The following is a 71,183-nucleotide window of genomic DNA, read 5'->3' as shown; positions in this document are numbered from 1 at the left end:
CCCCACCTCCCCTGCACTATCTAACTAACTATCTACCTACCGCAGGGAAGACACCTGACTCTGCATGTGTGTGTACGAGTGTATACGTATATATATATACGCATCCCTTGAGGGTTTGTGGCAGGCGCTGCAATTTGCAGAGTCTCAACGTTGGCACACAGCTGATAAAGACATGCAGTGTGTTCTGTTTGTCTATTTGTCTTCTCATTTCTGGGTCGGGTGCATTTAAGTTGCATCTCGCAGGCAATCTTCCTCCCCCGTTATTTCAGCTCAGCCTCTGTCTTTTCCCGTCACTTTGATTTTCGCAGCACAAGTCTGGAAAGACGTCGTCACTGTCAGCGCTGATGTAATGGACGTACAGTACATCTTGTGTCCCATCAGCCTCACAGCAGCCCTTCATCACACCCTCCGCCCCTCCACCGGGTCCCATGTTCCCGACATGGGAGTCATTTGTCTTCTCTGTGTCCGCTGCGATGATGTGGGATAACGTCGGGGGCCAGTGGAGCAGACAGGGGAGTATTGGAATATCGATCCTCCTCCGCTCTCCCTGTCCTCCTGCTGGAGTTTTTTTCCCCGCTGCCTGTGTGATAAAGCGACTGGTGCTGATGGGGTTTGGCTCCATACATTGTTTCTTATACCTTTTGTGCGTGTTTGTGTGTGAGAGAGTGAGAGAGCAATTTATTTGTAGCAGGTAGCTGTTTGTTGCCGTATGGGAGTGTTCATGTTGGAGTTAACTCTGCTCCCTCGCCATTCATATCGGTTCATTCCCTGCAGTGTCTGTTTACACTGAACACTAATGACTGTGCACGTCAGTCAGACGCATGAATAAAAAAAATCTGCAGATGCGGCACAGTCATAGTCGGACTTATTCCTGGAGATAATGAAGGCGAAAACAGGACTGAAGAAACAAACAAGTAAAAAAATGGAGAGAATGCAACTTACTTTAACTGAAAGGAGGTTTACTTTTTATTGAGAGCCTCCATTTCTACCATAATAATAACAACTTAAAGGGGATTTTTCAACCTGGGCCCTATATTCACATATTTTGCTGTGTAAATGATTCATACTTACCTCAGCTGCAATGGCTGCAGGTAATCCTTTGGGGCAACTGCTCACGTCAAAGTTACGTCCATAAAAGGGGCTTGTTTTTGCAGCTGACTGAGGTGCACATGTGGAGTTATTGGGAAAATGTTTTTCTGACTGCGAAAATTCATATGAATGCCGTTCCGAGTCGGACCAACAACTATTGAAGTCTGAGAACATTTTGGCCCTCGAGTTACTGAGTTGACGTCATATGCCGCTGAAACACGGCGGACGAAAGTAAACATCCGGTTGATGGTAAGAAACTATTACCAAAGGCATGTATTGTATCGTCATTGTATCGTTTCCTTTGCTCTTCCCGTTCACTGAAATATTGGAAACAGCTGTCAACAACTTGCTCCTGAAGTTGGGAGAACGACTTTCCAACTCGGGAAATGGGACCATCCGAGGAGCACGTCACTGCGGCGTGTCTCTTTAATAAAGCAAAGGTCGCAAACTCACCTCAGCTGAAAAGCTATGATCTAACTTTTGTACAAACCAGTGCAAGAATTTGATGCCTGGATACCTTCTTGAATCAGCTGGAGCTCAAATATACAGACTGCATTCAAAGCACAGACTCCTCTGAACCTGTGGGTAATACCACGTAAATATTGCAGCCAAACCTACACTGAGAGCAGCTTACCCTCTGTTGTCTGGCCTGGTATGGTGCACTGTCTGTATCCAACTCGCAGTTTTTTCACAGAACAGTGCCAAACAGATAATACATGAAGTGTCCTGCCCATTGAACAACTGGTATGAACTGTTACCCTGTGGTTAAAGGTTTAAACTGCCCTCTGTGCAGATTTCATCCTATCTCGTAACAGAGACATAAAATCAACATTTTAACCGACTTGACAGGTGGGTACATGTGTTGATGTTTTCTACACTGCCTGTACTATTGCAGGAGAAAATGTTCCTCTGGTATAATCACACAGAATTATTCTCCTTTTCCTGGTGGATTTAATGGTGGAATATTTGCTCAATGGAAAATTTCTCATCTAACTCCCATTACAACAAAAGCATGACTGACTGAGTGATAAAAGCCAATTGTTGTGTGTCATCAGAGAGCCCCTATTATCCTTTTGGCCCGGCCTCTGCTGTGATGTTCCGATCTGGTCAGCACTGCTTACTTTGGCACTGGAGGGAGTCTGTTTCTGCTAAGTGACTCGTGGTTGTTATGGAGCTCAGCACACCGGCATGGAAAGAGACGTCTGCAAAACAAAAACAAGCCGGGGAAAGATCAACACGTGATAGGTGAGAAGAGGTGATAAAACATCTGCGTGAAAACCAAAACAAACAGGCGCAGCAGTGCATACGTAAGCACATGAATAATGAATAAAGACGGCTGTACCCACGTTCATTGGATCTTTGTTGTCCCCGAACCATGTACAAAATGTAAACTCTGTATGCGTTAAGGAAAAAAGTCTTGTTCTGAGCTTTGTGACACTACATTTTTCAGATATTTCAGCTTTTTAAATGTTAATTTAGGATAAAGGAGAACTGTATATGTGGGAAAAAAGCTGTATGGAGCAGCGTCAGTTTAAACTGAAGACTACAAATTCAGTGTGTTTGGAAGTAAAAAAAAAATGAGCTTACCAGACCTCCTCAGCCGGCTCCTCATCTCGGCTCGAGGGCAGCAGCTCAAGGCTACAGTGCATTAGTCGCTTCTAACATAACACACCTGAAGTCATGTTGCATTGTAATGTAGGAACCTCATTTATCTACCTAAATCCTGTCCTACGAATAACATCTAGAATGTATTTAAGTACAAAATATATATATACGCTGGTCATGCCCACACTGGTATGATGAATCTCACATGTTTTAAACCACCATGCTTGTGCACGTTCAGCGTCATTTGCATTTAGAAACGTCCCCAATTAACCAGACAAACACATTACATTCCCTTTCCGATCTGTCTCCAACCTCATGCTGGAACGTGCTGGTGGCCAAAAACCACAGTGAAGTAGAGACTTGGATGAGCACAGGAATGGCTCTGGTGCGTTTAGTTTCTCGTGCCAACCGAAGTCCCAAAACATAAATCTAGAAATACCCATTTTGGGAAGCGGTACCTACTCAGAAGCCACTCTGTGCTCTCAACCAAACAGGTCAGCGTGCTCTCTGATGAAGCTCAGTGTTCAATCAGGAAGACGATCCCGATGTTCATTCTTTCACAGTTCTCTCTGTCTTACTCCTTCTCCGCCAACTTGTTAATCAGCTGACTGTGGGCGTTCGCTCTTTCAGTTAAACCAACTTTTTTCCTTGATTTAATCAACCAACCAATCATGTCGTCACCGTCAAACTTTAAATCCTTAAGGCTCTCTGCTGCTGTCAGCTGTCGTCTTGGAGCAAAATTGTCGCGGATCTCCTCCTCATCATCCCGGTCTTCATCCCATCACCACCAGGCTCCATTGTAGGGGTTTCCTATACTAGTCATCATCCCTATTAAAATACAATGGAGTATATTGACTATAATAGATGAGGTCAAATTACCAAAGGCTCTTATTTCTCATCTGATGTGCACATTGCAAGACATTTTCATTCATTCAAAAATGCGAGAGAGGCGAGATGAGCCGTGTTACATTTTCTAGTACCTGTCACAGATGTCTTTTGACACTAATTAGGCTTCATGTCTTTTTCTAACTAGACTAAAGTATTGAGCAATTATTGATCAAAGAAAATACAGAACATATGTTGAGTTGTATGCATGCTGTTTCCCTAATCTACCACTGGATTCTGTGCGTAAGATTGATCAGAGCTGTGCCTATTATATATTTACACACATTCCTTAGTACAAGTACCCTTTGCTCAGGTATGTAGGTTCGCTCCCTAGGCACACATCTGTGCATACACACTATTGATAAAGGAAGGCCCAGCTTTAGACAAGAAAGACAACAAAAAGACGATACTGGAACTGGAAAAACACAAGCACACTGGATTTAGCTCATTGCTTTCTGGGGTTCATAGAGAGCAGCAGGCATTACATATTTTTGTAGGCTATCATGGAGGTTTGCATTGCCCTGGTTCCCTCGACAAAAAGCCTATGGGATATTTGGGATATTGCTGCCCCTGTACACAATAATGCAAATACAGTGCATTACGCTGTACACACAGCACAGCAAACACACGTACAAGATGCAAATCACACAAATGCATCGACGCCACACTGAGACACATAAATGGACAAACATATTTGCACGCACACACTCTTACACATGTTTGTACAGTATAGGGCCTGATCGTGATCTGTGACCGAACGTGGTCAACACACCAGCACATCAAGAGCACAGCAGTAATTCAAATCTGTTCCACCTTCCACCTGGAGATGCTGCATATCATTTTATAGCCTCTGTGCACACACACACACACAGCCACACACACACACATGCATACCCGGCCCACCAATCCACTCCTCAACACCACCTAAAGTAATTTGTCATGTTCATGATAAATTATAGCCTCTCCAGTTCATAGCCTACAGAGGCTGGGGAGAGAGCGAGAGTAGGTGGAGAGAGAGGGGGAGCCAGTTATTTACAGCTGTCATTCGTATTTGCTGCTAAAAGCAAACAAATGAAACATGACAAAATACGGTTGGATGAGGAGGTGTTTGTGCGTCGTGTGGTGACTTGTGCGTGGTATTTGAAGCTGTGGGTGGTAAACCGCGGGTCACTTACACGATCGGCAGACTTGACAATCAAATTTGTCCTTTTCAAGCAAATCAGAACCTGGAATAAAAAATGCCAACAATCACAGTCCAGTTAAAAGGTCAGCTCACCCAAACACACCTCGAGTGGTGTCTGGATCGTGTTTACTTTCTCAGGCTTGGAGATGTCTGTCTCCATCCTAACAGTATTTAATGTTGTGCTTACAGTATTGATTAATTACATTCAAAACCACAACAGTAAAGTCTTGGCCTGGTTCCTGACCTCTATATTAACGCCAAAGTCTCTCATTGACAACTCAATACAGCTGCCCGACTGTACACGTAATGGAGAGCAAAATCCCAAAAGCATGACTCAGAGGCAGACAGGTTAAGATACAAGTTCATGTTTACTAGAGCTGAAAAACAGGCAAGGTCAAAAGGTAGAAAGCACGTTGGCAGGCAAAGTTATCCTAGAGGGGGTGAGGCAGAGAATCACTCATTCGATGGTCTGGGAAGGCTGAAAACTGGCTGCAAACTGGGCAATCTGGCAGGGAGTGAGTGGAGATGAGCTGGTTTTTACAGGGCAGGACTAACGAGGGAAATGGGAAATGGGTTAGCAGGTGGTGGGAATTGTGAGGAAAGGAAAGTTACTGCAGGGGAGGATTGAGTGGCTGGATCTGAGGGGATAAAGGTTAGGAACTGACCATCAGAACCATTGAGAACTGCATAATTTTATGCATCTGAGCTTATCACTTTCTATTATCAAAGCTGGCATGTTTTTCTGCATTGCAAAAACATCAAATTCGTGCATCTGTGCTGCTGGGAACTTGCAACAACAAGGAGTCATGGCAGAGAAGAAGAAATGGTCCAAAGCTTGGCTTCATTTCATGTAGAAAGAAGACCACACTGCTTGATGTTATGTCTGTGAATTCGAATTTCAAGTAAGATTGGAAACATCAGCAATATGCTGAAACATCTGACTATCGAACATGGGCTGAAAGCACCAAAATGTAACTATCTTTCTCTCATTTCATCCATTTCAGACAATTTCAGACAGACATTTGCTGCAGCTAGCTCAGAGAGCAGCATGGAGGCCGATGAATGTAATGGTGGTCATCTTTTACTGTTACTGCAGTCTCACATTGAACTTAACACCGACTGAACGACGTTTAAACGGCGCTTGGACGGAGTAGGATGGAAAACTATGTACACACCAACAAAGGCAACTTCAACGTGCATCAAAGCGTCGCGCTGTAAATAATGTTGTTTGGAGCCGATAAATAAATATATTAATGGATGAATAAATAAACAAACAAACAAACAGTAAATTCATAAATAAATACATCTCGCTCTCATTTGACATGGAAATGAATACTGTTTGTACCATTGTGGTTGTACACTTTTAGCTAAAAGCTAACTCTATGTGTTAGCCTGTAATGATATAGAGACTATGCAGTCAGAATGTTAAAATTACAGCAACATAAATGCAGATTGTTTGAACCACAAACCATGGATTCAGAAGTTATTGTCAGGATTTGTTTTGTTTCAGTTCTCTTGGCCACATGGTATAGATACAAACTATCTGCATGGCGAGGTATATAAGCTACACAGTATATTACAGTAGGTATATGAAATGTTTTCTTTGTATTTCATCAACATTTCCGGCTGTGTGGAACTATTGAAATTCTGACAGTGAGCCCACGAGACGATCAATATAGCTGGAAAAACGGAAAAAACACTCACATGGCCGTTCTCTAGTTAAAAAAACCCCACACATGTACTACAGAGCCAAGCGAATGTAATAAACTGCATTAGTCTTGGAGGTGCAGGGTGGAAGAACAGGGCAAATCTTAGAATAGCCTAACACAATATGTGTGTTTATGGAGGCTGGATGCCCACAGGAGCAGCGTGAGGCATGGATGGAGACACAGCCAGGGGAGAACTCATCTGTTCCTTGGCTCTTAGCTGTTCCAACACTCATAATGCCTCCGTCCCCTGGGTGGTATTGCTTCTATAATAGCCTGCAACTATGCAGCACTGAAAAACAACCTTGCTAATTCTCACACACACCGCGAGGAAGCGACCCATGGAGGCAAATGGGGGGGAGAGAGTGAGAGCGAGAGCGAGGGAGGGCGGGAGAAATCCTGTGCTTGTATTCCCAAGTCCGACGGACCTCTTTTGTATTCAGGTAAGTTGGCTTTACCGGGGAAAATGCTGATAACTCCTTGACACAAGGTCACACATTATATGCCATTAAAAAGCAAATACAGGTGTGTGTATACCACGCACAGACACGCGCAATCACGCACACACGAGTTGACGGGTCAACAGAATTTATGTAAACCACTTCGTTTCATCTTCATAATCGCCTGAGGGCTTTCAGCAGTCAGGGTCACTGACACGATTATCCTATTATATTAGATAAAATAAAGGAGATGGAGGGCGAGAGGCGGTGAGAGAGAGGGGAGAGACGGGCAGGAAGGAGAAAGAGAATATTAAAAAGGCTCAGGCATGCGGGAGCGTCTCCAGGTACAGTAAAGAGGGATGTGCAGGAAATACAATGGATTCCTCTGTGGCTGCTCAGAAAGTCTACCCCAGGAACAGGTGTGTGTGCATGTGTGTGCGCACGTTTTGTGTGTGAAGGTGTGTCTGAGAATAAAGGCAGAAAGAGAGAGATGGGATGAGTCATGGGGAGTGACAGTGAGAGAGAGGGATTTTTAGAGTGAACTTTGAGTGTACATCTCATATATTTTCATCTGGCCTCAGGGAGAGCAGAGTCTGGCTTCACTGTCAGCCATGACAGACTCCACTGATTGGCTTTATTCACCGCGCCGTGTCTGTGCGTGCGTGTTCGTGTGCGCTTGCATGCACAGGTGCGCTCATGTTTGCAGGTGCTGCATGTGTTGATGTGTGTAGATCTGGCACTGACGTGTGGTGCCGTCATCTGTTTCTCTTGTTTGCAGGGCAGCAGCGAGCCAATATCCTAAGAATGATTTTTATATATACAACTAATTTGCATGAACAAATATAATTCATACTGGTGGCAAGCCTGCCCAGATTATGTTTAAAGGATAAGTTCACCCAAAAATGGAAATTTAGTCATTATCTCCTCAACCCGATGCTGATCAAAAGTCTGGTGAAGTTTTTTTTAGTAGTCCACAAAAAAGTTTTTGGAGATTCACAGCAAAACAGAGTTGCAGCTTTTCCTGAAACAACTGAAGTAGCAGGGGACTTGGTGTAAAAGTGTAAAAAGAACAACTGAAAAAGATATCAAAAAAAATTCTCCACAGAGCTCATCCAGTGTAATCCATGTCTCGGGAAGCCCTGAGATCACAAATCGATTTCAAAAGACATTATTTACATCCTCGACGCAGAGCTCGTACACCAACTTTAGACAAGGTGCACGCTAACACTTCTAGCTTAGCAGCCACAGAGATGATTTTGGCTTAAAAGAGTGTAAATAACATCTTATCAAATCAATTTGGGATCTTGGGGTTTCTGGAGACTAGTAGTACACCGGACAAGTTGTATGGAGCCATGTGATGTATTTTTCAATTGTGTTTTTTAAGCGTTAAACCAGGAAGAAAACAGACAAACTGAGGGAAAATCACTTAAATACACGTGGACTAATGGACAAATTAAACAGAGACAAGGTTGGGAATGTGGAAAGTCACAACAAAACACATAAGGATGAATTCTACAAAATAAAACAGGAAACATCTAAACTGAAAACCAGATATGACAGTTTAAAAACAAGTCCCCATCTACTTGACGCTCCAGAGGTGTTTTTGTGGACTACGAAACTTCACCTGACACGCACAATTTCCATTTTTGGATGAACTCATTCTTTAATGTCAACACAGGAAAACCTTTATATTGAACGAATCTAAAAAACATCTCACTGACAGTGCAAAGTGTTCATACTTGACTGTCTGTACACTACGGGAATAAAAGGTCAGTGTCAAGATCTCTAGAAGTGGCGAGTCAAAGGTAAGTGGGCTCGAGATTCTTGAAAATATTTCACCTCTTCAGCTCTGACCTCTTCAGACTGGATGAATCAGAACCTTCACAGACATTGTCACTGTTAATGCTTTTCTTGTGTTTGTCCAACGACATCCACACACGATGACTTCTTTATAAGGGAGCGATAGCTGTCTTTGACTCGATATTGATGATATGAATGTTGTATCAAGCTTTCAACAACACTTCCAGTAAAGGGGAACTTTTCACTGTAAAAGCAGAGGATGTATTTTCTGACACTTGAAGTCTCGATCAAAAAACAAAAGAGGTAGTTCGACGATGTGGTGAAGTAGCAAGGGATTATGGGGGTTCTTGTCAACAACCTCCGCTACCGCTGAAAGCTGTCAGGTTCACAGCAGAGTAACGTATTAAAGTTTTATGTTACGTTTAGACACGTTCGTCAACTTACTTCCTCCCTCTAATGATGATTCGTCCCAGTCTGACGATTACCTGGAAGTTACAGTGACAGGCAACCAGATGAATACACCATGACGTTGAATAAAATCCCTGATATGTCTGGCTTTGAACATTTTTGGTACACAGCTCGAAATAAAACAAGTACAGTAACTCAACAAAATACAAAGGTGTGGTCGTTTTTAGACATTTTATTGTGGAAATGTTCCATGTTATATCTTTAAAGTCTGTGAGTACTACTAGTGAAATTGCATTGTGGGTAATGCAAGCACAAGGTTTTGATAAGAATTGGAGGAATACAAAAAGACAATATTAGGTTGTGCTGCGACAATTTTAATGTTCAACAACAACACTACGACTGGAGTGCAATGCAAAATTAATGGAGTACTCGTGCAGGTACGTCGATGACTCCCTACTGTGCCAGCGTAGTTACCTTAATGACTAAAGTACTGTTTACATGCGGTGCTGCCTGGATGTGATTTCTCTCTCTGTCTGTCTGCATATTTTTTGAGACAGAAAAGGTAGTGTTATCAATCTTCTTATCGAATTCTTGGCTAAAAAAAACTAATAAGCACATTTCCCAAAATGCTGAACTATTCCTTTAATATAGACGGTGATTAGTGCAGCTCAGTATTTAACCTAAAGATGATCTTTCAGTGTTTTGTTGGGTCACAAGATGCAAATCTCCATCCTCTGACTGTGCTGTGAAAAAGAGTGCGTCTCGCTAACTGGACGGATAAAAATGTTGCTGGAATCATAATCCATAAAGCACTTTAATTTTCTCCCACATGTATTTGGAGAAGCAAATTATTAGTACATGAATGCATTTGTAGTCAAGCGAGTTGCTCTACAGAGTGTAAATTCCGGCAGTAATGTGTAAGAAGTGTCTAACAGTTGTGCACCGTCTATGAAATGAGTCAAATCTCCGCGGAAGCAATCAGAGGCGAATAAAACCAACAAAAGAAGATGAGAAGAGGTGAGGAGGCGGTCTGATGGAGGTCTAGATTACTAGGATTTTAAGTTTGAGCAATAAATTGGATTTATGGAGGGAGGATTGTTCCAGGCTTTTACTGTTGACCTTAAAACATTTCGTGCCGCCCCTCTGCTCCTGCTCAATGAACTGTTTTTTTTAAGTGCTTGTGCATTTCTAATGAAAAAAGTACAGGCGATGAGAGCCAGGTGTCAGGGATAATATCTCCCCAACTGTGATGAACTTTCAGCTGTTAGGAGAAAAATGCATTTAACTTTGAGTGACAGTGAAGATTAAAGCTTCCGCTCATAAAAGACAAGAAATCTGCAGACATTTTCTCGCTTTTTTAACGGTGGGTGTTTCGCTGACGGAAAACGGAAAAACACTCGAATAAATCAGCACTTATATGATTCATTGCATTTGATGGCGGCTCTGTAAGAATAAATTCGTCGGCGACGTGGAGGAGAAAAAAGGAGCTCACATTGGAAAGTTAACGTGACAGCGGCACATTTATTTTGGAAACCTCCTGAGCTAAATGAAAAAAAACAACACACTGGAGCCTCCTAATGCAGCCAAAACACATTTTGGAGTCATAATGCTCAGGCACAGAAAATGAGAAACAACAAAAGAGGCAAACCTGGTTTATCACCTGCCTTGCTGTGCTCTGTAATGGAATGCTATTCAAATCCCCAGCTCCCCTGAATACTCTGCTGCATGGCCGCGATCCAAAACAAAAACCTCCTTCACTGTACCCTTGACGCCACAACCCTAATGGTCCTTTTTGATGACGAGGCGAGGAACAGAAAACACCTCGACAGTCAATTCTCCTGGCTGGCTCTCTTCATGATGAGTTCTGACGTGTGTGTTTGCTCAAGGGCAGCAGGTAAGGTAAGGAGGGGGGTGGGGGGGTGGCGTACAGTATCCGCGGTCTTGGAATTCAGCCCACGGTGTCGCTGCCATGTTTGACACATGCTGCAGCGCATTATAATCAGCACGGCCGTCACTCAGCTGGGCCCTGCGCTTTGAGCCCAAAGCATCAATTCAATCAAATGAGCTTTTTTTCTGATCGCCATGCCTCTGGAGGAAAAGCCCTGAGCATAGGAAACATGTCAGCCTAATGTCTGATACACACTATCTGACTGATCAAACAGCCACAGAGATAACAACTGAGCATGGCGGCCTGCGTCGGCACGTGAGCGGATCAGCAGTGCAGAATACTCGACTGGAGCCAAGAGTTGCTGCGTAAGAACCGCAGCCATTGATTGATGATAATGAGTCCCGCTTAAGAGCACATGATGGGGAGGAGAGAGGAAGTGAAAGAGAGCTGAAAAATGGGGACCGAAGAAGAACGGCGCAGGGGAATGAAAAGCGAGAGGTGAAGCCGCAGATGTAATATACGAGGAAAATCAAGGCGGAGGGCGAAAAAGGGGGAAGAAAAGGTGATGTGAAGGATGAGAACAAGAGGTGCAGGAGGAGACGGGGGAAGAGTAAAAAAAAGAAGTTTTTTTTGCAGAAAAACCCAGGCCATCTGGTGAGATGGAATTACATTAGCGATGCACATACAGCCCTCATGCTCCTGTCTCATCAACACATAGCACAGGCTGAGATGGTTTATGTGCATGTGCGCGTGTGAATGTGTGAGATCACTGCGAGCACTCAAAGTGAGGTTTTGACCTTGACATTTTTACCCAAAATCCAAAACCCCTTATCCGTATTGAGCGTTTATTCGCACCGAAAACTCTTCATCTGGTCAAGCACTCGCGGCACAGTGGAGCAACGCGAGGTATCCGTGCCCGTAAAAACGCCTGTTCAAGCTGCCCAAAGAGACATTAAGAGGACCGGGGGTGGCTAATGTTCGCAACTATTACCTCACATAAGAGCTCTCCCACATTCCCATTTACTCAATATTTCATGCATGAATAATCCAATACAAGCAAAAGTGCAATATTTCCACCAGGGCCCCGGCTAGATTAGCAGAGGGGGTTTGGCACTGTCCCCCTGAGGACTCTCGGGCTTCTCCCAGGAACACGGAGCAAAAGTAATCAGACACAAGACACATCTTTCTTATCTCCGGCTCGCTCCTAACAAGCACATAATTGCTAATATCTTTGCTGAGCTGGAGAACGAATACCCCGGAGACTGGCTATGTATATACACCCTGATAGAGAGATGAGGATGGGTTGCTATAGGAACAAGGAAGCCTTAATGCGGTAACGCAGGGGGCAGGAGGGGAGGAGAGGGAGAGGGAGCAGCAAGGTTGAGAGGCTGGATGACTGTAAACTACAGTACTTGTTTGTGTCCCCCCTGAACTTTCTTTTCATGCTTTATGGCTCTACAACAGTGAATCACACTGCAAGTAATTAGGCCTCTTTGAAACTGATCAACAGGGAAGACTATTTAGTGTCAAAGTGAAAACAAATCTCCGCAATTTACACTAAATTAAGTACAATTATGGAACAGGAAATAACAGCGTGAATAGGTTTTCACTGCCTTTTCTGTGACAAACTTTAATTGGCGCTGACACAGCAGCCACTTGCTTTTTTAAAGAGGGTTTATAATAAGAAAAAAAGAAAATCAACCGTGTGAAAAAGGCTCACAGTCGAGGTGCAGCTAAGAACTGTGTGCCAAAAAGTGGCTCAAAAGGACAGAGGAACGTCCCCAAAAGATCGTAGTACATGGAAAACAACCCAGTCACCACGGTATGATGTTAGCAGTTAACGTTTCTGCAAACCAAAGATATGCCCAAGGTTGACATTTGTACCAGACGTGGTCTATCACGTTCACGTCATACCTATCAGCGGACTACATCAGGAGGTGGCGTTATTACAAGCAACAGGGCTGTCAAACTGGTAATTTGAGTGGGGGCATTTCAGACCATCTCCAGCTGTTTGATTGGTGACCAAAAACCGGCCGTTTTTCACCGGAGGTCGACCACCTCCAGCTGTCTGTGCGCCAAAAACTGGACCAAAAGGACAAAGGAACATCCCAGAACGATCCAGTACAAGGAGAAAACACCGGTTTGGGGAAGAATACAAGAAAAATAAGGGTACAGAAATAAAACCGATAGTAGACATTTTGGCTGGCGTGGTGCTGGGAAGCAACCCAGAGACTCAAAGACTAATGAAAACACTCACAGAGACCAAAATTGAGCTTCCTGGCCATCACACTTAATGCTTCTCCAGTCAGAGACACTTATGTCAAGAAACTGACCATTTACAGCAAATGGTTCATGGTTTGGCTCTTTGAGGGAGCTCTCAGGAAAAAATCTGAGCAGCAACAAGTACTCTGCAGAGATAACTGCCCCCCTCCGTCAATAAACACATGTATGAACACTACACTGTGCTGAGTGTTTCGGCAGAGGTGATTGTGAAAAGTGTGAAAAGGGTTACGATGCCCACGCCGTTGGACCTGCATGAATTTTAAATGTATTCAAGCATTTACATATAGTTTATGATTTGGTTCAGGTTTCAGAGTTCCTCCCACTCCAGCTTCTCCAACTCACACTGATAAGCAGGAAAAACTTCTACTATCGTGTAAATGTGTAGTGGTCTTTACGTTCCAGTATTCGTACTGGTTTGGTTTGGTTTTTAACCCATGTCTCCTGCCCTCGCTCATACAGTGAGAGAGGAAAGATATTTTTTTGGTACCCCTGCACACTTTATCCCCTATAGTAGATAAAACGTGATAAAGTGGGTGCCCTTCCAGTTGAGAAAACGTGGTGACGTGCCCTTTAATGTACCAGTTCACTATAAATTATCACGACCTTCTGTGCGCTGGTGCTCCACCACATACAGCTGGTGCCCTACTTTTTATTTTTTTGCCCTCACCCTGCGAACATCCTGAGTCCGCTGCTGAACTGTATGATTACAGGTGTACTGCTCAGTACCCTAGAGAGCATTTTGTGGGTTTTTTTGTGAACATGGGGGTACCACTATGTCTAGCTTTTATCTCTTATAGCTTGTTTTCTTTGCTTTATTTTTCATTTGATTATGTAAAGCACTTTGTAACTATGTTTTGAGAGGTGCTATATAAATAGTTTCTTCTTCTTCTTATCAGTAACACATCAAAACAAGAATGTCAAGTCCAGGCCTCGATCTGGTTCTGAATTTGCTGTAAAGAGGTGGAAGAACTGTAACATCCACGCCACTAATTATTCTCTGTTGTCTGTATGTGCTCAATTTTAAATCAAAGAGTAGAAATAAATGTCACCTTAAGTGTCACATGAAAGCTTAATTACACATACCGCGATTCTGTGTCGTAAAATACGACAACAAGAAAAAAAGTCCACGGGGAGTGCGAGTCGCAAGTTCAACAACAGATGTTTGCCAGGAGAGCGACAGACAGTCGGTAATTAGGGGGCAGAAATAGAAACAAGGTGAGTGGGAGAAGAGCAGCGAGAAGGTGTGACAAAGAGAGACACCTTGTCGAAAAGAGGAACTCTGGAAATACATATTTTTTATTGGTATTAAACTCACCTCAACAGGCGGTGCCACACACGCACGAGCTCCCGTCTTGTAAAACTCATTTGTCAAGTTATCAGAATACATCAGTGAGGCCTTTATTGAATTGAGAAACTGTATCGTTCGTAACACTGCATTACTGGATTACCAGCCAGCTATCTGTAATGTCAGCTTTTGTACTGCGACATGAGAAAAACGGAGGCCATAACTTATGTGTGTCACATTATGTTGGCCGAGCTCTAATCATTCTTTGATGCCAGAGGCGCTTCAGTCAGCCTCCCCCTCTGTGTCTTTATCTGTCTCTCCCTCTCTCTCCGTCTCTCTCTCCCTTTGCCTCTGCGTGTTTGTCTCTATCTTCTGCCCTTTATCTCTCGTTTTCCTCCTCTCTCCGTCCCTCTGTAATGGTATTTCAATAGGACAGATAGCCACAGGAATCCAATACGCAGACCGTTTAATTGAGTCTTTAATAGGTTGTCTGATGTCTGCTTGCTGCTAGTTCATACTGAGAGAGACACAGAGACCGAGTCGCACTTCAAACAACATGCCACCGCCAGCTGGACCCGTTTTTTGGTCTTGAAAGGTCACTTTACATGTCTGGATCCACAGCGTTTACATGTTTTGCTTCTTTAATCATCAGGAGAAAATGATCTTTCTGCTTTGCTGACATAGACCGGCAGTCCTTTTTTTTCACGGATATGCAGAGATATCAGAGAACCTGCTCATTAGAGCCGGTTCATCCCTCAAGTTTTGGTGTATTGATCTAGATTTTACTCCCACGTGATAGTCTCGACAAACACAAAGTCAGAAAAATAAGTTATAAATAATGTGCTTTCATTTTGCCACAGTTTAAAAGTTTAAAGTTAACTTTAGACTCGACCTGAGCTCCAGCAAAGTGAGCTACGTGTCGGTGTAGCCCTCAACTGATTTACTACCCTACTCTACTTTATAATAGACCATATTGCACACAAAGATGTTCCTGGTATTGTGAGCAGAAGTTGTGCAGATACCATTGACAGTATTTTTTCCACTCTATTGTAAGAGTGCATACATTTTACACTCACTGTCCAGACACTTCGGGAGTCGGGGGCAGAGCCAGAACTTCTGGAGGAATAAACACCTGATGCCACATCGGACTCCGCTCTGATCCGGAGCTGTTTACTGACAGGAGGAGAGCTCAGCATTTGCACCTATAATTTGCTATATTTCCTATGTTTATACTCTGCTAAAACACAGAAGCGTAATATTATCCCAGCATTCGGTCTTTAGCGCTGCAAGAGGTCGACTGTTTCTTCCTGTCATCCATGACAGTATAGGTTTGAAAGTTAGTACTGAATCCAGTTTTAATTTATTTATACTTTATGTTATCTCATCTGCATTGACTTTGATTCACTAATGCAGTACATTCGGTAAAGAGTTCAAGGACTCCTGTCTTCAACCTTATTGGGAGTTTGTTTAGCTGTCTGTAAAGCTGTGCATCTACACAGAGTAAGGCCAGAAGAAACAGATTAAAGAAGTCTTTATGATAGTTGTGTGTAGTTATGATGCAGCGCCGTAAAATGTCGTAAAATGCTGTTACAATTAAGAATCAAAGTTCATTCTCGACCTTGGAAACAGTAGTTTGATTACACAATGCCAACTCAAGGTCCGTCGCTCGTGGCCGGCTTCTTCCGGAGCTTTATCACAGCAGCGGGTGGAGTTTGCTCAGTTGTTAGTTTGGTCTGTAAATACATCATGGAGCTGCTGATAACATCGCAGATAGAAGTTGAGCAGCTAAACAAATACAAGCAGAAATAAAGGACGTTAATGACACGCAAAAGTAAAGAACAGAATTGTTTCTCTTTTTCCAAGAAAGAATCACCAGCACGAATATTTTCCTGTTTTCTATAGAGTCCAGACAGATATATCTTACGGTTGTTATATAATGAGGACGGCTGCGAGTGGATGATTCAGGTTTCCAGTCTGTTATGAAAGAATGCTTGTACGGTATGCTTGTTTGTTTCTTTGGCTCAGAGATTACGCTCTCATGTGTGTGTTTGGATCGTTATTGATACTTTTTAAGTCAGAGCAGGGTTGTTTCTCTCGCCTAATGATATAAGAATGCTGGTGGTGAGTGTAAAGGTGAATCCAGACAGCTGTAATACGGAGGTGTCGGAAAAGGATTTTTCTCCTTTGTTTGGCTCACGCTCTCTTTCGTATGTAGATTTGTTTACGAGTGTTCATGTGCGAGTGGATTTATGTCAACCTTTGTGCATGTGCACGGGTACGTACGTGCTAACCAGCGCTGCAGGGCCGTGACTATATTCTATCTGAATAACGGAGGGATAATTAACATCTTCACCTGGCTGCTGGTTTGTTCGTTTAAAAAGCCTAATTAATCACAGGGACAACGTTGGGACTGGAGTCTGAGCCACCAAGCGTGAAATTACCTTTCTCAGAGACTGGGCTCAAACGTCCATAAACAGTGATCCTGCCAGCCTACCCTCTGTACCCAACTCTTTATCTCACACCGTGCACGGCCTTGGAGGGAGGGAGCGGGGAGAGCAGGAGCAGGAAAAGGCCAGCAGAGGTGGGAGACGGTGTAGAAAAACGAAGCAGGAGATGGTTTTCTTTGTGATGTCGCTCCGCGCGGGCACAGCGATGGTCCCGCTTTGCTGCGTAAAAATAAAGTTATCTGGTGGGCCAGGTATCTGGAACACCTACTCCGAGTGAGCTCTCTGGCCAAATCAATAACTTTGAACTCTCCAACATGGGAGCACCGAGAAAACTCTTTACATCAATAGACGCGCGCTATCATATCCCGCCGCTGGTGTTGAGTACAGTTCTGGGAGTAGCTTGTATGAATCACTCCGGACACCCACTCTCCTAACCTCTCCCTCTCTACCTACCTACCTGCCTGGCCCGGCAACCCCCCCTCCCTGCCTCCACCCACCCACCATGAGCCGCCATCAGCACCAACCGTCTTTGTACTTAACCTCAAACATCACAGCTAACTCGTATATCGATGCTGCGTTGAGACAGTGGAGAAGGGATACGAGCCTATTTCTGGCTCAGTAGGAGTGGATGATGGCTGATATTTAGTGTGTGTGTGTGTGTGAGGTGCTGTTGAACTTGATGGAGGTGTATGTCTCATGGACACTGTGGAAATGCTGTCTGACTACTCAGATCTCTGACATCGAGTCACATGGCAGCACGTGTCTGGAAACAGACACAATTGTTTCTGTTTAACAATGGCATTAATCTCCTGCCTGAGTTAGTATTATATATGTATATTTACATTATTTGGTTTGTGTTACGACCTTTGCTTAATGTCTATATGCAACACAGGGAGTAATATGAGTATGACTAATATAAGTACCAAAAACACTTGCTGCTGCAACAGTTTAAGCGTAACAGAAGTACGGAAAATGGAAGCAAATAAGGTGTCAGGGTTTCCAAGGCCAAATTAACAAACGAGACGCCGCACTAACTAGAAAATAAACTCAACCGGTCTACAGAAAACAAACAGTGGGATAATTCTTAGCTGCCTGACTAACAACAAGTCAGGAGAAAAAGAGAAAAAATAAATTGTGGAGAACCCTCACAAGGCTTTCTCAAAGTGGTCCGACTCAAAGCATGCAGGCTGTTGGTATAAGACATTCCCTTTCACTATCCGCGCTACTGTTTTCCTTGGAGCTATAGTCGTTTTAATGTCAGGGCTTGCCTCGCAAAAAACAACGTGCAAAACAAGTTCCCTTTGACGCTGTTTTATACTGGGACCTAAGTTACTACCTCTGCAAGAAGAAGATGAATATCAAGAGAGGAGACGAATATGATACTTCTAACAAGTAGTCAGTGAAGAGTAACAGGTAACAGGTAATAACAGTAGCACCAATTTTGAGGCCACATGTCAGGGAACGCTAATTCAGCTCCACTGACGACTGAATGAAGCTCAGGTGTGGGCGGTCGTGGCCCTCAGGTGCTGATGATCCGAGCACTCTGAGAGGCGAGCGGCAGACCTGAAACAGTGAGAGACGGCTCACATCTGAAACAGTTTAGTGCTCATTCTGGGTTAATGAATGTTGATTTATTAGACATCGAGCGATTAACTGAGTCACATCGAACCTTCTGTTCATACCTCTGGCACGGTGTCTCGGGTCTTGCGAGAACACACCTTTTGTTGCCAGGAGAGGCGAGACTTTGCTCACGCACACATTCACAGCTGCTTTTAGAGTTTGGAACGCAACAGCGAGAGGAGTGAGAAGACGCATGAAGCGACGCTGCGGAGCGAGGGTGTTTCAGGGTTTATGCTCTTGTCTGAGCTCGCCTTTTAAAAGGTTTCAGTATGCGCTTGTCAGAGCATCAAACAGCCTCTGACTCGCCCTTCCTCCACACCTTTCCGATATGTGTCGGATGATTTCTCCACAAGCAAAAATATGTAAAAACGTCACAAATACTTCAAAGATTGCCCAGTTGTATGGAAGCTGTTATTTTTATTCTTTACATGACTACTTCGGCACTTCTCGTGAGCACAATGAGTCAGTGCAACAGCATGAATATATCTGAAGTAGACTGTGTGAGAGAAAGTGTGCGCCATCATCCCCATTCATGAAATTTCACTGTGTTTCTCCCCTCTCTGTGACCGCAGGCTTTTTTCAACAACACCTTCAAGAAATGTCCTTTTCGGCGCGGTTTTGCCTTTAGGCATGTTTGAGAAGAACTTTATATGAACTTGTTTGTTTGAAGCATTCGGTACCAGTCTTATAAAAAAGAGGTACAAAGGAGGATTGTCATCTGGCTGTTTCAGAAATCACTTCACCTCCTAAATGGAAGCTGGAGCCAAATGCATTGATTGAGCGTAATAAGACGAGCTGGAGGTGGTTGTATAATGCTTCTTTGCTGAGCATCTTTTTAAAATATATTTCATTTGGCATTTTGCGAGCCAACAGTAGAGAGATGACAGGACATGAGAGGAGAGAGCATCCAGGATGTCATACATTTACTCAGGCACTGGACTCAAGACGGCTTCCTGCCTTTACTACTTCAAAAACTCCACCACCGTCTCCTCCACCTCCCGATTGTCATAAACATGTAATGTGAACGTGATTTTGTAGAGATGTCAATGTGGTATGTAGCATATGACACGCACAAATGTGAATATATCAGTGGTTTGCCAAAATGATAACTGCTTTTATCCTGGAGCCTGGGCTGGCAATTTTGTACTTTTTACTCCACTTCATTTATCTGACAGCTTTAGATTTTGACATAAAAACATACGAAGAGCTGACAAAATATACCATTTTTTATACGAATTAAACTACCCAACAGTATAACAGTACAGCTGAAATGATGAGTTGATAAATCAATATTTTGCTTCATGGTTCAAGCACTTCAAATGTGATGATTTGCTGCCTTTCCTTTTAATTATTTAAATAATTAAAATAATTATACCAGCCAGCCAACACATGGTCTGTTCTCACTCCATTCCCTCAGGAAAAATTGCTTACAGAGCATCAGAGATCGGACCAGACAGTTTTCACCCCCAGGCGGTCCTAATAATGAACAGTGTGCAGTTTACATGACTCATGGAGGACAATTACTCATATTTTGTGGGTCATTTATTTCTTTATTCGTATATAACTTATGCAGTTCATTCCGTTTGAATGTACACTTGAACCTTAAGCCTTTGAATGAATTCATGAAACCATGAATCCATAATGAAAATGAGCTTTAATTACAGTCCTACAACAGATAAAATGAGCTCCATCTCAACAACAGTAATATCCTGCTTTTACATTAATGCATGAGTAGTTATATCCTAATGATTTATTAGAATAATATAACAGTCACAGGGAACATTCATCTGCATTTAACACTTTTAATGCTTTCTAATTATAATGACTTACTTTAGCTCAAGTAACATTTTCAGTGCGGGACTTTTCCTTGTTCCTTGTCGATGGAAAGTCAGGGGAAGTTTTGTAGTCCACAAAACATTTCTTCTAAACAACTGAAGTAGATGGGGACTTGTTTTAAAGCATAGAAAAACACATGAAAAAAAACATAAAATGGCTCCATACAGCTTTTCAGATGTAATCCAAGAAGCCCAGAGTCCCTGAATTTGATTTAAAATATCTTATTCACGTCACCCACCTACTTCAGATGAGGTACACACTAACGCTTTCAGCTTAGCAGCTACAGTGAAGATTTCAGCTTCAGAGGGTGTAAATAACATCTTTTCAAATTCAATTTCAGGGCTTTTGGAGACTTGAGTCACGCCGACCGAGCTGTAAGGAGCCATTATATGTTCTTTCAGTTGTTTTATTACGTTTTAAGACGTCCCCAGTCTTCAGTTGTGTAGGAGACTGCTGCAACACTGTTTTGCTGTGAAGCTCCAGAAATGTTTTGTGAACCACAAAACTCGTAGGCATGTACATCATGACAGATTGTTGGGTGAACTCATCCTTTAAGCAGCTGAAAGATCTGAATTCTTCCTCCACCACAGTGTTTCACCCATTATTTATTAGGTTTCAACTTCAACATCGACAAATATGATCGCACATGTTGTGTAAGAAGTAATCCTCTATTTCCTTTCTTCCTCTCTATTTATTATAAAGAATTTATTTGTATTATTTATATCTTATTAGAAATGTATGTGGGCTGAATCAATGCGAAGTTTAAACACATTTTGCTGGAAGGGAGAAAGTGCCGGTCAGGTCGCACCCAGTGCATCGGTCAAATGCTGCAACACAATTCCCGGATGACCCTGAGAGGATGTGGAGACAATGGTTATTCAAGAGCAAAGCCTGCTGGGTAGACACTCAAGAATCCTTATTTCATTCATGTGTGTAAGGAAAAGGTTAAAAAAAACAAACAATGAAACACTTGAAACATCCAGACCCGAACGCACACACGCATGCTAAAGGATACAATAAGCATCGACACACTCCACGACACACATAGTTGCAGACACAAACAGAAAAGCATTGCTTCTGGGTCAGAGGGGACATCCAATCTTCTGTACAAATTTGTGATGAGCAGTGTGCTTTGCTGCTCCTGTGGGAACTGGCACAGATAATTAATTTGGTTTCATAAACTTCTGTTACCACATACTGGGCGACTGGGAGCTCGGCGCGAACAAATATTTGAATTATTGCATCCAGACGTTGACGTTCCCAGGTAATCCACATGGAATAATCATGTGCGTAAAGCATACATGTGTGTAAATGCGCGGATGATTGTGTGTGTGTGTGTGCCTGTTTTTGTTTTTTTTTTATTTACAGATGAGCAGGCATACGTCTGCTGCTGCTGCTGCTGCTGCTGCTGCTGCTGAGTTCCCAGGGAAATCAGAGCACATACAGAAAGAGAGAGAAAGAGGGAGGGAGGGTGCGCGGGGGTACAAATAAATAAATTTGTCGAGAAAGGGAGGGGCGCGAGAAAAAGAATTAGGGGAGAGGAGGGAGCGAGGCGGCGAGGAGGAAAAGGGGAAAAGAAAGGCAGAGTTTCAGGGAGTAAAATGTTGACGCCAGGCTGCTCGCTGGCAGCTGACAGACGGAGAATGTGGGCTGGTTTCTGGGTTGCAATCAAATCCCTATAAACAGAGTGATCATTCACTCTGCCTAAACTCTACTGCATTACTGCCAACCAGTGAGGGCACACACACACACACACACACACACATACACAGGAGTGCTCTCTCACACACACATGCAGTGATGATAACAGATAGGTATGGGTTTACAGCAGCGTTCACACTGGAGAGTAGAAAGTGACGATTGGAGGAAGGAAATTACAAGAAATGTAAGAAAAGGTGCTGGAAATGAAAGAGATTATGTTTAATCCCTATATTCCCTCGGGGGTCAAGAGGGCCCCAGTGTGTCTGTCTCTGACGAAAGGTTTCCACCTTATCGAACGTCGTGATATCTCGGAGGGGATGTACGAGTCGTGACTTTGTTGTCGTGAACGTCTGATAAGCCGCTTAGCGATATAATATTCGGAAAAAAATATTAAAAACTTCGCAGGCAGGTGGTTCAGAATAACAGGATAAGTGGAGAACTTCTGCACCCCAAGGATGGAGTTTACCTTTTGATCTCAGTAAGAGGCGACAAACACCTGAGTGTGTGTCTCAAAAAAAACAACCAAGTTTGCTTCTCTGTTTGCACACACGCCGGAAAAAAAACAAACAAACAAAAAAAAAAAAGAAAATCGTTGGGCTTCACGTCAGAGTCGATCAAGAATTTCTTCCATCTCAGTCTGGACCAATACGCTGGAAGCTTACCTGTGCACTTACTCCACTCAGGGGGAGAATCAGCGAGCATGGAAACACCAAGTCAGGGAAAAGAAAAACTCTCATTGACTTCGCATGCTTTCTTAATGTGTCTGCCTCAAGGTCCCGCCGTCCTCAAACAGTTGCTCGATTTTTTTTTATTCCCCCTCCAACTCCCATCAAAGGCTGATACCGATACTGTACTGTGAAGTGATGGGGGTTGTTTGTCTGCATGCGTGCCACAGGTAGCTGATCGTGTGAATTTTTGCTCCTGGAGGGAAAAAAAAGGCTGCAAGAGCTCGCTGACTGACTGATGGATTGTCTGACTGATGGCATTCAGCTCTGCTTGTCTCAAAGACTACACCTGTTCTTGCAGAGCACTTGTGCAGTTTACAATGTTAAGGGGTGAGTACCGGCTGTTTCAGCGGTGCATCAAACTCTGTCTGACGGAGCTTTTTCATGGTTTTTCTCTCATTTTCAAAGTAGACACCATTATCCCTCTACACCAGACGACCTGAGATTGCAGCCATTCGACTGACTGCTCATTTGAGCAGAGAGGAGCTTCTACGTCCGCCCTAGAGCCTACAACAGCCAGTGAGTGATCATGTAGATAAGTGACCCACTCTCTCTTTTCTCTCCTCTCTCCTGAACTACTTACGCCTCAGCCTCTGGATGATTTATGCACCATGTATGAGATTCGATTTCAAATGCAGAAATAAAGAGTTTATTACAGTTTTTAAAGCTTTAAGCTTGAAAATTATGCAAGTTTTTGTAGTTTTAATGGGCTTTGCTCTTTGAATAAGCCATTTGTCCACCTAAGCACTTGTTTTTGACTACTTTATATGCACAAAGTTAGTGTAAATAAAGAAATTAATACCTGCAATGAGTTTTTGTCCCTGTTACTCTCAAGCAGGGGTATTATGAAGTCACAAAATTGCATTTCTTGCCAGGCGCCTGAATTTTCCTCCAGGAAAACATGTGTTAAGTGCCCGTTTCTAGTGATATAGTTGTTAAATTTGAACCTGGACCATTTAAGACTATATGATGTGAAGCCAATGGGTCTTCCAGTGGGGAGCTACATGTCATCTGCAGGCTTATTTTTGCATTAAAAAATTTAGATGAGAAAAATGAATAATTCAGCGTGTTCAAACTCCTATAGATTAATGCCTGAAGCAATTCAAATCAAAAATTCAGTCTATAACTCTTAAAAAAACCAAACCATGATGTTCTCCAAATGGTTCAACAACAGCTTTGAACTGGGATAGGCATTTAGGATAATTTTACATACATTTCCAGGTTAAGAATACCTATAAAATGACTTTTTTGCCATTGTTGGGCCTGATACCGGCATATTGGTGATAAAAAAACACTTCATTCTGACTTCATGGGAACAAGTTTATACAGAAGTTCCCTTCTGGTTCAAATTGATGCCTGTTTGTCAATAAAATGTTCTAGCCGTGAGCTTCAGATGTTTTTCAACACACCTGTCCCTCAAGGTTTTTCCATCAAGGACGCCATGTCCCTTCTGATTGATTGACAGACCTTGGACAGCTCCTCACGTCAACAGCGACACTGTCAACATGAGGTCAGTCCAGCATCTGCTCTGGTGCGGCGAGAGTCACCGCCACCACACAGAGTACAAAACATACCATCTTGCAGAAAAAAAGGACACTGGCCCTCTCTCCTCTGTGCCTCAGTTTGAAGATAAAGAATTCTGGGCTGCGGATTCGGGGTGGGTCCAATCCGTCTCGCTGTCTTCGGGCGCCGCAATGACAACGCCTCCATTGTCACAGCTGAGAAATGGTTTCCCACTATTTGCATTTTTATTGATGCTCCAAATTGCAAATAGCTTTCCCCTCCTTCTGTCTTTGTCTTTGCATTGAGGAGAAAAAAATCCCTCATTTGTTCAAGCAGACCCTATATAAATCACTATAGCAGAGTGAAGTGAACTGAACTCGTCTCTGAATAAAACATCAGGACTGCGCACACTGAGCACACTGGAAACAGTTCTATTTGGCTCTTTGAGGTTTTTGCTGTATTCTGCAGAGCTGAGATCACATACGGAAAAAAAAGACAACACACACACACATACACACACAGACACACACACACACGGCGTGCTGACACAGATTACATTCAGAGCTCAGGTTTTGGGATCCTTCTGTCAACTCACTGTCAAACACAGCCCACTACATTCAATAAGGGGCAACACAGTAATTGGTCAGACACATTGATTGTCTTGCTGTTTGCTCCACAAGTACAATATAGATTGGTCCATTACCACGGTCACTACCCTGTGGTAACAAACAACACTATCTGCACTCTATATGAGCGCAATTACTTATCAGTCAGGGAATTTCTTCTTTTTTTCCCCCTCCACTTGTCTTACTTTCTTTCAAAATGAGCGACCGCGAGCGGCTGAAATTTCATTGTTTATGTATTTATTCATTGTGAAGCAGGGATTACTGACTTTACAAGGTCATTCAAACAGATGAGTGAATACTCTATCGACTGAAATGTAAATACGGGCTCACACTGGGCTCCAGTCACACAGCTACAGAGTACAAGCAGCTGTCTTCATTGTCCTTCATTGTCAGCCAGAGGAGCAATAGTGTTTTCCTTAAACTGCTGATTAAGACGCTCCCGCCTCCATCAGGGTCTGGGGATCTTGGGAAATGGAAAAGCAGAAAATGAGATGTTGATATTGATTGTACAATCTACAACAGAGGGCACCTTTCAGTTTATATTAAATTAAGCGGCAGACATACCATAACCCCTTTTTACACCTGTAACCTTAGATGGAAATATTATGGATATAATTTGTAAAAGCATCATGTCTGAGTGTGAAATAGAGCCAGAAACTTGTGCCAAGAAACTCTATATGGATAACTGAAAAAACCGCTGTGCTTACAGTCTGGTAGATTAAGGCACAAAAACCACTTGGTTAGGTTTGGAAAAGATCATTTTTTGGCTTAAAAAAAACTGTTCTGGTCGCCACAAACACAGCGAGAAATTGTCACAAGGTCTCCTTGAAAATATCCAGTGGTTTCACACATACGAATGTTGAAACACAGTCTTGAGCTGCGGTCACTGGCTTGGCTGCCTTCCTCTCTACCTCCTGATATGCAAGTCAGGTAAAAACATTGGCCATTGGTCTGTGACACATATAAATGTAAATGACTGCCAACAGACTGGCCTGGAAAGATTTGCATTTATGTTTTAGAAAGAATGTCGTTTTCAGAAAATGTTCCTCAACAGAAGTAAATAATGTATTTGTTGGGAATTACTTCCAGTTGTGCATTAGATGTGCTGGTGAGTTTTTTATGGCAGAAGGAGGGTGGATGTTGAAAATGACTCAAGAGCTTTGTAATGACAGAACATGTCGCTCAATACAACAGCGCGGCTCATTGATGTGTTTATAAAAGTTTTCAGACAACAATGGAGCTCTATGGCACAGATGAATGATTCATATCAATCTTTGGCTATATATAGAGGGCAATGCTTGTTATTTTAAGTTTTGGTCTGTGTGGGATTTGATGACAATAACATGAACATCAATACAGAATTCAAATGCAGCACGAAATACAGATTGTATGCAGGCAGAAGCCGTGTTAAAGATGCGTGCATGATGAAACGATAGACCTGATTAGACACATGATTCAGAAACAACTGGAGCTGATAACCAAACTGAAAAACCTCGCTTTAAAGTTATTTTTTTAACGAAATGTCCAGCATGTCAACATAGGAGATTAAAGTGTGTATTTTCCAGTCCGGTTGAGCTGCAGGTGTCAGAGAACGAGCCGTAAGTTAAAGTGACAAACGTTGTTATCCTGCGTGTTAAAGGGGCCATTCAGGCGGGTTCAGAGTGACAAACAAACAATGTTATCCTTCCTGTCTACTTTCCGCTGATCCTCCCATCCTCTCTTTTCCAACAGTGTGCTGTCAAATCCTGCTAAGCTCCTCATCTCTTCATCGCATCCTTCTTTCTTCTCTTTTATCATCCCTCTGACATGTGCACAGAGGGGGTAAAATGGAGTCATCTGTCTGTCTGTCAGAGTGAAAGGTCATTAGCCGGAGAGGGGGAGAGGGCAGGACGGGAGGAAGGACGCCTCAAGGTAATAAGAGTGACCAGGATTTCATCAGCTTTAAAACTATATTTCAAAATTAGGCCCTGATCAGTATAATACAACTAAAACAAACTACTAATATAAGCATCACAAAATGGTCAAATTATTGTACATTATGGCTTTTTCTTAGAATTATTGATCGTACATGGTACAGAGGGCATAATGATCATACAAACATATGTATTGTACACCTGGCAACAATGATTAGTTAATAATAATTAAAAAAAGTGTGTTTTAAAGAGAGATTCAAAAGAGGACAAAGATGTCACCCCTGGAGTTCAGTCCAGATCTTGATCTCTGAGAGGGACCCACACTCACATGGGATGAAATAATCACTGATATACTCAGTGGCTGGTCCCATCCCAGCCCTTAAAAGTGATGATTAAAATCTATTCTGAAACATACAGGTAGTCGGTGTAATGAAGCCAAAATTGGGGTTATTTGCACTCTTTTGTTTGAATTCGTGAGGAGTCTGGCAGCGGCGTTTTGAATTAACTGAAGTCTGGAAAGGTTGCGTTTGCTTAAGCATGAGTAGAGTGAGTTACAGCAGTCTAGTCTGGTAGTCAAGTTAATGGGGCGAATACATCATTGCAGAAAAAGTCTCAGTTTTCTGCCTCAAGTGTGAAAAGAAATCTTCGGAAATGTTTTTCCGAACGTGTGCATATAAACAGGTTGATACGAATGCACTTTCTTTGGATGTGTGACACTTGGGGTTATTTGTATTCACCCTGTGACCTCTCCTCAGCACTCATGGACCCGTGTGGCTGATATCAAATATTTGTTCTGTATTATCCCGGAAAAATACAAATCCTCACTGAAATGGGATGAAATGGCTCACCGGAATGAAAAACCATCGTCAGATTCTGCTCGCACCTGATAAAAAACTTCACATCGCCTCCTCTACAAAGAGGATCAGTGTGATTCCCTTGAGAGAGTGGATGTTGAATTCAGCCCCAACATGTGCAGAGCGCTTCTGACATATTCGCGCTCGCATGGATAAATGCGTTGCGTAACCAGTAAACCATCTGTTTGAGAAAACGCCAGAGAAATGCTAGGTAAACAGTGGACGTGATGATGTAAAAATGATTTGAATTAAGAAGGGTCTGTGAGAGCGGAGCAGACAGCGAGTTAGTTAGATGATTGGTCTGTGAGGTGGAAGAGGGGAGGTAGTTGTTGAATAAGAGAACAAAGATCTAAAGAGGAGAGGGGAAGAGAGGTGAGGAGGAGTGAAAAGAAGAGGACGGGGTGAAGTGAAGAGTTCATGGACAGCTGGCTGATGAAGGGTGAGGGGAGAGCGGGTGAAGAGCGGGAGGGGTGATTCCTAATCTTGTTGTTTTTTCTGCCTATGATGTCTCCTGTCGAAACCGGTTTGCCCCACGCTTGTCTGGGTCCACAAACACAGCACGCCACTCTCTTTTCCCATGCAACTCAGCACTATGTCAACCTGCGCCGTCTCAGCCTGTTCACACAAAGGATAACACTGACACACATGTGCACGCAACAAACGGACACATTCGAACCTGCAGCACCAGCAACTTTTTCCCTGCACACCTTTGATGCAGCAACACAACTGAACAGAACCAGGAGCTGTGATGATGCTGCTTACTGCTGGTGTTTGTGGTCCAGGAGGAGAGAGCAGACACAGAAACTGAGAATTAATGGGGAGGTGACATGTGGGAATTTGTGGATTCAAGAGGCCTTATCAGCATTCAACATCCTCTATTAGATGCAGTGGGGAGAGGGCATTTCGATATGTAAGGTGCATTTTTATTATTACCACAACAACAGCCCCTCCTACTGGTGGGCAACAGAACAGCAGGCGAGCTTCAGGTCTGATTAACTGAGTGCAACAGGACACACAAAGTGACTTTCTATGTCCTGCTGGCGCCCCCAATTTAAGGCGCATACCAAATACTGTTTTTGAATACAACATCATTGACTTTTCACCTAAAAATAAGTCCAATTTAATGTGAACCCAAGTCCCAAATGATCCAGAATGTGTCACACCGGAGCAGAGAAGGTGGACCCAAGTGCAGGAGGCAGCAGGCAGGAAGATTACGGGGGATGAGGTTTTATTCCAGAGAGCAGCAACAGAAGAGATGACTCGACAAAGACTGAACCTAATTTCAACCCAAACTAACGAGGCAATGGGGTGCAGGTGGAATGAGGCAGAGAAACACAGGTGAAGGGAATGAGTTGGTGGGGGGGTACCAGAGAGCTGGGAGGGAGCTGATAGGCTTGAAAAAACACTGGAAACAGGAAAGGACTAACGAGACAGATGCGAGACAGGTGTGGAGGGGAAGGCAGGCTGGTGAGGAGCACAAACACAGGAGAGCAAGACGCCACAAAAAGCTAGAAAACACACACACACACACACACAAAAATGAAACTGAAATGACAGAACCATGACAAAATGGTTCCCTAAACTTGGATCTCAAATATCATTGCTTTCTGACAATTTATTGGAAAATATTAGACAAAATAAGACGACATAATCTGAGCTTCATGACAGATATTCATTAAAATGTATTAAAAACAGAATCATCAACCAGAAATAGCCAATTATGTGAAGGTAAAGGGTCAACATGAAATCAACACAGGACAGAAAGTCACACATCTGTATTCAGTTTTAGGTGAAATAAAGGAAACTAAAAGGGAGGTAGAATAAACTTAAGGGCTTAAAATGACTTCATCAGTTAAAAAATAAAAACACACAATCGTCCGATGAGCCGCCAGCCCGTGACCTCAGCATCAGCAGGAATATATCACAAATAAAACAAGCCCATCGGGAAAGGCAGCGGTGGTTAAATGACATCACTGATCAATAAGACACACAGGGTCCAACGAGCCATCATGGAAAACTGTGAGGGAGCTAAAGTTGTTATCTCTTCACTCATGCTACATCCAGCAATACATTTCATTCCCTCCCTTCACCCTTATTGATTTTGTCATTCAACAGACGGAGACATCAGACTCAGGAACGAGCAAAGTTTCAGCGTGTCGGGTTAAACAGATGCTCCGGTTGATGCGGAGAGGACGTTAACAGGAAGTAGCAGACAACTCACGACAGGAGGGATGAACCCAACAGGCAGACTGAAGCTGCAGTCCAAAAAGCATGCTGGCTTGCTCATGGCGTAACGCAACCTGTCTTCCTCTGTGTCTTGGATTTGCGTCCCTTTTTTGATTAAACATTAAATAACCACACACAAAAACCCATTCAGGAAAACTGATATTTGGTTTCAGTCTTCACTTTGATGAAGAAAAGATAAACTCGATGTTTATTCAACGCACATCTGTCGACAAAGAAGATGTTGGTGCAGAATGAATACATGAACATCTTATCTCATTGCTGGGTTTTAGGACTCATTCCCGCCGCCCTTTATTGATGCAAATAACCAAGATGGCAGATATTCTGGCTGCTGTACCCATCGGTTATGTTGCCTAGTAGGATTATTTGTTTTGTCAGAAACCAAAACTCAACCCAATTGTGTTTTGAAGCTTGTAGCTCGGTTGCTGCAAAGATAATTGCAGTTTGCCGCCGGGGTCTGCTAAAAGCTAGGACATAATAGGCTTGTTGTTTACTCATACAAGCGTTACCTGCTGTTTTTCAGGTGCTTCCTTGGCATTAACCCCGAGAAGGGAGAGAAGGCCAGCCTGGGAGAAGCAGACGACAAGGCAAGGCAAGGTCTCCGAGTGAGTCTGCATGTCGCCACTCTTTTGAAGAACTTGGTGGGTTTTGAGTGGCACTTCATAAAGGTTAGTTGGTGTCCTTTCTTGTTTAAAATGTCTCTCTGCTATCAATTGATTCATTTTTGTTTTTCTCTCTCTGTGCTCAATTTGTACTCTTGTTTATCTCTCACTCTGTGAGCTGTGACACCTGAATGCCAGACTAAAATAGAGGACGTTTAAAAGCATTACAAATCAAATGTTATCCTTCAATCTCTTTAATAGTGCTACTTTTTTTTTTTTTTTGAAGAGTGAAGAGAGCTTTTGCACATTTGGAAAGCAGTTACTTGTGTTTAGACAGCCCCTTCTCACTTCCAACACGTCAAATTGGTCAGCCCCTCTAATGTCACTTCTTGAAGGGCCCATCTAGTGCAGTAGTATGAATAACAAGAAAAGGCCAAGTCAGGTCATACACTGGACTTTCTTTCTGAAGACAGGGGTTTGCATCCTCTTTGTGACCAAGAATCACAAGTCATTAGTCTTAAGTTATGTTACGTTATCCTAATCAAGCAGTTTTGTTGCCTAAACCTAACCCAGTGGTTTTGTTGCCTAAATGTAGCCATTTGTGAGCATTTGACAACACTTAAAACAGTCCAAAAGTCATCATATGTGCACTGTTTGCCAGTAAGATTTTTTTGAAAGTCTAACCGGACGTTGCATACAGTATGTTTAATTGATAACGTGATTGCGGAGCCCTTCTCATGCAAAACTAATGCTAGAGGGGGAAGTAGAGCGTCATAGTCTGACCAAGCTGCTGCATTTGACGAGATTGGAGTGAGAAAACGTTGTTTCAGGCTCATGACGTATATATTTAGTTACTACTTAACGAGCCACGAGATCCCTAATTGAATTGAAAAGATGAGGAGAGGATTTATAGTAGCCAAAGGTAGTTTTTTGACGACCAAGCAACACACCTCTTGTCCTTTTTAACCGTTTATTACTAACCTATAAAGCATTAATACATTATTTATTACCAAATAATAAAGTCATTAGTCACATATTTAAAACCTTAACATCGCATGCCTCATGAGACTGGTACCAAAACAACTGCAGTGTCAATTATACAAAATGTGAAAGTAAAGTAACCGCATCGTGCACAAAGTGAGTCAGTTGTTTGGCAGAGTTTTCTGGTGAAAACACTCCAACTAGAGAGCTGAAGTGTCTGTGTGGTCCTGAAATAAGCATGCAACAGATCACTTGCTTGTTCTGAGTCCCTTTGATGTCTCCAGCGCCCAAGGCCGCAGCTCTCTTAAAGGAATAATCAGTGACATTTAACTGCCTTGTTGTACAAAATGAACATAATACATCAGCGGGGGTTTGCAAGTGCTGAACAATGCCTGTTGCTCTCCCGCAACATCAGGGCTTTATAAACGAGCAGTCTTGTCCATCGTCTTGTTTATTTATTAAGACGGAAACAGGCTGTGAACACTTTAACCTTGGAAAAAGTAGACTCTGCCCCGGCTGCTGCAACATCTTTCATTAAAGAGAAAAACAGTCTCCACATTCTCTCAAGTGAGCTCGAGTGAGAGCGATCTGCTGAAAGGAAGATCACTTGTGCCGTGCAGGATTCCAGCAGACAAGAGACGACAATAAAGTGCCACCTGAATGGAAATAATGTTACAAGACCTCAAGAGGAACGCTGTAACTGCAGGAGCTCAGTGTGAACTGAATCAAACACTTCCTGTACAGTTTAGTAGCACCGACTGTTCCTTTGTGTCGTCAAAGGGGCCGTCGCCCTGGCAACAAAAAACAGGTTTTTCGAACTTACTTCTCTCAGATTCAACCTTGGGAGGAAACACACCTTCATGAATCAGATGAACATCAGTTGGCAACGTTTGACAATGGCAGCTCCTCTGGAAGACCTTATCCGCATCTGCAACCTGCCGTCGCAACAGCAGATATCTAACAGATGCTCCACTATTGAAGAGCTGGATCCCTTTCATCAGGTTAATGGCGCCCGGAGCTCACGCAGACAGGAGTCGATACAGTAGCCAGGACTTGTCAGGCTTTTTTATATGTCAGTCCATGTTGACTCATGGATATGTCACAGGCCTATTTCCTGCGTCAGTGCACATGTACTGTATGACGAGTCTGTTGAGTGATACCAGGGTCAATTTACCTGTCACATGACTGGAAATTGTCCGGAGGTCGTTTTAAATATATCCAGTTGTGTGGAGCTTAGAAATGTTGAGAAGCCGTGGTCCCTCGTCAAAAATATCCAGTGGTTACACGCCACAAATGTTGAAACGCAGTCTCGAACAGCGGTCCCTGGCTTCCCAGCCACCTTGATCATTTAACAGAAACGTTAGCTGGCAGCTTTTTTTCTATGGGCTGCAGATGCAGGTGGAAAATCTCAAATTTAAGTGAGAGTATTTGTATCGAGAATTCACTTTCAACTTTAAAACTGCTCTTTGTATGTTAAAGATCATGCATGTACCGATCTAACTCAATTGATCCATCAGCTTCATTTTCCTAAACCCATTATGGGAATATTTTGTGTTTCCATTCCTCTTTGTAAGTTGTATATTATTCTGAATTAGAGTCACATCAGGATGCATCTACTGTAGATGTTTCCGCTGATCATTCTTGAGAGGTGTAACGCCACACGTACACAAAGTGTGAGCTGCAGGCGAGGATGGATAGAGGAATGTAGATAAAGACAGCCAGACACGGAGGAAGGAGTGGCTGATAGCGGTTGGACAAGCACTTGACCTTTTCCTCTCTTTTTTTTTTTTCCTCACCACATGCTGCTCCACCTCACTTTAGCTTCACATACACACACATACACACACACACACACACACACATATGCAGACAGGCCCTTGGGGTGTGTTTAGCCCTGAGGATGCCATCTGTACCTGCCTGTTTGGTATGCAGCGGGCTCTGCCCCCACTCCCAGTGAAGCCTAGTCCCCTTTAGCTGTTTGTGGCTCTACCTGCCTCCACTTAGCATTCCATTATGTATATTTGTACATATGTGGGATAATTTTTCCTTTTGTGTGTGCACGCGTGATCGGTTGTTTGTTGTTTTGCATGCCTGTGTGTGGGTGTCATTTTGCTGGTTTGTGTGTTGTAAGACAGATTTTAGAGTATGGTGCTGACTTTCTTGAAGCATCAGGGACTAATCCTTCAGTGATGGGAGACCAGCTGTTATGCTCCACAGCGAGATCATCTTAAAAGCTTCATATGTCTCCCGGCTGAGTGTGTAAATATGCCTCGATCTATTTTATCATGGAAATTATATGGTGGTGTACAGCTGAATAACCGATCAGGACTATTTTGTTATGCACTGCATTAAGCGCATGCTCGGATCCGTCTTTGTTTATGTGTGTGTTTTGGTGACACGCACCGAGAGCACCGCTCCAAGACCGAAATGAACTGAGGGGAATGGATCAGCAGTATTTTTTAATTAGTGTAAGATTTTTGAGCATTGAACGCTTGCATGCATGGGAAAGGCTTGATGAGAATGTTCATATTTGCCTCCGATTCCCGCGTCCCGTCAATGATATTTAAAACTTAATTAACAGATGATCAATAGTGTTTACACTGTAAAGCGACTGGGGCAGATTCTAATTAGAATATCCATACATTATTAATGACATTAGCAAGCTCTGAAATTAAAAGGAGACAACTGCCGCGTTCAATTAAGCCAGCACTCACAGAGAAAAAGCGGCGGCTAAAGAGTCAGTGGAAATGAAAGCGAGGAAGAGGAAGAGGAAGAGCGAGCGAGTGAGTGAGGCGTAGATCAAGGACGAGATGGATGGAAAGTGATCAAAGTCCAGCCAAGTCAAAGAGAGTTGCTTATGTTGGCTGTAAGTCATCTGAAGGTTAAGTGACATATAATAACTGAACGTTACTGCTGAGATTAATTAGAATAATTCCCAGTGTAATAATGATGCGTTATATCACAGAGAAATACAGCTGATGACTCAAGTTACCTATAGCGCTCGGGGAAGGAGAATATATACGAGCACAGAGTCATTACAGTTACAGATATGCACCTGAGCCCCTTTACAATAAAGACTTAGACAAGGCGTTTAAATAAAATCGCCAAACCTCCAAGGGTCATTTTGATTTATTGCAACTTGGGAACCATTTTTATAGTTTTGACCATCTTTTCTGTCAGTTCTGACACCTCTGTACTCACCACAGTGAAGTGTAGAGGGGCAAGAAGCACGAGTGGACAGCTTACCTGCTGAACACTGCAATAATCTTTCACTGCATGAGAAAATTCAACTTTATTGCCAATGAAATGAAAAATCACCATTCTGCGATTATGGAAATAGTGCAGTTATGGCAAATAAACTATGGTTAAGGTATGGTTTGGTTTAGACAACTTAAAAAACGTAATAATGGTTTCGACGAGACTGACGCATGAAATATGTGGACACCCTCTGCGGCACTAAACGCTCGGCTGCTGTGTGACAGAAAGGTCCATCCACATGATGACCGTAACTATGTGAGCATCCACACTTATTCAAGGTTCTGTAAACATGAGCACCAAGCACACGCTGCACGCTCCAGCTGTGTGAGCAGCCTGGAAAGACGGATATTGATCACCTGCTACTCGTGAAGGCTTTCACACAGACAAAAAACCCCCCAGAATAATGTGGTTTTAGAAAATGATTTAAAGATGAGGAGTTTGGAGATGCCAACACTCTTTACGTTGTCGTCTTTAGAGGATAAACTTCATGAATTCTTTTGTATGAGTCAAAATCAATTAGCCCCGCGAGAACAAAACAAACTGCAGAGACCCCGTCAGAACCAAGGGCTGTTTGGAAGTGGTAAAATTACCTTTTTCTGTGTCATTTGCAGACGAAAATATGTTATGCAAGTGTTTTATAAGTTGTTTAATTAATCAAGACTGAGTTATTAGAGCGGACCTACTAAAGTGTTTTTCAAAGGCCATCAATTAGCTTACATCAGAGAGGTCGGCTACAGTTAGAAACAATTATAATCACTCCTGCAACTTTATTTAGTAGAAAAACAATTCAAGATCAGGATTCTGATTGGCTGTCAGCGTTTTTATCACTCATCAAATTGGTCTGAATGTGATCTCAATGCTGTCATTTGCAAAGGTCGTTGTTGGACTTGAATTAGAAAGATTTTTAAAACTATCTACTCATAGTTGTTGTTTTAATTATCATTATCGGTGTGGACGGCCTTTTACCTCACGTCTGTGTCAAGACACAAACTCTGGTCTCCTGAATGAAAGTTAGATATGCCACACACCCCTTTACCAGCCCAACGTTACGTACTGTACAGCCCTTTCACACTGGGTATAAATCCCACGGACATCTGGCTCGTGACATGTAAATGTTTACAATCAGGATTCACTCCCGGGTCAAATGACGCTGCAGCAGTCACAGGTGTTTATTGGCTCCAGCTCTGATCAGCTGTAATGTGAACACAACATGCTGAGGATTACAGCCGTTGCAGCTGTGTCGCCAGCTGATGCGATCTACTGGACCGATTCCTTTTAGTATGAGTCATTTAACCAACATGTAAATATAGGGCTTCTGTGTTTTCTTTTATGCATCAGGACTGAACGTTGGCATTCGGCAAAAATCACGAGGATTGAGTTTCAATCAGTATCGGTCTGTAGACTGTGATGTGTGTTTGCAACATATTTCACCGTCTCACTTTGTTTTTCTCTTTAAATATGGATCTTTTTATCAGACTTCTTTTTATGATGTTGCTGCATTCCCAATTACGTACAAAGGGAAGAATGGCCAAGGGCACGCAAATAAGAGACACGTTGTATTAAACTGTAATTACCCTTTAACACATTCAATAGTTAAATCAGCCTCAGTGCAAAAGAAAGACTGTGAGATCCACGACTGAAAGTAGCATGTGAATATCATCCAAAGTTCATCACAGTTCGGCTGCTGCCAGCCGTGTCAGGGGAGTAAGAAAGAAAACTTCTGAGGCTGAAATGTAAGAAACTCCAAGTTGGCTAATTACAAAAGGAGCTTAAACACTCATAATTAGCCTTTTCTATTGTAGTATCGGGTTATCACAATGTCATGTCAATGTAATTTTAGAGGGAAGTGGAGGAGAAGTGGAAAGAAAAGTGGAGTTAGATTTGAAAAGTAGCACTTAGAGGCTCAGCTGGGAATCCACTCGAATTATTCCGAGGCATTTGGTCCCCACTAGTGGTTTCAACATCCATTATACTGCACTGACGTAACGCACACGGATGTTTAAATTTCAAAGGAGAAAAATGTGGGTTGATTTAGTTAGACCAACTCGGGTCTTATAGCAAGTGAGTCACAAAAGAAAATAAAGACTCATGACCTGATGTGAAACAGAAAATGGTCACCGAGATGGAAAGTGTTCTTTAGTGAGCTTCGTAGGTGCTGCAGGTGAGTCAGGGACAAATCCAAGGCGTGCTTCCTCCCTAGCTCACCTGAACAGCCGATCATATCCATAGGTGCCACAAGTGAGGCGCTAACAGCCAATCATTTAGCAGGTGTGTAGTTTGGTCGTACCATCGCTGTGGGACTGACGACAACAGAGCCGTGTTGAATGAGCGCTGACAGAGAGGAAACTGAATAAAAAAGGACAGGTCAGCTCGCCAGTATGGCAGTTGCACAAATATCAGATCACTGAGATCATTTATTTATTTATTTTGTTTTGTGTCATTATATTTGTGTGTTTTTCACTGTTGTGTTAACATAAAGATGATTGCCTATGTGCCCGGATAAAGTGATTCAATTAAAAATAACGAGGTTGAATTCAGCCTTTTTTTCCCCGGGTCTTTAAAAACGATAAACTTTTCTACTATAAATGCAACTCTCTACAAGTAACTCACTATCACTATGCTCATTCATATTTTAAGATGCTACAAATCATAATAAATTCCAGCTATTAAAGAGCCCGACAAGTCAGCAAAGGAAGCACAGACAGTCTTTGCAGCAGCTGAGGCTCGAGTCAGATTTGGACTTAAGAAAAGAAAACCTGTCAAATCGGGGTCAGCTACTACTCTCCTGGACTCAGTCAAGAAAGAACGTAAGATATAAAACTCAAGCTACTCCTTTAAATCGAAGTGTTTGTGTTCAGTCTTGAGAAACATCGCTCGCTCACAAGGAGATAACCCGACAGAACAAAAAAACGTATTCAACATTGAGTTGAAAGTTGAAAGGTTCTCTTTTTAATATCCTTGAGACCGATGTAGATTCTCTCCGCTGAGACATTTCATCATAACATTGCCCTCATAAAACAGTAAACATCTCTTGAGAGTGCACATGCTCTGGCCATTGAAAAGCAGCCAGAACATGGACGCTGTAACATTCCTGTGAAAAGCCTCTTCAATAATGCTTTTTTAATTGGTCCTGCAGAGATTAGCGGAGCCCTATTGAAGCAGATCACACGACCCACGAGTCTTCAGACGCAGGATGAATCGCTGACACTGTACAGTGAGAGTAGTAAGCACAGATACGATTCTCGGTGTCATTCATCAGAGGGTAATAGATGTGCCCAGTAGGCCAGAAAACAAGAGAAAGCGGGGAGCGGCGAGGAGGAGAGAGGCAGGAGGGATACATTCATTTCATCTGCGATGAAAGACAAGAGACACAATATCAAGACGTTTGGGAGGCCATCTTTCACCGTCTCTTTACTCCGGTCGTGTGTGCGTGCTTGTGTGTGTGTGCGAGAGAGAAAAGGGTAATTTGATTTTCTGTCCCTCGTCTCTGGCAGAGGATCGGGACGACCAGGCAATCTTGTTCACTGAGCTTCCAGTTTCACTTAAACTTTCAGCCTTGAAACACAAGCTCTCTCTCTCTCTCTCTCTCTCTCTCTCTCTCTCTCTCTCTCCGGTTTTTCTTTTTATGCAGCAAAAAATAGGTGCATGAACACACGCGCGCGCATACACACACACACACACACACACAGTCTCGTCTCTCGCCCTCCGTAATTAAGCCTTCATCATTGATTCTGGGGGCGTTTTGGCCGTGTAACCTAATACGAGCAGTAACATTTCTTGCATTTATAACACAAGCGAGTGTGTCTGTCTTATTTGTTTTGCGCCGGTGTGTGCGTTCTCGTGTACGCGTGTGGGGTCGTGTTTCCCTGGATACACTGATGGGCTCTCAGACCGCTTGTAGCGGTCCATTAGAGATCAATGGGATCCCTGCTCCTAATTCCTACTATCAGGGCGCCTCTGATCCTTATCTGCTGTGTGGAAAATGCAGTCAAAGCCATTTCATCCCATCACACAAACACACACACGCGCACACACACACACACCATACAAACAGTATGTATGTACAAGCATGAATGTACTCACAGGCATGCATCGCAGCCAGTGTATGTGGAGATTTTCTCACCCACACAAACCAATCTTCCAAGCGTCAGGTGCATGTGTGTGTGTGGTGAATGAGGAGGAGATGAATTTCTATTGAAGTCTGAAGCACAGATGATCATTGCTGTGAATGGGCCCCGAGGTGATGGTGGTTAGACCGTGAAAGGCAAAGCTCCTGAGCTCAGGATCTGTATCTGAAACCCACAGTTGGAGAAACAAGCCGACACACAGCGATTCAGCCGCGGAGGGTTTGGGTGCTGCTGCTGCTGGTTGATATCCTTCCTCAATCTTCTCCAGGAAACAGTTTAAAGATGTACTAAATATACAAAACCATAAAAACACACTGTGCAGTAGGTGTCTTTAGTGACAAAATTAGTCTTCGGTTTTGAGAACGGAATAAACAAACGTCCTCCACAGGTCAGCCACAAATATCTTTTAACCATCCTCTAGTTTTTCTCTTCAACATGGACGGACTTTGCACGTAGCACATATAATTTTAACAGGTAAAGTAAGTGAAGTTGACTGAGGTTTATCCGGGTACCAAGCATGCTCAACTCTTATTGGACCACAGAGTGAAAATGGGCGGGACTTTGAAAGGGTCAATCCAGATTTTGTCTTTGCTGAGACGCAATTTTGGACCTTCTCGAACTCCCTCGACGCCCAGAAACAACCGCTCTCACTTAACAACTCCATAGCTTGAAGGTTTCCTCACCTTGACTCTCCACACACACATCTCGTATGTTTGTGTCTGTGTGTTTGTCGGTGTGTGTCGGTGTGTACTGTTTCCTTATCAGTTGTGACTTCCATTGTGATGCTGCCGTTGTGCTCGGGCGCTCCGAGTGTAATTCGAAGAGGTAGGTTACTGTTAGGGTAAAGCGATACAGCGGTAAACGGCATTGTTATACGGGAAGCAGAGGGATAACGGAGCGGTCTAGATTTCACAGACGATCTCCAGCTGCTGTTATCGCACAGAGTGTAATGAAACCTTTACTGGTCAGAAAACAACGGGGGACATCCTTCCTCTCTCCCTTACTCTCACCCTTTTTGTCCTCGTCTTGTTCCCTCCCCAGCATCCCTCCCTCTCGTAACCTTTCTTCATCCCTCCCGTCTCCTCTTCTTTATCTCCCTCATCACCCTTGTCCTAACCTTCTCCCGTCATCATCTCTTGTTTTTTTTTCATTTCCTATTTCTTCATTTTATCCCTCCCGTTCATCTCGCCATTTTTTCCCTGCGTCCTCTTCCCTGTCCTTCCCTCCTCATCTTTGTCTCGTCCGAATTCATTGTTAGAGACACTGGCCGTTGGCTGGAAACACAGAAGATGAAAAGTAGGAAAAGACACCTTATTTTTTTCTTTTTTTTTTTATCTCTTTGACTTCATCTTTTGCAATTCCGCTCTGCCCTTTTTTTCCCCCTTTCAGCCGCTCAAAAGACTTATTTTCGTTGCCAAGTTATCAACCTCTGTGGAAATGTCAAACGCATTTTTGTGAAATTACAATACCGCTCCGTCTTTGGTAGAGCAGCGGAGGCAGATACAAGCTTCTGAGGAGGGAAAAAAAAAAATCCTCAAGATTGTTTCGCTCCAGAAACACCCAGATTTAAGCCTCTCAGACAATCAACCAATTTAGTTAATAAACACATTTTCACAACAAGTCTTGCCGTTTATGTTGTTTCCTGCTCTCGACATGCTTCTGAAAGCCCCCCCAAGAGGGCTTTTTTCTTTTTTTTCGGTCGAGCAAATTAAAGACGGCTCAGAAGAGGCTCTCATCACGCAATCAACTAATCAGCCTCAACGCCACACACATTCCTCTCCCCCCAGCCTTATCATTAGAGGGCATTCTCTCCTCATTCAGCCTCTCTGAAGATCAGTCCATCACACAGGCGGAAAACAGAAAAAACACTGTTCTTATCCCATTCGAAAATAGATTTATTGATATGGTCTTTCTTTGATGGACGGCCAAAGCAGCCTCATAAAAAGGGCCCATTCTTTGCCTCAGATGTTTGCAGGCGTTGTTTAGAGGCCCGGGCAGCGAAAAAAGCCTCAGCGGGCCACTGGTCGAGCGGCTGGTGTTTACCCCCAGGGCAGCGAAGGGAGGCGGGGAAGGCACGGAGGACCTGGGAACCCCCCACCCTCCCTCTCCTCCTCTCTCTCGCCGCACTCACCGGAGCAGAACAGCGGCGAGCTTTCACAGCAGAGAAACCACAGAGACGCAGGAGGCTGATAAGGGTGAAACAAGCCATTGAGTCTGGTTCAGAGAGAAGTTTTTCATTCCTCCATAAGTGTGGGAAAGAGTTATGCCATGGGAAAAAAGATATGTGATGGGAAAAAATGTCTGCGGTGCTGAGAAACAAGGGAGTGTATAAAAGAGATTTAATTAAAAATCGACTCTTGATGGGATTACTTTTTTGAATTGGAAGATTTTTTTGTTTAATGCGCTCATTCTTTGTGACTTAGCCTGACCTTGGGTTGCCTTCGCCGCCCCGTCATCTGATAGTAGAGATCAAATAGTGAGCACCATCCCTCCACCTTGTCCACCTATCCATCTTTCTCTCGTTCCCCTCCACCTCTCCATCTGGCCTCCTTCCCCTCCGCCCTTCCTCATCCTCGCCGTCTGTTTCTTCTCCCTCCATCCTCGTCCCACTCAGCTCTGAACAAGACAGATGAAAAGAACAACCGATTCTTTATCGCCCTGATTCCCATCTCATCTCTAATCTACTGGACCCAGCAACCCCCCCCCCCCATTCAGCTCAGTTCAACTTCGTGTGTGTGACTCAAAGTGTGCATTCATGCGTGTGTGTGTGCAGCTTCAGAGTGATAAACCGATAGCATCTTTCTCTCATCCCGTTCTTCTGCCCACAATGGGCCTCATAGACCGTAATAGCGCTTTCTTTCTCTTTCCATCACTCTCGACGGCACAGTCTGTTCTTACAAAAGTAGTTTTCACATCACTATTTTCTAGATTGGCCAATTTTGTTTCTGACAAGAGCGCCGAGCATGTGCCCCGTGGATTCTCCCGAAGCAGCGTCGGCACACAACTTAAGAGTCAGGTCACAGGTTCTGCTTTGGCGTCCCGTGAAATCTTAAACATGACAATGACGGCTTGGTTTCTTTTGTGTTTCGACTTCAGAGGGGACAATTATGCCATACAGTAAAAACACGCCTTTGGTTTCACTGATGAGCTTGGGAAATAACGTTGCATCCGTAGCATCATTGTCCATTGTTACGTCTTCATTGTAGTCACACAATCTAAATTCCCCCTGAATGCACAATCAGTGGCTCAGGCTAATGAATACAGCTGCCTGCTCTGACCTTGGCAGAGATGAGCGAGTCCCTACTGCCCACACAGGCATGATTACACACTTACAGCGCGCACACACTGGCATCTGCACGAGCACACAAATCGAGCGGCCTTCCTGTCAAGGCGACGAGGTAAATGAGTCTCCGCTCAATAGTCCGGGGCCTCTCGTGGTACAAATTATCATTGTATTCATGAGCTGACAGACCTGTTACAGACAAATATCGGCTCATCTGGTGTGTTGCTGGCAGTTACGAGTACAAGTTGAGCATTTCATTTATTTATTTATTTATTTTTAGCAAATCAATGTATCGACCAATCTATAATGAGAAAGCACGCGTGCGTCTGCGTGAAACACACTCACTCACACAGAAGCTGTCAGTGTCCGGAGGTCAGCAGGAATTATTTATGTAGCGTAGCTGTTGTGTTAGCTTATATTTGTTAAGCGATGTTAAGCTGCTGTAGAAGCCTTCATTTACAGAGCTGCCTACTCCCCGCTAACTGCACCCTGTGGCGTACATCCATCCATCAACGGTGCGGGTCAGGCCTATTTGTTTGTTTAAAGAATATCCATTTCAGCAGGCAAACAGAGCGTGTGTACATTAGCTATTTATAACCCCACATGAGCATAGTCGTGCCTGCTGGACACAAATGGCCCACGCTTATGGAAAGCTGTACATCACGCTATGGATTTATATTAGACACAGAATCAAAACATACGCGTCTATCGAGTGTGTGTGTGTGCTTGTAAATGCTGCAGGACAAAAACAGCGCGTTGTGTTCTCAGCGTCCTTTGTCCAGAGTGTTTTTTGTTAACGCCTGAAGTTATTAAAATTTGATAAAGAGAAACAGTTATGGTGGACCTCTCAACTGAGCTATTCACAGTAGCGCAGAGAAGTTGCTTCACTCAATAGAAACAGATCCAGAGATGATTTTAAGAAAGTTTTAGTTATTCACACGTTTCTTTCCTGTTTTTTCTTCTTCTCACGTTTTCTATTCTGTGTCATAGCTTTCATCATTCTCCCTCAGCCATGTGTTACTGCTGGTATACATCTTCCTCCGTCTTCCTCTGTCCTTGTATCTTTGCTCCTCATCCTTTGTGTCCTATATCCTTTCAGAAACATGATCTTTCACCTCAGTTTCTTTTCAGCATCACCCAGTTACTATCCAGAGCTCTTTATACGCATTCAGAAGTACAGGAAGTGTAGTAGAAGTGAATGTTCTGAGCCCCTTCATCCTCCGATGTTTCTAATAAATAATTATTTGATTGCTTGTTAACAAAGATAAGTCACCCACTAATGCTTATTTGCATGGACAGTTTTCTTTTCATCAGCCACGTGAAAAACAGCAGCAGTGAGATCAAGTTTAAAGGTTGCTTTGCTTGTTGCTGCACACCCAGGCCCAAACAACATGTTAAAGGAGACATATAATGCTCATTTCCAGGCTCATAATTTTATTCTGTCTTACTACTGCAACAGGTTTACATGTTTTAATGCTCAAAAAACTTGTCAGTTTTCTCATACGGTCCAGTGCTGCAGCATTGTATTCCCCTTCTGCCTGAAACGCTCTGTTTTTACTCCTGTCACTTTAAGCTCCGCCCTCCCAAATACCAAGTCTGCTCTGATTGGTCAGCTCACACACACCTGAGCCAGCACCGCTAGCAGCAACAGAGCAGCTGTGCTAAATCAATTCTTATGTGCCAAACTAGCCACTAGGCATACAAATTATGCAGTATATGACTCTGTGATGTAGTTTGATGTCACAAAAACACGGATTTAAAGGCGGGACTACTGACGAGGTGTTTCAGGAGCAGTTTTTTCCGTGGGAGAGAGGAGCTTCTGTCGGTGTGGACTTAACTTTCAAGATCTTTTACATGCACAAGAATCTTTATAAAGACTGAAGGAAAGAAAAATACCAAAAAAGCACAAAAGGTCTCCTTTAACAGTCAATGTTTTTCTTTATGAGGATAGAGCATTTAAAATTTCATGTATAATCTCTTTATCCAACCTGTAAATGAAACATAATTTCATCTACCATCACGAGACATGAAGAAGTCATATTCCATCTCCACTCCGTGCAGCCCGACTTCACACATCACTGCTTATTTTGAGGACCAACTGTGCGTGTTTGCTGATAGAATATTTAGGATGAAAATGAAGCTGCCAAACACAACATCATACAGTGCTGGGATGCCAATCACACACATCACAAGCTTTAATGGCTGCCTGGTGAATAATTTCAATGCAAACACCGACAGTTGGCTTCCAATCTGCTCGTCCTGTAGATCGGGGACGGTCTAGAAATATCCACACAAACAAGAGTCTGATCATTTAAATGCTTTGTTGTGGGTTTGTCTTTGTTGGTAACTTCACAGACAGAGAGAGGATTTTGTCGATTTTAAGCGATCAGTCGACTTTTCAATCTATCGTTTATAACTTCAGACCTGCGTCGAGTCGGCGTGTGCATTCGCCTTTTTCAAATTAAAAAGATAGGTGCAGCTCTTTGCAAGTTTTTCAAGTCTTACTTGAAGCAATACTTAGAAGCTATGAGTGCGTTAGGAGAGCTACTGGTTGCTGTAATCACTCCTGTGAAGCGATCTCTTTGTAGAGTGACTACACTGCAAAAGATGGGGGTCAAACTCCACTGCATCCACTCAAAAATGTCTGCTGTCTCGTTCCACCTTTCTACATGGATATAACAAGACTACACCGTTTGGGTACATAGAAGATGTTTTGTCGTCTTTTTTTTGCCGATTATTGTTGCGCTTGCAGATTAATTATAGATGTGCCCCCCTGATGACTCCCTGGTCAAACTCCACAGTCCTCTGTTATTCTTAATTTTTTTTTCATCCTGTTTTTCAAGTGTGCACAGCCCCCTCATCTAAAATGCATGTTTGATGCTTTAATGTTTCATTAATATTATACCTCCACAAAGGCCCAACAGTTGTCTTTAATTTAATCGAGCCTAATCTGACATCAAACTCTAAAGCCCTGTATCACCACTCATGACTGCTTTACCATAATTTCAGCTCACCAGAGCTAGGATCCGCATCAAATTGTACCCACTGCCACTAAAATACGCCTGATTATTTTTTTTCTTCATCAAGAGCCATGCATTATTCCCTGAGGAATTAGCGAAAAGGTCGAAAAACACCTGATTTGATAATGTTAAAGAAGGGAACCCATCCTCCATTCATGTGTCGTGGAAATCCGTTTTGTCAGTAGTTTGTGTGTCGCTGTTGGGTCAAACATCTTAACAATGTACATAAAATAAGCAGAACTATATATCTTTAAATGTAAAATCACAACAGAAGTAAATAAGTTTGCCGATTTCACATATCCCCACAATGCAAATCAACTGCCAGTCCACCAGGAAGCGACTGCTGTTAGCACGACTTCATGGTAATTTGGTCAATTACTTGAACCTTAATTTGTCACAAACACAGATTCCATGCAGGTCTTAAATCAACTTAATAAAATGTCAGCTGAGTGAGTATCATTTTACCCGCAACAAACCCTTCAGATCCAAACCTTGAGCTTTGATTTGGTGCACTTTTACTTCAGAGATGCTGTGTACAGGTCTGATTAGTACCTGAATGCATCTAGAAAGGTTGTTTCCTCAGTCTCAGTCTTTCTTCTTTCCCTCCTAACTCTATGGACCCATTATGTGTTCTCTCCACCTTCTCCATCCATTGTGTTGATATAGATACCCTAATCTCCACTTGTCTACCCCTCCCTTTTCTCTCATTATCTTCCAGATTTTCCTCAATCCCTCCTTAACCTCCGCCCATCCCCGCTGTTGTCAGACAGCGCTCCAGAAGCCAAGGGCAGATGCCCGAGGCTCTGTCCCTGGATGGGCCTTCTCAGTCTGAAACATACAGTTAGCTATACCCTGTGTGCGATCGAAGACATGACGTGATGCCATATTGGCCTGCCAGCGTCCAGATTACACACGCAGCCAACATGGAGAGCTGTTAGCAGACAGATGGTTGAAACATGAATCTGCATTCAAGTCAGTGAAGCTCGAGGCTTAAGGTTCTCCATGCTTGCACATGCTAAACAGTAGATGTGTGTACTGGCTCGGTGTGAGTGTGCGTCAATGTGCACCGGCTTGATTGTAGCATTGTGTGTTCAATATTTGTAACTCGGCGGTTCCTCATGCATTAAAGAAATCATGTGTGCCATTGACTGTGCATGTGTGAGCGTATTTTTGGGTGTTTGCCGGGCCCAGAATCAGCAGAATGCCACTGGAATGAGAATAAGTGTGGCTTTGCCATGGCAACAGACGAATGCCAGAGCAGACGGGAGCAGCAGAATTAAAGCCCAACGCTCATCACAGCAGGGAGAGAAGAACGAAGGACCTGATTAAACCACCAGCTCTGCTCCTGGAGCCCTCAGCCTCGGCTCTTTTCATCTCCCATTTTCGGTCTTCTGTGAGGCGCTACAAAGTGAAAACCAGCTCCGACGCCTTCAGATTCATGTCGACACAAAACAGTTTGTGCACATTTCTATTTCTCGCACGCTCATCCGGCGAACGTCACCGTGCTCTTGTGACACATAGACGCAACGATACGCCAGAAATACAGTTATGCACAGTGAACGGCTCGCAGCAGAGTGATGCATCACCACCCTGAGCGTATCAAGGTAGATGTCAACTTGATAAGTGATTCAGAGTTTAAACTTGTCTGCTGGTTGCATGACAGAGATCCTTGATTGGTTCATAACTGGTCGATCGACTGCTGTTTTTACACACACACACACACATCTCTACACATATACACACAGGGCTCTGACTAAATGCAGTGATTGATAGCTTCCAATGCACTGCTCAGTAGTTGGGCTGACTCACTAGAGTGTGAACGAGCTGGTTTCTGGCTCCATCCCCAACGTCCCAAAACACACCAGGCTAATCCCTTTCCTTTTTCCTATTTTTTTAGGGTCAGCAGGGAGGTCTGGACCTCTTGTTTTTTTCCACTGAGGCAGCAGAAATACATGGAGGGAGACGGAAGAGGATGACACAGGGTTGAATGTCACCTTAGGTCAGCAGGTTCCCGAGGCAACAGTCTTGACCTTTTTCCTGTCTGAGCAGCGCTTTCCGTCTTTTATTATTTCCCAAGTTTCTCTTTTTATTTCTTAACATTCATTACAAACACAGATTTATGTACATGTGTATACTGTTGGCACACCTCTGCAGGCTACTCTTAATCCCTGTTTTTCACATTATGACTCACCAGCCTCACTTCTCTCTTTTCTTTCCAATACTAGTCCTTTTTTTTTTTTTGGGATTGAAGACCATGAAAGGAACTGGTCCCCCCCTGAGGGTGAGCCCATCTTCAGCCTTTGTCCAACGATATTAGTTTGTCCAATGATATTAGCCGAAGAGAAATTAACAATGCCGTCAAATTAAAAAAGATCAATCCGTGACCTTGTAAAGACAATTATAGCTGCTCATTCTGGTCGCACTGATGAGTTTCTTGTAGGTTCATCATCATAAGCTAAATAAAGTGCGGCCGAGATCAAAGCCAGCGAGCGTGACGCCACTTTAATATAATTCATATTGACGTGTGTGATGTAGTGACCGTGGAGAGTCAGCTAGGGGTAGCAGCTAAACAATGTCCAACCCGACCATTTATTCTCCATATTTCCTCCCCTTATAGTCGGTCCTGTCAAAAAAATTATCCATATCTGCTGCTGTTATCACATCTATTTTTAGTTAAGCATAGTTAGAATTTTCTGGTTATTACACGTGGCAACGTTTCATCCTCCTCCTTGATCTTTCACGCGGGAGCCAATAGAAAACTTTTTTTCGCTGCTAATAATGGATTTCTTCCTCGGCACTGCGATCGCACGCTCTTCCTGAAATGATTTCGGCTTAATATGAATGGAAATATAATTTATCAGGTCCCTTTCCCGCTTGGAGATCCTATGGAATGCACATACATAAAGGAGGCAATATTTCTGGAAGCTGGAAGGTATTCTTATGATGATTTCATGTCCTCTGCTTAGCACCTCTCACTCGCTCTCTCCTTTCAGCGCACCCTGTAATTTCACTTGTAATGTGAGAATGATGGAGTCGTGATAATGGCACGCTTTCATTTCATATGAGACAGGAAGACTCATTACAGGCCCTGACATGTTTCTCGACGGGGGAGTGAATCGCTTCCTGTTATCTCCACATCCCCGCGTCTCAACAGTTGTCAGTCTTACATTTTGTTTTCATCACCGGCTCCATCTTCAGAGTTTCATTAGTGCCGGGGCGGCGACTCACCGAACTCAGTCAAGCATAGCTAAGTATGACAGAGACCTGTCTAAGTTTGCGAGGTGGTGTGTTGTGGCTTCAAGCACAGACATCTGTTTGCTATCACTGCGATGGAGGCAATCAAAAAGTATGGGCATCAAAGGGATTAAAAACATGCTGACCAACAATACTGTAATCTCTGTCCAGACATTATTCTCGAGATATAATTTGGCACAAAGCATTTTTATTTAATATCTGCAGACAAGGACCTACTGTATCTTTCAGAGCTTTTAAAAATCAAACCACTTCAGCAGTGCACTCTTTAATTAACTTTTTTGATTAAAAATCATCACAAAGCAGCTAAAAAAAAATCACTATCAAGAGCAAAAGGGACACCAACAACAGATTCTTCATTACTCCATACGAACATTTAAAAATTAAATCAGCTGAGTCAGTCTGTTGGAGACAAAGGCAAACCATGTGCACCCTTTCTCCCTATGTTCAGTTTAAAATCAGTTTTGGCCTTCTGTCATGAGGAGCATCAAAGATATATGTAATGTGAAAACTTTTTCCTTTTACTCCCTACACTTGAACACAAATGTCTGCACTTTCTGCTCTTTACATTTTCAGAACAGGCTTGTTACTTTGATTTTGATGCATTTGATGGGAATTATGGATTATTTTTTATTTTGCGTCACTGCACGCCACCTTCCCAAAATCACAAGACTGATTTCAACCTATCAATGCATGTCGAGCACGACAGATGTGAGACGAAAGGATGGAAAACAGACAGAGAGGGAGACAGAATGGGGAGAAAAAGGCGTGTTAGGGTGTGCAACCCTGCAGCCGGACGCTTTGCTATCCCAAAATGTTATTTTATACTTGTAGTACATCACAGAGCGTGTACTTTCTTATTTTGACTTGAGCAAAGAAGTTGAATCAGTTCTTCTACTTGCACCAGAGTCTCTTGTATTTCAGGAAAGAATGTGTGTACTTTTGCCACCTCAGGTAAATACAATGGACATTTTTAGTATCAATACTGAAATATGAATTTGTTGCAATGAAAGTATTTTTAAAAAAAGGGCAATCAAAAAGGAGAAAAAGCCAAAAATGTCATTAGTTAAGGGGGTAGGGCTGTAAATACATCTTAGCAAAACTTGAAAAAAAAAAAAAAAAAAAATCTCAACTCTGGATCTGTTTGCAAACCACAGCTTGTGTACATTCGCGTTCGCTTCAGAAGGCTCTGAGAGATGAAAAGATATGATTAAATAAGATCTCACAGGAGCTGAGAGCGCCCATTTTGAAATTTTTGTTTTTATCATATCGTCTACAGGGCACCTACAGTAAAACATCAAGAACAGATTAAACTGGGAGGCGACGGTGCCACCAGCATCTTAGCCTCCTTATTTCTACTGAGTGTCCTCTGAATCAAAGCCAAGTCTTTTTCCTCTGCTGGGGTTCACAATAACACAGATCCTGGCCTTAATAACCCGCACAGGTCAGCACAAGCAGCACACACTCTCCCCATCCCTTCCCTTCTCCCGACCCATTTCTCAACTTCTCTCCCCGGAGCATTAAAACAGACAACAGACCTTGGTTAGGTCATGGCCAACACAGACCTCATTTGTCACAGAGGATGAGCATCTATGAAGCTGGATTGTTAATTATGAGTGTAAAATAAAGATGTATGAGGTACAAAGGCAGACACACACACACACCCACACACACACACAAACACACACACACAGAGCTGATGCACGAGCTCACACTTTGCAAACGTTTGAATGAGGAATTCAATTATGCAAGCACACACACGCACACAAACACACTTGGTTGCCCATCACTGACCAGATGCAGCAGACACACACACACACACACACACGCACACACAGAGTGCAATTAGGAGCTGAATAAAGATGTATGGGAGCTATGTATTCCATGACTCTCACTGTATTACGTAATTAATGGGTCTCCGACTGTGCAGTTTTAGGGGGATTAGTTAACTGATTAACACAAAGAACACTTTGTGCCGCAGGACGATGGGATAGTGGTTGAGACTTACAGTTGAATTCTGGGAATTTTTCAACAACAAAAACTTGCTTTTCTCCCTCTTTAAACCTCATTACTGCATAAATTCATTGCTAAGGTCTGACCTTGAATTTCTGCACATAATGTAAGTGGATCAGCTTTTTCAGATGTAGCGTTGTGTTCCAGTTATTTGTCCTTCTGCGCGGACTGAAGTGAGAAACGAAGCAGAGCGCAAAATCTGTTAAAATAATAATAATAAAAAAATAAACGATCCAGGCAGGTCAAGGCTGTGTGGAGCGTTCTGGAGACTAACTGGTTCATACAACGACTAGAGGCAAAAAAGTTAATATGTGCTTTGTCTGGAAACTTTCAGCCTGCCTTTAAAAGTTGGATTTTGGACAGTTTCTCCTTGAAGGCATTGATAGAATTGCACTCGCCTGCACACAAGAAAAGCGAATAAAGCAGCTGTGTAAAGAATGGAGAAATAGATTGGGAGAGAAATTTAAACCCTCGTTACTTTCTCACCGCTGCACACCTGTGTGAAGTGGCCATGATGGTCAGATTGTTGGTCCCCCTTCCCTCTTTCAAACATTGAAACGGTGTGTGTGGGAAGGCTAAAGACTCTTAGTTTCCAACAAGCTCTTTGTTAGAAGCATACAGATATGCAGTGGTGGAAGAAGTACTCACATTCTGTAATGAGGTAAATGTAGAAATACAATGGTGCAAAAATATTCAATTACAAGTTCAAATCGTGAACTCAAAAACTCAAAATAGTGCTTTAACAGGCAAAGGTGTTTTTTGGTTTTAATGAGGTAAATGATGATTGCACAACAAATGATGACACCTTCTGCGTTTAGATTGGTTTCCTTTAAACCTCGCTTTCATTACACTATTTTGCGATCCAGACTAGGACCATGTCTATGTGATCAGGAATTGTGACCTGTAGTTTGCCCAGTAAACACACCACCCTTTTCGGCTGTTGCAGTCCCTCCTGACCAGCTGCTGATCATATACTTCTGCTCTGGAGCCATTCTTCACTGCCAGAGTGTCTCCAGGCTGGAGAGAGCGGACAGGCCGGTTGTCCGAAGGACGGGCTGCCCCACCTGTCCACTCTGCCGAGCCCAGAGACACTGCTATGAGCCGAAGAGGTCTTGTTCATCGGGATGCCGCTGTATAACCACCACCAGCAACGCAGACACGCCAGCACAAATGTATAATATATGTCACTGGCATAGGTTACTGCATAGGCTTGGCTTAGAGCCTACATGCATGTTATGGGCTATGGATGTCAAGGAAATGATGGGCCACGATGCAAAGAGTCTGATGTTGTTGTTTTTCCAGGAAATTGGAAAACCAGTGATATATTCTTGGGAAAAGATCATTTTAAAATTCACTGGAGAAGTAGCTGTCAGAGTTGCTCACAGAGACAGACTGACAAATGGGCTGACAGGTAGTCGAGTCAGACTTACAGTCTGTCTGAGTGACCGACTAGCGGACTGACTGACAGCCAGTCAAGAAACCAGTCGGATAAATCAAAGCAGGCTGACTGACTGACTGACTAAAGGCCAGCAAAAAAAGCTGCAGGCAGACGGAGAGAAATAAGTGTTGTGAGCGTCGCCCAGGAAGAGTAAATAGCCGTCGTGGTGACACAGTGGGGTGGTGGCCGGGCGGAGGCGAAATAGAGGGAAAGAGATGGGGCGTAAAGAGAACAGGGTGCAATACTGAGGGGTGCTGAGGCGGTGAAATGAGGGGTTTGAACTGCTGATGTAAGCGTGGACACACTCCCTTTTTCTTTCTCCCTCGCACGCACACACACACACTATCGCACACACAGCGCTGACAAGCTGTTTCTACCCGCGGGAAGTCATTCAGGGTTCAGGGGTTCAAATGAAAACGAATAACAGCGGCCGGACGTATTGCTCTTCTCCTCTCCGGCTCTTCCTCTAGCTCTTTTCTTGTTGCAGCCGTGATCAAGCATTTCCCTTCCATCTGCCTTCCCCGACTCCTCAACCCCTTTCTTCCTTCCCCCCGCTTCGCCCTCACCCTTTTTCCTCAGCCACCCTCGGCTCTGGATTTCACACAGCTCCCTTTAAATATTAACGGCTACAGTCTGAGGAGTTTCGTTGTACGCTGCATAGCGCTCGCAATCCCATATTCATTTTAATCAGCATTCAAAGGGCGAGCATACTCTATTCATTCTAATCTGTCTTGAGCATTTTAATAAGGACCATTCTTAGGCTGCTCTGCACTGAATTCTGCGCCATGAAGGAATCTCTCAGGGTTACACTGTGCGTTTGTTGCCATCTGTAATTGGTGTTTTCTCCGTCGGGTCCCGCCTGCGCCGTGCGACAGTGGCGTTGCTTGAGTATTCCATTTTATCAGGCGTCTCTTGATGCTTTTGAGGGTGGGGATCGGACTTAATCGCGAATTTGACGGAGCAGAGCGGCTGCTTCGGCTGACGGAGTGCTCGTTTCATCTCAGATCAATTAACAATGGGATACACGCAAAGATGGGAAAGTTTACAACTGGTACTCGTCTGAAACCAGCGCATAAATATATGCATGTCACAAGCAAATTCCCCAAATGCAGACGTCGCCTCATGCAAATAATCATAAGGGGCTTGGGTCGGGTTGTTTTGTGTGTCAGGTTGTGTAGAGGAAAACACAAGAGCAAAGAGCAGGATTAATAAAATATCAATCGCAGGCGCCCTGAGAAAATGTTGCTGTTACATTCATGAAACTTTGCAGTTCTGACCCTGTCAGTTTGATTTGTGGCCTCCAGGTGGGGAGAGCAGTCGAGGAGACACAGGAGATGTGAAAGTTTACAAACTTGAAATTCAGCCCTGCGTTGCTTCCAAGTTGTTTACAAGGCAGGGGGGGAAAAAATGTGTCCACACGAGGTGCACTGATACTTTCTTTCATCAGAAACAAGCTGAAGGTATTAATTATTGACAGCTTTTCAGAGGGCGGTATACATTTTCGTTTACAGTTATTGAAACACGCATTTAGGGTGGGGACTTAGGGAGGAGGAATTAAGGTGACAGAAATTAATTTTAAAAAGTTAGCAGGAAGAGGTAAAACTTACTGAGCTTCAAAATCAATTCCTGACCTCTTGGAAATGTCGGAAAACAGAACATTCCCTCGTGGTCCACTTTGGACCTTTGGTGAACTTGGTCACTTGGTCTTCATGTGTGGATAAAGTTTGTCAGTTTGCATGGAGATGAAGAACTTCAGTGCTTTCCCCTGCATCGATGGAGGGTTACTTATATGTCAGTATAAAGACAATACTGACGCATGGCCACCTGATGAATGTGAGTCTAAGCACTGTTTAGATCCGCAGGGACTGAAATTAAGGTTTTTAATTAATTCTGAAGACAAGAATATGTTAATTAATGAATTCTTACAACTGGACGCGGCAGATGGTTCTGTGTAACGAACCATCTGGAAAAAGCGCCGCTAGAAGCTTTTTGGGAAAGGGCACGCAGGTGATTGGACGAGCCATCTACGGCAGGAGACGTCCACCACGAGTGGAGAAAGTTGGTCGATCAAACTTTTACAAAAGCCAGCGAGAAAACATGTTTCCCATCAAGTAAAAGCCTTCAGTGTCGTGCTTTGATCTTCTTTCAGTGAAATATAATCTCCAGTTGATGCAACAGATGCTTTAACAGCATCTACGCTAACTTCTTCAGGAGCTGCCATTGTTGATGACAAACAAAGTGTCACTTCTCTAACTGGTCGTCACGGTTAAAAGTAGCTGCTGTCTTTACCCGCCAGGAGTTCATCACGGGATGCTGATGGGTAGAACCACTGTGTGTTTGGAGACAGGAGCATAGCTTGAAGCCTGGAGGGATGGATGAATCCAGCTGCCTCGCAAAACAAGAATTATTCGAAATAACCAACAATTTACTGTCACAGATGTCCGCGGTTAGTAACTGTTAGTGTAAGGATGATGTCTTTCCTCACTCGGCCGACATGCACATGTAGTCGACGGAGCTCTGGCACTTCTAACAAGCAGTCAGACACGATTCAAGTGATGTGGTCCGAATTACAAGCAGGACCGAGTCAAGTCAGTCTTACCTGCAGTATCCAGACAAGACAAGACAAGGTATTAGTTCCTGTCTGATAAAGTTGTTACTGGCCAACTTATTTAAAGGATAACTGAGGATAGCTGATGAGAACAGAGAAGCAGCGGGCTGTAACACCAAAACACCGAGCTGAGAGACTCTAAAGTGCCGCACTTGACGACCATCGATGGGTTTGACGTTACATTTAGAAATCCTACAAGTGTTATGGATGAGGAACAACTCAAAGACCATGTAATGAAGCTGGGACAGGTTTTGACGATTGTTTTTTTGTGTCTCCTTTTGCAAATGTGTACGTTTATTTGTTTGTTCCTATTATTATTATTCCCTCTACTCCTTCAAGGATCGGGAAAAAGAGAAAACAATACAAATGTTTGTTCCTGTTATCGTGTTTTTATTGTTTATTTGATAGTTGTGGGACATTTCGAAAGTGATCACTTCCCTTCATTGGAAACGTCAGCTCATCTGATCTAATTTTATGCATTTTCTCTCTCTCGCCGAGCAGGTTTCTCTCCCGTTTTGCCCTTGAAGCTGACAAAGCTATGTTGATGAAATGATCATGTTTTTACTAATCTACTGATCACAGCAGGACTCTTTCAGCTATTTTGGAAATTAGTTCATTTAATCCTGCCGAGCGTGATAAAACAAGCGAAGCGGTGTCTTACGCCGCTTGCCACTTTTTTTGACCTGATCTTAATTGACCGCTCTGCGCGTTGGCGTTTGTGTCGCGGTAAAGGGCAACCTGTCACTCACACAGACACCGACTCAAATGTGCGGCCACCTTCAAAAAGGCAAAACGCTCGAAGGCAACCTCGCAGTGACCCGGCCAAGGTGTTAGTGTGCGTTTTTTGTGTGCTACAAGACAAAACGATGTCTAAAAGCCCTGCTGGGAATCAGTGGAGCGCTCAGCCGTGTAATGCTCTTAGAGCCACTTTCGGCAGCAAATATACAAAGAATCACGGGCAGTAAACGCACACGCATATTTTCTTCACCAACACACAACGCAGGCCTCTGGATACAGTTCGCATTCTTACACTTCCTCACACACACACTAATTTGCAGACGTCGTGCGCCCAGACACACACACTCCAGACACCATAACAACAGTGCTTTCACAGCATATTATTTGCGTCCCATTACAGCGCAGCAATCATTTGTCCTCCCTCTCGTCTGACGGCCCTCTTATTTGACAAAGAGGAAGCAAATTCGGCACTCAACTAATGGGTGACTCATTCTGCCATGTGTAACACTAACGTTTGTACTTAACGTAGAAGCCATCTTACTGTAATGTTTATTTATGCCTCTGCTGCCATTTACACTGTCTTTTGGGCCGTTCGCAGTGGATCATGTTTCTGCCTTTTTGTTTTCCATTTGAGTTTTAAGGCTGTTGGGTTTTTTTGGGGGGTGCAAAAAGCTTCTGCTCCCCTGGATCTGATTTTTTTTTTTTCTCTTTAAGGAAAAGCACTGACAAGTTGAGCTGTAGTGCCCTGACAACATCCTTCTTAGAGACGGATAATGCTTTTCTTTTTCTGTTTTTGATGACATGTTAGAGCGAGCAGAGAAGGGAGACGTAGGAGCGCAGAAATGATTCAGTGCACAAAAGATGACTCGAGGTACGTCTCGAAAAAGATAAAGGGAAATGTGGGACCGGCTGTTGAATGGAACACGCTCTCTAAAATAAAGTTTGAGTGATTGATGGATTGAATGATTATATTTTCGGATTTCAACCTTTCAGCGTGCGCCTTCAACACGGAAAATGATCAGCCGCGCGATGGGCGACCGGCGGATGACCTCGCGGAGCTGTAATTGGCGGGCTCGTTTCAAGCGTTTGGGTGTTTTGACACGTAGTTGGAAGTGTTTGTCAGGAAGGCGAGCACTGAATCCGTGACATAATAACAACTCATCAGAGGAGAAGCCCTATTACATGTCCAGTAAATACACTCCACAGGAAGATTCGGGCACAAATAAACATCTGCGAGCTGATTTCCATTCACAGTTTCTAAAGAGCCATATGCTCCGTTTGCCACGAGCCCCCCTGCAGCAGACTGTGTGTTGTAGACTGAAGCCACCTACAGTAGCTTCGCACCGCTTTGAGGCCGGCGCTCGCATACATACTCTTTCATCTTTGTTTGTTTCTCTGCGTACTGTATTTCGAAGCTTGCATATATATCCTGCCTTCCAGTTTTTATTTTCTGTTCGTCGCTTCTGTAGCCGATTAAAAATGGATGAGGACTTTATTTAGTGCGAAGCAATTCACTGTGCCAGTCAACCGTGGTGCATCAATGAACGAGCTGTGTGTACGTGTGCGTGTGTCTGTGCTTTTTGTGGGTGTGAGAGTGTGCGTCCCCCCCGTGAGCCGGTAAGGGTGATGAGACAAGTAGATGGGGGGGTTACCGCTGGGTTAAACCAGTCTACTGTTAGGTCAGCCAGAGTTCAGCAGCAGCCAGGCTGGAAAAGCATCAGACATGAGCTCAGCGCAGGTAGACGGGACGATCGCTGTGGTTTAGACAGACAAGACCGCTGAGGTGGAATCCCCCCACAGAGACCAGGAGTCAGACGAGAGGATACTGGGGTTTAGAGGATTGCAATTAAATCCATGGGAAATCTAATCCTCTTGAAATGAAGCTAACTATAAGAGCTCCCATCAGGAATGAGAAAACAAAGTAAAATCTTGTACTTTACCAGCGTGACATTGTTCTCTCTTCGCCATGGGAGCCTATGGGAAGAAGTGAAGTCAGACACCAGCTACTACTCGGCTCTTAATGAGGAAAGATAGTCAACCCTCCATTTTTTCTCTCACAGCTTCCATCTCCTCACTTCTTCACTTTTGAAATGGAGAGCAGACAAACCGCCCGCTGTAGCGCTTTCTATTTATTTTACGATGACAGTCAGCGCTGAAGAAAAATAAAAATGTGTTAGCACTCCAAGTCAGCAAACCCGCTAGCGTGCATGTGGAGTATTCGGGGGCCACGAATTGAATTGATAATTAGATTGCAGGAACAACTCATCCGAGTAGTTTATTAATTTCTCGTTAGCTGAATTATTTAGTCCCATTACTTTTCTGTAAACTCCAAAGCCGCCACACCTATGAGTAATTTATGAAAGGGATAATGCCTGACAAGGTTCTTATGGACAACTCGAAGTGCATTAGAGACCATGACAGCGATGTATATTTGTGTTTTTTCACAAGCCATAACTCCTCCCTGGCAACACCTGAAAGTTTGACGAATAGCCGGAACAATCATTACAATCCCAAGAAGATCTTATGCAATGGAAACGTAAGATACGACTTAGCAACAGGCGATAAACAAGCCTCCTCTGCACACTCGGCTATTAGCCAGAAGGCTAATGTTATGCTATCAAGAATCAAAGACAATGAGTGAACATCATTTGAAAGTAGCAAAACTTGTTAGCCAGCCAGGCATGTCTAGGCCCCAAATCAATATCAAGATATTCACCAACAAATTATACTTCATGTCTTCTGTCGGCTGCAGCCTGCAGTTGAAAAGGCCAGGGAGAGGGATTAATGCCCAAAGGTTCAGTTCATCCTGTGATGTTCAGAGGGAAGATGCACTGAAGAAACTGCACTCAGTGTTGTAAATTAGATATTTAGACAACTCCTGCCCCGAGCTTACACATCACCCTTCTCGAAACTGAACTCACAGACACAAAATTCATTCAAACCGTCTGTCTGATTCCCACTAAAACAACAAGCCGATCCCCAAAATGTCAAAGAAACAGAGCGGTGTCCTCGATCACTGCTACCTAATAACGGTTAACAGTTTGTAAACGATGCTAATCATCACAGGATAATGTTCTTGATTAATGATTTAATGTTTTTTTTTATAAACAAGAAATGATGATGCACTCTATGCGCTGACAGACATCAATCAAGCTGCGACTGTCTTTGGAAAGCTGCCAGCTAAACTTCACTAGCCGCAGAGCGAAATGTTTGTTTTTTTCAACTTTTGTTTTTAAAATCTTCTCCGGAGTTGCCTCATCATCATCATCATCCACGGTTTGTTTTGATATAAATATATTTGACCACATCAAAAGAGTAAGGCTGAGTGGCAGAAGCTGAAAGGCAAACAGAAACCTTCTCTATTTTCTGAGGCTCGTTACTTACTGTACGTCTGTGTCGCCGGTTTGTGTGTAATGCGTTCGTCTTTCAACAGATTGTCTTGGATTTTCTTTTACGGTGTGCAATTAACGGTGAAGCATGTTAAGTTTATTTAAAGGTTAACGCTTACTATGTTTCCTTATGTAAATAGGATTCTCTTGCCTTGCCAATTTGTATTATTTCTGTGCGCAGCTAAAGATGTAAGATGTATGTGTACATGCTTTTTTCGACATGCATGCAAAGTTGTTCTGCCCGATGTAAAGCATCTCATCTGGTGGAAATATAACAGAAGAAGAAGAAATGAGGGGTCTCTGTTAATACTGTTTTCAATATGGACCCACATCATCTCCTGGGATCAATATTAACAGCCAAACAACTCCTATAAGCTGACTGCTGTATCTATGCTCTTGCAGTGTCTTCCTTTTCTCCTTAACTTGACTGTTGGCTCACTGATTGCACCTGTTCCTGATATATTTAATTGAATCTGTAAAGGCTGATGAAAAACTGAGGAACAGAAACACTTATTACACGTATTGATTTTAATCTCTGGATCTTTTGTCCACCTTTTTTTATTTCAAGTTGTTTGCGTTCAGGTTACCTTTTCAGTTTTTAAGCCTATACCACCTACGCACCAAAGACGAGACGCGTTCGCCTGGATACTGTTTGCCACGAGCACTCTAATTTCATTTCTTGGAAAATGAGAATAGCCAATCTTATAGACTGGGGTAATTTTTATTTTTCACTGCGACAGTAAAGGGCGCCTTAATGGCTATTTGCATGTCACTCAACTGCCACGTTATAAGTGCAATTAAGTGCCATGCGAGGACGGACGAGTACAGAGAGCAGATCACCGGCGGAGAGGAGAGGAGAGACATGCAGCCAGGAGGATATTGCAAGATGGATAGAGGGCATTGAACAATGAAATATGCATCAGGGCTCTCGTTAAATTTTAATCCAGACTGTTGACTGGAGGTTGACCCTGTTGTGACCCAACACTTGCGGGAGTGAAAATATCCGCCGGGGGAGGCGCGAGGGTGGCGGAGGGTGCGGGAGCGCTGTGAGAAAATTGTGAAGAAGTAGGGCGTAATGAGGCCGACTGGAGGTGTAGACGGATAAATTTATCCATCTGACTTCACGGCAGAGAGTGTCTGAGCATCCCCTCACGACGAGAGCGGCAGGGGAAATCTGCAAGATCTAAGAAATCCCTCACATTTGTATATATGTGAGCAGAGCCTTAACCCTAACATTTAGGTGTGGTGTGTATAAGATAAGATGGGTCTGTCCTCTCTGAACCCTTTAAGTAACCTTTCGGATATGTCTGCTGTCTAATTGGCACAGTAAGGTGTTGCCTAGGGTGTCACGCCAGTGGTTTTGCATATTTAAAGGTGCATTATGTAGTTTTGGGGAAGACATTTTAATCAGAAGAGACAAATCTTCACTGACTGATTTTTTTTTTATGCCTGAACAAAAAAACAAATAAAACAAAACTCTCTTTGCTTTCATGAGTGAATAAACTGAATAAACAAACTGACCTTAAAGGACAACACACTTTCATACTGTTTCACTTTGTTTATATGTGGCGGACCCCGCCACCTTTCTAGCTTCAAACAGTGCTCTGGGGACCTTATTTTCCCTCTGAGAACAGCTTGTTTATTCAGTTATGGGAAACATAAATATTTCTGAGTTTGAATTTCTTCTCCAAAACTACAAAGTGCCCCTTTTTTAAGAGTGAAAAACTGACAGCCAGACTCAAAGAAAACTAAACTAAAAACATAAAATGAACACAGTCGAGTTATTGAAGTCATCATGTCTCAAGTCAAGTCACAAGTGCTGCGTTTAAAATGAAAACCTGGACGAAGACGTGGAAGAGACGCTCTCTCTCTCAGAGACGTTCAAAGGGAATGCGAACAATTCTTTCCCAAAGCTTGAAAACAGCACTAAGACTTTAATCTGTTGTGTTATTATGAAAAAAAAAAGCTTTTATGCACACACAAAAAAAGCTTTATCCCTTTGTGCATATAGTAAGCGTGACATTTGACCATATCCCCAGGAAATCAGCCTGTCACAGTGTCTGGCTTTGGGATAAAAGATGTTCATATTTGCAGACAGTGATTGAACTGCACAGGATGATAAGGCTAACTTATGTTAATTTTGTTTTTAGTTCTTATTTGCCTTTAATGTTTTTATTCAGCAAGTTGTTGCTGATGCTTGAACTTGTGTCCTTTTTTCTCTTGATATTCATTATCACCGTTTATCAGGTTTGTTTGTGTTTCTGTAAATATGAGTGTTTGAAGGCGTAAAAGCAGTGTGTACAAACTGTATAGACTGATCCAAGTTTTACTGTCTGATGTACCCTCAAAGTCCTTGAAATTATTGTATAGCCTGGATTTTCCACATAATTGAATTGTACATTTTTCCTCAAATCTGCCTACTACCCACTGCATTACTAGCACTGTTAGCTGTCTGTTTCAACTGTTCACACATTAATTTTAGCTATTTCAACTGTTTAGACGTTACTTTCAGCTAAATGTCTCAATTTCTTCTCGCTTGCTAACTAGTTTTCATACAAATAAGAGACAACGCGCTCAACTCACGTATTTGTCTTCAGTACGGGGTGCTGAATCCCTTTTGTTGTGAATAAACTAAAAAAAAATAAAGGACAGCACTCCCATCAAAAAGTTTATTCTTGCCACACCAATGTTTCGGGCAAGATGCCCTTCCTCAGCGTAACTAGTTTTCATGCAATCTCAATAGCACACACGGTGTAGAAGGTGCTGTGCAGTTACTGTAGCCATCGTATCATAGCCTCTGGTTATGGAGAGCCAGAGTCATGAGGTAAACCCTCAGGCTAGTCCATGTCAGCTTCTGAAGCAAAGTGCAATCTCTAATTTAGCATTTCTTTCTCCAAACGTGAAGCTTGTTACTGAGGTTTATTTTCAATTATAAGAAGTATAAGAACAATTACTCTATCAGCATATGAAATAATTTATAAATTCATAAACACTTTCTTCTCAAGTAATTCCCCCATTTTTTAGCTGTAACCGCTGATGGTTCGGTTCTCTACCTGCTGAAACTACAGACATGTCTGAACTAACCTCAGGTCCTCGACTCTCCATTGGTCTCGCCTCTTCTGCTGAATTGGGACATTGAACATGTTCCTAAGCTATGGGAGAATGGATATCGTGGATATTTTTTATTTAACAGCAGATACGCTTTTGACATCTCCCCTGGCAACTGCAGACTGACTCTGGTTGGAAATGACTGCTGTATACTATATTTTGTTTATAAAGGTCTATGTGCATTCCTGTGTGCATGTGTTTGCGTGTAGGTGTGTGTCTGTAGCGGTCTTAACCACTCCCTCAACCTCTAGTGCACCGGCCCATAGCCTCATTAATAACCCCTGCGTTTGCTGAATGGGGCTCCGGCGATCTATTGCGCTCTATTGCAGTGTTGTTTTTGTTTGGCCCTGGTCACAGTGATTCCTGTGAGATGGCAGCATCATAAATCTACAGCTTATTCATGGAGCTAACCTGACCTTTACAGCAACACCGAGAACAGAGGGAGAGGCAGAGAGACGGAAACCGAGGGAGAATAGTAGAAAAGGCCAGGGAAAAGATAGAAAAGGGAGGGAGGGTTGGGAGGTGAGAGGGTTTAAAGGTAGAGCTGAGGGGATGAGAATGATAAGGAGGAGGAAGGAGCGATATAAGAGGAGGGGAAGGTGGTGGAAGTGCAAAGCACAGTGAAGGAATGGAGAATAGACAGGCAGCTGGGGGAGATGTGAATGATAGAAGACAGAAAAGGAAATTTAGCAGAGAATAGGAGAGTGAAGAGAGAGTCGGAGGATGGAGCGGGTGGGACTGAGAGGTTATTACAGGATGAAAGCAATCAATGAGTGTGAAGGGACTGGGAGATGGAGAATTGTATGTCTGTGTGTGTGCGTTATCTGTGTGTCTCAGTCGATGGAGACCATCTCTCGCGGACCTCCGTCACCTGTCGAGTCTCTAATAAAGTCTCCATGTTGGGGGTTTCGTTTGCTCCCAGAGGGCACTGCATCTCTCTACATGAGCTGTCTTAACACCTGGCCGACAAAAGTAAAATGCGCTTTGAGAGCGGCTGAACGTCCCATGAGCATAGGGTATGGCTTTTAAAGTGTGTTTGAGTCTGCGAGTCAGTATACTGTGGTTTCAGTCCGTGTCCCGCAAAGGTTTTCAACAGGACAGAAAGGCAGAGAGAGGACATCACATGACAGTTGTGATTACTCTCCTCATTAACAGTTCTTCTGTTCTGTCAGGTCATGTGACGTTTTGTCAAATCAAGTCAAGTTTATTCATGTGGCACAAATTAAAAAAAACACTCATGGAAATAGTATTTGACAAAATAATCTCGACTTGATATCCACTTTTCCGAGAGCTCATCAGTAGATGTTGATAAAGACAATCTGATGTGTTTGAGAGCTCAGGAGGCTCGAGTTAAGTTTATTTTATCAATATTACGAGAAATGCTGTATCTCGCAATGTTAAAGTTCCTGGATCCATCTCTTTATCTGAATTCACATCAAAAGTTAACTGGGTCTATTCTGGGCCAAGACCCATCCTCCATCCAAGTTTTGTGAAAATCCATTTTGTAGTTTTTGTGTAATCCTGCTCACAAACCAACCAACCAACCAACCAACCAACCAACCAACACACAAACAAACAGACACAGATGACAACATAACCTCCTTGGCGGAGATAATAATACGTCAAGGAACTTCAGGAAAGTTGTAAAGTTAGAGTTAGAGTGAAGAGAGAGATAATGTCGGGGAAACATTATTTAAAATATACTGTAGCAGAGGTGGATAATCACCATATTTAAAATGTAAACGTTCAATGCAAATGCGGTCGACTTTATGCAAAACAAAAACACAAGTACGCCTTCATTAAAATGAATGAAAATGCTCCAGAAGCCACAACACTGCGTCAGTGAAAACACAAAAAAACCTTTTTGCAAAAATGCAGCGTGACAACGCCACTATAATTACACCTTCCATACAAGCCTGTTCTGAAAAGTACTGCAAGTTATAGTCTGATCTAACAGCCATTTCCGAATCTAAATTAAGAGCTACCTTATTTTCTTGCATTTAATTAATTTTCGCGGCTGCACTGCAGTTTTACTTCCTTGATTAAATTTAATGCAACTTCTTATTGACCTCATATATAGAATCTTTCTTTATAATAATTATTTCATTTGTTTTGTTTCATTTGTTGCCTTTCTTCGTCTTATATGAAGCATTATACCATTAACTCACTTAGTAATCTATTAAATTAAGTTAGTTGATTCAGTTTCAGATCCAAGCATATCTTTAGTCTAAAGCAAGGAATCTCTTCCTGTCTGTCTGTTTGTTATTCGCATATCCTGAGAACCGTTTACCTGACATACAATACAATACAATATTAATAATTAAATGTAAACACTGCATGTGATCTAATGGGGAAGCAGACGTAAACAAAATGGAGATGAGCATGATGCAACGACTTGTTTTCGTGACGCGTTTCGGTGACAAAACAACAAAAGCAGAGGGTTAAACGAGTCTGGGTGAGTGCTTAGTCTACACAGGTTTTCCTTTTCTTCAGCAGGAACTGGAGATGACATTTTACGTTTCTGTCAACAGTAGTATGTTAGCTAACTTTAGCCTCGAGGGGTACAATGTACATCTACCCGTAACCTCATTGGTCGTTGTGGTCCGGCTCGGAAAGCGCTGATATTATCATCTACATTTTAAATAGTATCAAACATGTTCGACATTATCAGGGCGGTGGAGCCGCTCAGGAGGCTCAAGGCTGGATCTATAAACCCCTCACATTACCTGATAATCTGTGCAGCAGCATACTTTGAACAGGCACGCCACTGGTATCTATAATGTGCAACAACTTATTAAGATTCCCTCAATTTTATCTTGTAATATGCTCCTGAAAAAATACTGTCCACACACACACACACACACACACACACACACACAGAAAATCCAAACACAAACCTACCCTGTTACCGTGTCTCATTATTATCTAGATGATAACCATTTGTACCTAATTGCTTCGGCAATATTGTTTCTGAACTTTCATTCCAATTGAGCTCATTAAACTGAAATTGCGTAGAGATAGAGGTTGATTTGTGAGCTTGCAGCACGGTGGACTGATAACTCCATTCGTACTGAAACTGCTCTCCTCATTGGTATTCTGCACCTGTCTGCCACACAGACCCATCGTAGATCCAACGAGTAAAAAAAAAAAAAAAAGGAAAAAAGGACCATTAAGGAGCAATGACTTCACTGCTGTAGAGCGAAGCCACACATACACACACAGATACACACTGTCTTTAACATTCCTGAGATGAAACATCACTACATACAGTAAGCCAATTAGCTGCTACACCATTAGGTTCAATATCAAGTTAGCCATGGAGGAAGTCATTAAGCGGCCTGTGCTGTAAATGAGCGAACATGACTGTTAGTCGTTCACCGGGAAAATGGAGTCAAATGTTTGTTTACAAGTCGTGTTTATGGAGAAGGACCCTGGTTTTGGTTTGAGGATTATTTTCTCCCGGGCTGTTGTCTCGAGGATCTGGCTGCAATTTCAGCGAAATTAAACGATTTGGAAACTCAAACGAGATCCCAACGGACTGCCGGGAAAAATCAATTGAATGGTCGGGGGGCTGTGGTGAGGCAGAAAATACACACACAGACACACATATCCTCAAGCATGCACGCACACACACTTTGCAAACATAAAAAAAAACACCCCAGGTTTAACAAATCTAGCACACACACATTCTTCAGATCCCGGTGTATCCTTCCAGAACAATTACAGGCAGGCTTTCTGTGGAAAATGCTTCCATTCAGATGATAAGGAACAGAAAAATGGGAGAAAACAGGCTTGTGGTCTGAATGGACCTTCTGATTCTTGAGACCGACCTCAACCAGAAAAATTATCTTCAGTAAGGAGTTCACCAAGAAATTATGACACCACATAATCCCCTCTAAAACCACAGCAGGTTGTTTTTACATTTCCCTGTCATGTTTTACTTTCCACTTCCTGTCTTTGTCTGTTTCCCCGCCTTTTACTCCTACTCATCTGTTGTATTTAAACCTCTTGTAGGTTCGTCTGTTTTCATCCCACGTCTCAAAAGGACGGGCTCCCAATGTAGACCAAAGACTGGCATCAAGAAAGACATGACAGTAATGTTACATAACTGAACGTGAGAAAAATATGTATCTCCTGCCAAAATTGGTTTGTTTTGGTTTTTTTTTCCTGAAAAGAAAAACAATCCCCTGTTTTCACAGATGGAAAACTTAGAAAGATTATCCTGGCAAGACCTGTTTTTGTTCACCAGTTCTCACGTCAAAACACAGGAGAGAAAGCAATTGAGATTAGAGTTGGATCATCAGAAAAATAAATGTCCCTCAGGGCTTCCGTATTATTGTCATAAATACAAGATAAAAATAGTAATGAGAAAATAGGCATTTAAAGAAGCTCTCGAAATGGCATTTGTGTTTAACTCTATCAAGCCGAGGCCTCTCCTGGGGGAACTCGCCTCCCTGAGCGCCCCGCCTGCTCGATATAACCTCCCCCCCTCCTGTTCAAACCCATCGATGAGTTCTCATCCCTATCTTTCTCACCACCTCCTTAGATCCTTAGATCCTCGATCCTCGTCTTTCATCGGTTTACTTCCCTTTTTTTTCCTCTTGATTTATCCGGTCCCCTCCCGCCCCCCATCTTTTCCTACGTGAATCCCTTCCTGCCTCTCCTCTCTTTCCTGTCCTCCCTTTTTCCCTGTCCTCCTCCCTTCCTGTCACCGCTCCCCCTTCCCTCCTCCAAACTTCATAACTCTGTTTCCCCCCCCTCCCTTTCCGTCTTCGCGCCCCTTCTCCTCCATCTCTTCAAAGTCATCTCAGTCCTCGCTGTCATTGCGGCGAGAATTACACATCGCTCAAAGCGGCAACATCTGACAAAATGCTGTTCACTGACATTGTCGGTAGTAACACTCGGAGTGATAGAGAAAGTTCACTCAAGCAGCCATCCCATTATCCCAGCAGACGCTCACACACAAACTCAACCTACACTTCGACAGTTGTAGATACATCCAATTTACCTTGTAGTGGCCTCCCGAAGGGACAGCGACAACTGAACAGTTCGCAACTCAAAATAACAAACACGACCGAGCGCGCAATGCATCACACACACACTCGCTTCCTCTTCCTCCCTCCCACTCTGCATTAAGTGCATTCGAGTGGCTGGTAACAGTAGCAGCGTCAGGCTTTTATCGCTGTAATTTGCAGCCATACATCAGGGCGACAGTGGCCGGGGCAGGACAGTGCCGGCCCCACTCGCAGACACCACTGCACTCCCCACTGACACACGCCAAGGGCAGCCAGATAATGTAGATGTATGAATAAAACAACACAACTTTGATGTTGCAGATCACGATGCATCATTCATTCACATCCACAGTGAGACACAGAAGTGAAGGATACTGTTCATTTACAGCCGCGAGGATGCGATAAGGGATGCAAGGGATAAGTGATGCACTGGTCATGGCTGGACTTCAATCAGGGGGAGCTTCACTGGAAATATACGGCGTGCTATTTATGCAGCGGCTCACATCTGCATTCAAAGGGAAATGGCCGAGAGGGGGTTGGGGGGCTGCACACACAGAGGGAGAGAGGGATGGAGAAGAGGATGAGAGGGATAAAATGTCATAGCTGGGGTTGATAGACGGGGAAGGTCCATCCACTCCATCTCTGAGTATATATGGAGGGAAAGAGATGAAGGGGAAGGGAGGGGATGAAACGGGAGCAAAGGGATAGCCGCAAGGAAGAGGAGGACTGTACAAGAGAGAGCGCGGGCGGAGGGAGTAACAGGGACCGAGCAGGGAGAAAAAGGGGGGAAAGCCGAGGGATTAGGGAGGCAAAGAAATGAGAGGAGAAGTCATAATGGTCCGTCGGTACGGAGGAAATAGAGAGAAAAATGTGCAGGTGGATGAAGGTGAAGAGGTACAGGTGGATTTGAATAGCAGTCTGGGGAGACGGAGGATGAGAGGACGGGGGAGAGAGGGAGAGGGAGGGAGGATTGGTAAAGGTTAAGAGGGATTTTGTTAGATCTGTTTTTTTTATTCCATCCTGACTGATTTTAATGGGGTCTTAAAGTCGCCGTGAGGTTACCTAGGCAACTAAAATACGGTGTTGGACGGGTGGCGGGACATTGTTATCTGTGCAGGAGTAGGGACGTAGGAATTATCCAGCTCTGACTGTGGAAGAGGCCTGCATGTGTGTGTCTGTGTGTGTGTGTGTGTGTGTGTGTGTGTGTGTGTGTGTGTGTGTGTGTGTGTGTGTGTGTGGGTGTGTGTGGGTTCATTCACACACTGTGCTTGCAGATGCATGCAAGCGTGAGGCTTGTTTGTGTGTCTGTCATTAAATCTGACTGTGTCCACAGTGTATGCTGCACAGGTGTGTGTGTGTGTGTGTGTGCATGAGGGAGGTGGGTGGAAAGAGTGTGCGATGGCAGGTGTGTGTGGTGTGTATCAATGTGCCTGACTGCATGTGTGCAGGTGTGTTGTTGTTTGTCTTGTTTCTGTTTTGAAGACATAGTGGGCAGTGCAGAGGTTTGCTGTGCTCTTCTATGTTTTCGAGGAACGATTTTAACATTTTTTGGGAGAGTGAGGACGTGTTGGACAGTTCGTCAAAGGGCTGTTTGAAGATTAGGACTTTAAAGGTGTGTTCAGACAGAACAAACGTGTGCTGAATTTGTCTGTAGGAGTGCCTGTTCGTGTTCAGCTCAGCATCTGACTCAACTCAGAACTCACCAGAGACTCCAGTTCTTCCTGGTAATTCCCATCTATTATTGAGCATAGGTTCGTTGGTTTTTCCTTCCAACTTTTTTCTTTCTTTTCCTGCCTGTGATTAAGTGTTATAAGGTCCCAGGGTCAGTTATGTGTCAGTTTGCAGCAATTTAATCCAACTAATCATGTCTTCCGATTGGGTTTGTACATAATTATCTCTAAAATTCACATCTTTGGACACAGGATTAGGTTTAAAGGTAAAAGTACTGAAACAACAAAGTATGACAGAAGAGGAATCACAAGATAATCAGACACGCTGTAAATAAACCAAAAGTTTAGCCAGATCAATAACTATATTTGTTGGTGTTGTTCTTGGGGCATCCTAACAAATGTAGCTCCAGGGGCGTCATTGCAAGATAAGATTAAATAAGATAAGATAAAACTTTATTAACTATGAAGGAAATTGCTGTGCCAGAGATTGTTACAAATTTACAGTACAATAGAAAACCAGTAACAACCAGTGGGTTCCCCGGGTCAGGGTCACACACTAGGCCCAGTTTAAGACTATAAAGAATTAAATATTAATGATATATACAAATTATACAGAATATAAAGTGTTTCAGGAATGAAATGCGAACACCAGTGCCTAATACAATAACAATAGGTAAGACAAGTTAAGTACAAGGGTAAACTAGGAATGAACTAAAATAGAAAATAGAAAAAAGCAGTACTGGCAACTAACTAATCAAGAAAAAGAAAAAGACTGGAAAAATACACACATGGGAGAAAATATCCCTCCAAACACTGTTTGATGTTATGAAGGCGTCTATTTTAATCCAAACCATGCTTTCCAAGACACGACCAAGTATTTTTGTTGCCTAAGCTCAACCAAACAGTGGCAGAAAACCAAAAAGAAATGGAAAAAAATAAGTGAACAGCATAATACTGTATGTCCCAGACAGGTTACAAACCTCGGTCTCCTTTGTGAGAGTCCTGAACACAACCCACTCCCCCACAATGGTTTGCTCCATTTATGTTTTGCGGCACTGTTTTATAGGTTGAAATAATGGTCCTGGAGCAACATTAATAATGAGTTTTCCAGGAACAACACCATCAACATGAGTCACAAAGCTGTGACGTCAGAGCTACGTGATTGGTCAGTTTCAATGAGTGTCCTGGAAACACATTAATGATGATGCTCTAGGAACAACACCAACATGGTGATATCGGATACACCATTTGTACCGCTAGACGACCAGCTGCTCATGCCTCGACCATCCCGATGCGCTTCCCTGCCTCAGAGGAATCACCAGCGGAGGAGAGTGAGCCCCTGCAGCACAAAACCAGTGTAAAACCCAGAGCCAAGTCCACCTACTGATCCAAAGACTCATCAATGGTCCGACATGCATTACTTCCTCCAGGCTGTGACTCACTGTTATCCAGGAGCTGTGTTCTTGGTCACTGGTGTGGAAATTCCACAGCTTTACAAAAATCCATCCGCCGAGGCTGTCATTGATCACGTTGGAGCAGATGATATTAACAACCGAGCCTCTGACACTTAAAGGCTGACTCGGAGAGAAACAGCCTACTGGACTCTCGTAAACGCTGTATTACATCGAGCCTGATTCCTTCTCACTGCTGCGGGGATGTTAAAATTCAGCCGGGTACTCCAGATTCAAATCTGGCTGATGGGACACTGCTGCTCTCGAGGCGTGCCTTATGTGGACAATTTCACATAATTTAGAAATAGACCCACTTTTCGCTAAGCAAGACAGACTTCATCCTAACAGGATTGGGTCCCATTAAATGGAGATGAGCATGGAGCTCACTCTAAAATCCACTGCAAGTGATGCAAGTTACGTGGTTCTTAGTGTCGTTGATATACCTGTGATTATTAACGGCACCAAACATGAATTTCATGATGCTGTTTCTGCAGTCAGCTCATTTTGCTGTGTCCTCCCTTAGTTCCCATGAAGTCAAAATCAATGTTTCAACCATGAAGGTATCCTCTATAGACAATATATATAATGCCAACAAAGGGTTTAATTGATATAATTGAAACAATTGGGCCCTGGTTGCTCTCAATTTCTTTCTGCTCCCTATACTTGGGCTGCGTCCCAGACTACTTCAACACTCTCTGGAAGCCCCAAAACCCAAACTAATATGGAAAGACCTTATTTACACCTGCAATCAAACCCCCAGGACGAGCGCCAGGCTTTTGAGCCAACTTTCATAGTGGCCAAATGATGTAATTACAACGTCACTTGATGCTCTGGGACCCAAAAAGACTTTCCTCGTAAACTTACAATTTGAGAGGAGCAGCTGTAAAAATAGTGGATACCTCATTTTTGATTATCATAACTCCTGCAAACCGACTAGTTTCACTATCATAATTTGAGCCATTCCATCTGACAACATCTGGAAAGTCTAGAAGAGCTGCACAGTTAAATCATTTTATTCCCATTCAAGTTAGCTGGGCGCTAAACCGGAAGCTAGCCGGCTCGAGCAGCGTACGCACCCTGTTCAGGCCACACAAGGTGGAGAGATCTGGGTAATGTTGTACATGAGAATGAATGGGGCTCCACCTCCGAAGCGGCATCTAGATTTTAATTGTTCGCTCCATGATGTTTA

General features: G+C 43.2%; 1 long non-coding RNA gene across 1 annotated transcript; it reads left to right on the top strand.

The window, feature by feature from the left end:
• The first annotated feature begins 29,183 nt into the window (after positions 1 to 29,183).
• On the top strand, positions 29,184 to 46,456 carry LOC311274309. The gene is made up of 3 exons (XR_014624740.1): positions 29,184 to 29,264; positions 30,565 to 30,709; positions 46,031 to 46,456. It is a non-coding gene; the product is annotated as an uncharacterized lncRNA (long non-coding RNA).
• Positions 46,457 to 71,183: the final 24,727 nt, after the last annotated feature.

This window comes from Pagrus pagrus (assembly GCF_965226575.1).
Source record: "Pagrus pagrus genome assembly, chromosome: 18".
Classification (NCBI taxonomy): Eukaryota; Metazoa; Chordata; class Actinopteri; order Spariformes; family Sparidae; genus Pagrus; species Pagrus pagrus.
This window is presented reverse-complemented; position numbering and strand designations above follow the sequence as displayed.